General features: G+C 50.5%; 6 protein-coding genes across 12 annotated transcripts in view; 3 read left to right on the forward strand and 3 right to left on the reverse strand.

Moving 5' to 3' along the window:
* Nucleotides 1-12355: 12355 nt before the first annotated feature.
* WDR93 (WD repeat domain 93) lies at nucleotides 12356-24146 on the reverse strand. Of its 4 annotated transcripts, XM_056347702.1 has the most exons (17): nucleotides 23899-24136; nucleotides 23343-23615; nucleotides 22385-22580; nucleotides 21666-21730; nucleotides 21345-21423; nucleotides 20346-20473; nucleotides 19751-19789; nucleotides 18770-18857; nucleotides 17970-18153; nucleotides 17695-17765; nucleotides 17150-17236; nucleotides 16697-16828; nucleotides 15892-16108; nucleotides 15158-15218; nucleotides 14272-14428; nucleotides 13964-14144; nucleotides 12356-12778 (listed from the first exon to the last, which is right to left on the reverse strand). In XM_056347702.1, exons 2-17 carry the CDS (start codon nucleotides 23604-23606, stop codon nucleotides 12661-12663), a joined length of 2067 nt encoding a protein of 688 aa, XP_056203677.1. In that variant the 5' UTR covers nucleotides 23607-23615; nucleotides 23899-24136; the 3' UTR covers nucleotides 12356-12660. The 4 variants fall into 4 exon arrangements, with proteins under 4 accessions (XP_056203677.1, XP_056203678.1, XP_056203681.1 ...); XM_056347703.1 differs by lacking the exon at nucleotides 12356-12778 and having other exon boundaries at nucleotides 14011-14144; nucleotides 14268-14428; nucleotides 23899-24139; XM_056347706.1 differs by lacking the exons at nucleotides 12356-12778; nucleotides 13964-14144; nucleotides 14272-14428; ... (4 more) ...; nucleotides 17695-17765; nucleotides 18770-18857 and having other exon boundaries at nucleotides 17992-18153; nucleotides 23899-24146.
* Nucleotides 24147-24251: 105 nt separating this feature from the next.
* Nucleotides 24252-29752, forward strand: PEX11A (peroxisomal biogenesis factor 11 alpha). The gene is made up of 3 exons (XM_056346337.1): nucleotides 24252-24374; nucleotides 24787-24902; nucleotides 26478-29752. Exons 1-3 carry the CDS (start codon nucleotides 24319-24321, stop codon nucleotides 27041-27043), a joined length of 738 nt encoding a protein of 245 aa, XP_056202312.1. The 5' UTR covers nucleotides 24252-24318; the 3' UTR covers nucleotides 27044-29752.
* A 95-nt stretch (nucleotides 29753-29847) lies between these two features.
* Nucleotides 29848-40040, forward strand: PLIN1 (perilipin 1). 2 transcript variants are annotated; one of them, XM_056346333.1, is made up of 10 exons: nucleotides 29848-30640; nucleotides 32004-33289; nucleotides 34038-34096; nucleotides 35458-35656; nucleotides 35799-35881; nucleotides 36233-36485; nucleotides 36656-36846; nucleotides 37393-37542; nucleotides 38222-38455; nucleotides 38955-40040. In XM_056346333.1, exons 3-10 carry the CDS (start codon nucleotides 34052-34054, stop codon nucleotides 39324-39326), a joined length of 1527 nt encoding a protein of 508 aa, XP_056202308.1. In that variant the 5' UTR covers nucleotides 29848-30640; nucleotides 32004-33289; nucleotides 34038-34051; the 3' UTR covers nucleotides 39327-40040. The 2 variants fall into 2 exon arrangements, with proteins under 2 accessions (XP_056202308.1, XP_056202309.1); XM_056346334.1 differs by having other exon boundaries at nucleotides 32004-32264.
* LOC130152562 (ras-related and estrogen-regulated growth inhibitor-like protein) lies at nucleotides 39847-43803 on the reverse strand. Of its 2 annotated transcripts, none has more exons than XM_056346335.1 (4): nucleotides 43184-43803; nucleotides 42710-42763; nucleotides 42203-42279; nucleotides 39847-40563 (listed from the first exon to the last, which is right to left on the reverse strand). In XM_056346335.1, the coding sequence occupies exons 1-4, from the start codon at nucleotides 43320-43322 to the stop codon at nucleotides 39847-39849; spliced, it is 987 nt and encodes a 328-aa protein (XP_056202310.1). In that variant the 5' UTR covers nucleotides 43323-43803. The 2 variants fall into 2 exon arrangements, with proteins under 2 accessions (XP_056202310.1, XP_056202311.1); XM_056346336.1 differs by having other exon boundaries at nucleotides 40220-41634; nucleotides 43184-43800.
* Nucleotides 43804-43936: 133 nt separating this feature from the next.
* KIF7 (kinesin family member 7) lies at nucleotides 43937-54531 on the forward strand. 2 transcript variants are annotated; one of them, XM_056346332.1, is made up of 18 exons: nucleotides 43937-44281; nucleotides 45335-45535; nucleotides 45802-46213; nucleotides 46961-47492; nucleotides 47812-47949; nucleotides 48095-48322; nucleotides 48766-48941; nucleotides 49235-49341; nucleotides 49641-49796; nucleotides 50130-50332; nucleotides 50450-50647; nucleotides 50904-51029; nucleotides 51498-51674; nucleotides 51976-52191; nucleotides 52421-52627; nucleotides 53016-53214; nucleotides 53317-53466; nucleotides 53670-54531. In XM_056346332.1, exons 1-18 carry the CDS (start codon nucleotides 43978-43980, stop codon nucleotides 54053-54055), a joined length of 4116 nt encoding a protein of 1371 aa, XP_056202307.1. In that variant the 5' UTR covers nucleotides 43937-43977; the 3' UTR covers nucleotides 54056-54531. The 2 variants fall into 2 exon arrangements, with proteins under 2 accessions (XP_056202307.1, XP_056202306.1); XM_056346331.1 differs by having other exon boundaries at nucleotides 43938-44281; nucleotides 48739-48941; nucleotides 53673-54531.
* Nucleotides 54532-57279: 2748 nt separating this feature from the next.
* TICRR (TOPBP1 interacting checkpoint and replication regulator) overlaps nucleotides 57280-66778 on the reverse strand; it is a 17669-nt gene continuing 8170 nt past the window's right edge. Inside the window, exons 13-22 of the mRNA XM_056346937.1 lie at nucleotides 66134-66230; nucleotides 65804-65876; nucleotides 64978-65118; nucleotides 64373-64463; nucleotides 63830-63891; nucleotides 62852-63007; nucleotides 61962-62119; nucleotides 59465-61754; nucleotides 58099-58212; nucleotides 57280-57757 (exon numbers count right to left, since the gene is read on the reverse strand). Coding sequence (XP_056202912.1) covers nucleotides 57639-57757; nucleotides 58099-58212; nucleotides 59465-61754; nucleotides 61962-62119; nucleotides 62852-63007; nucleotides 63830-63891; nucleotides 64373-64463; nucleotides 64978-65118; nucleotides 65804-65876; nucleotides 66134-66230 — 3301 coding nt within the window. The 3' untranslated portion in view covers nucleotides 57280-57638. The remainder of the gene's footprint in view (nucleotides 57758-58098; nucleotides 58213-59464; nucleotides 61755-61961; nucleotides 62120-62851; nucleotides 63008-63829; nucleotides 63892-64372; nucleotides 64464-64977; nucleotides 65119-65803; nucleotides 65877-66133; nucleotides 66231-66778) is intronic.

The following is a 66778-nucleotide window of genomic DNA, read 5'->3' on the forward strand; positions in this document are numbered from 1 at the left end:
ACACCAAGATTTCCTAATAGCTCTTTAAGACAATTGCCAGCAAAAAGTGGAACAGAAAAGCCAAGAGAAGGCGAGGCACTGTCAGTGCCAAGCATAGTCGGTGGTTCAGCAGGCACCCACGGACAAATGATCTTTTCTTGCTAAAAAGTTTAACCTTTTCTTCTTAAAGTTCTCATTACTTTCTTGTAAAAGAAAACAAGATCAGTGGCCATCTATAAAATCTTTTCAATTTTCTTACATTGTATTTGCTGAAGAAAGGAGCCTGCCAGTCCCCAGCGGGTCACGCCAGAAGCAAGTGGGAGTGTGAGGGTGTTGCAGGGAGGGTTGGTGGGTGTCCTGGGAGGGTGTAGGTGTCACAGGGAGGGTGCGTGGGTGGGTGTGACCCTTACAGCTCCATCCCCAAATGTTCTTTGTCCTCTTATCTGTCTGTTGAGCACAGTTTGGTTTTCTTACTGCATTTGCAACAACAGTGGAATGGCCAAATTTACTCCACAGTCACCTCTCAGAAACATCTGCTGAGGGATTTAACACTTGCATCCTGAAGTCCATGTTCCCAGTCCCACAGAGGGGCTGGACACTGCTGCCTGGCTGACAGCGGGTGAGAGGCACTACGTGACTGCTCTGAGCAGCATCGCTTCAGGTCCCCAGTGTTGGCACAGGCTGGAGAAGGATCCCAAAGGTGCAGGAAGGGAGAAAGGGAATGGCAGGATGAGGACAACAATTTTAACAGCTTGCTGAAGCCATGCAGAAGTGGTCTGGGGATGCGGAGTGACATCCCTGGAGCTCCAGTCCGCAGCTTGCTGTTAGGTAGCAGAAATACACCTCGCTGGGGAAGACAGATGAGAAACTCCATCCAGCTCTATGACTGGCTCTAGGTGTATAACCAGGAAAGAAAACTCACAGGGAAATGTTTGTTCCCTTGCACTCACCTTTCTGGTTAAAACTGAGACAAATGTCACTGAAATGAGAGGAAAAGTTTTCATCCCCAGCTAATGTTTGGAACAAGCAGAGCAGCCAACTTCCAGTTGGTTTCGCTTCCCAGCTACTCGTTTCCAGGAAGGTCTAAGATAGTGCGACTTGCATAACACAAAGGGCATGGTTTTTCTTATTCCTGCAAAACCTCCCTTGAAATTAAGCCCAGGGAAGACTATACTTCTTGTTACAGAAGAGTTGGTATCCTAAGTGGGAAGTGTTGGAAAGCTGCAGGTGAAGGGGCTGCACCTGTAGCAGATGTCTCTCTGCGGCGCATCTCGTGGGAAATGAGAAGGTCTCTCCTGACACCAGGAGCACAGTGCAAACAGCCACAGGAAAGGGGGTTCAGGATGGTGAAAGGCATCAAAAACCAAGAGTCCTGTTTGAAGGGATGCAGTGTTGGTCCTGCTTCTGGTTGGGTTGGGCTTAACTTGTCTCTCTTTAGAGTTATTTGAAATACCTCTGTACTCACTGCCTCCAGAAAGGGCCAGTGGAGGGGACGAAGTTGCTTTCTCAGTGCCCATCAGATTGCCGGTTCAGCTGCAGGGGTGGCTGCTCCAAAGGCAGGTTGGGGCCTCTCTTGCAGCAAGTTTTGTGATGCAGGCACATATCTACCAGGAAGAGAGCAGTGTGACCAGGCCAGCAACACTAGCAGATGGTGAGGATCTTCCATCTCAGCACAAGACACAGGGCCATCACAGGAGGAGGGGAGGCTCAGCACCTGCTCTTTGAGTCTCACATGGCTCCGTGCATGTAAAGGGATGATCCAGGAGCAGGAGACACACCACCCAGGGCATCGCCTCCCCCTACCATGGTCTCTGGAGGCCATCACAAGCTTTTGAAGGTCTTCACTGGGGATTGAAACTGCACCATTTGGGCAAAAAAATCCACAGGAAGGACTAGTGCCTTGGAGCTATCTAACCCAGTGGTCAAATTCCAAATTCCAATATCCCTTCTCCACCTCCTTTCCTTCCTTAAAACAAGAATAAGCAAGAACCCAGGCCTGGGCAGAACTTCACAGCCCGTGGCAGGCAACTGCTGCCTCTCTGTATGGGATTCGCAAAGGGGAGGCATCTCAGGGCCACTTCCAAATGACCAGCATCGATGTTACAACTATTTGGCTGAGCTCATCCCAGTGCCAGTGAGATGGTCCCTGGGCAGGGTACGCAGCTGATGCAAAACTGATGCTACACTTGATCTTAGCTGAAAGGCCATTAAAAAGAAATCAGAAGAGACTGGCTGAAAGCAATTTATGGGGTTACAAAATGATGTATTACATGCACCATGGCTCCAGGTTTGCAGTAATTTAGGCTGGTATTGATTGAGGAGAGACTGGGGCATATTCCACCACCTTTTTAATTTCAGTCTGATTTGGCCGCTGCTTGCAGGTCAGCAGGCAATTTGATGAGACAAAAACAAACCAAGCATTAGAGCAGCCTAAATCACCCGCTTTTAGAAGTACCTTGTAAATAACTTTTAAGGCTGAACAAGGAGAACAAAATGAAAGAACTGGCTATTAAGGAAATCGAGACTGAAGTTTCAGGCTGAGAAAAAATAGTTTCATGGCACAGTTAAGAAGGAATATCATTCACACATACCATCGTTGCCTGCCTTTATTTTCCCAAACAAATATGCTGTCTTTTTCCTCATATTACAGTGCTAATTCTGATTCAATGTGAACTGATTGGATACCAAAATAAAGCCAAAGTACACACAGTTTCTAACAAAGGCCTCTAATCATATCATTGCGGCAATGGGATGGATGTCTTGGTGGGATTCCAGATTATTCAAACCATGTAATGGCATAGGATTGTCTCTACACGCTGAGGAAAGGGATGGGCTGTAAATCTGAGTGTAAATCTCCTCTAAGGGTAAATCTGGGACCGTTTTTCCCCTGGAGGTAGTGATTATAGTCCTAGGTGTACTGGCACATGGGAGGTGTTAGTGAGTAGTGGAAACCCATCAGTACTTGAGGTGGGGAAATTGCCCATCAACTGACATCAGGGAAGAAAACTTGCCACGTACCAGGTGATATTCAGGAGATGAAGCACAGGCAGAGGAAGTGGGAGGAAAAGGTCTTTTAATTCTCCATTAAGTCCCTTTGATTCTGGGTTGAAGTGGTCCCCTCCTCACAAAGCTGCATTTACGTGCATGAAATCCCAGTCCCTTTCCCCTCTCCATGCTAGAAATCTGCCCCATGCGTTACCCCTACCTTCCCAAACACATCCCCAAGCACTTCCACAGTTTCACAGGGTGAGAGCGTGGAGGAGGGATGTGGCAAAAGGGAAAACTGCTTCAAACCGACGAGTGTGCCTGACTGCAGACTGCCTCCAGTGTCAGCTATGGCCCCCGCTCACCTCTTCTGTGTTTGCATATTGACCCTGTGTGGGTCATAGGCAAAGGTCCAAGTAAAGATGGTCGATTATGTAGCTTATACCTGCCATAAGGTGTTGGATATAAATGGATTTCCCAAGTTTACCGTGACTATCAAAAGCTTGTGCTCTGACGTGCACAGGTGAAGAGACACAGAAAGCTCTGATCGGACTAATTAGCACTTTCCTGCAAGAAGGCTTCTCTGATCTCTAATCACATGCTCATTTCAGTCTTTTAAAATTGTGCTTGTGAGGCTCTTTTCTACTTTCTGCAGGTAAAGGGAGATGTGACCTCATATTCTGTCACACATGTTGAGAGAGTAGCAGATGTGATGTCCAGCTTTGCTGAAGCTCGGGAGGGAGCAGGAAAACCTGCTTTATTCAGGTTTTATTTCAGACCAAGCAATTGCTGAGGACCCAGTTCTTTATTTCTGCCTAGTGGGGCGTTCAATCAAATAGCATCCCAGGCAAGATGAAGTCCCACAATTTTGACTCAAAATAAAATCGAGTGGAGTGAGGGAGGATAACATCTCCTTCCATAGACCTCTGGAAATGATAACCTGCTCCGAAATATACACATGTGTTGGGAAGGCCAGCCTAGCCAGGCTCTGATGGACCCTCACAGCTAGCATGGAAACTGTAGGCTCAGCTGCCAGTGAATCTGCTTCCACCCTTCTAGTAATTAGTTGTACAATCAAATGAAACCACCTGAGCATCTTGTTCCTTTGCTTCAACTCCAGAAGTCAAAGACCTCAAAAGTTATTGGCAGTTTTAATTAAAACTAGCTTTGAGATATAGAGCAACCTGTAATGGTTATGGCTCATTCTAGATAATGCTGTAATAACCCTCGCACATATTAAATATAGCAGCAATATTGTCCACAAGAGATGAGGACATTAGCACAAATAATCAGCCTCTCTGTTGCGGGGAGGGCTCCGAACCCAAGAGTGGGTCTAAAACAAATGCATAAAAGGCATTTGCTCCTGAAAAATAGATATCCTGCAGCTCCCTGCCCCCTTCAGCATCCTTCCCAGAAAGGCCCCGAGTCTCCAGCAGATTTAGTTCAACCCCTTCTTACTCCCCAAACAACAGGCTGCCAGTGGGAGGCAATTTCCAGGTTCCTGCCCCTGCCCGGGCACTGCTGGACAATCTCATTCCCAGGAGCCACGTGCCACCGGCACAGCGCTTTAGCAGGGAGGGCTGCAGGCACCATGGCAGGTGTGCCCACAAGTTCAGCCCTGCTCAGCTTTTCTGACTCGAGGCCCCTGGCTCTGCCCAAGGGGTTGCAGCGAATGCAGGGCTCAGCTCAGTTTACCCAGAACTTAATGTTCAAGCAGGCTGATAAATAAAAAAAGTGCTGGTTCGCCGCATTTCCGATCTGGGATGGCCATGCTGCTCCAGCAGAAGGGCTTTAGTTGGAAGCCCATGAGGCTCTGCCTTGGCCTGGAGATGCAGAGAGCTGCTGCAAATTAGCAGACCCTTGCTCTGAAGCAGCAAAGCCCAATGGCTCTGCAAACATACCCAATGCAATGCCAGAGGGACATAGAGAGGGTACTTCAGGAACACCCACCTTCTGCTCACCTATAAATCTGCAGCGTGGCTGCAAGTAACTAAAGTTCCCTCCTGTTGGTTTAAAAATTGGAAATGTTTTTCTCCCTGGTGTAAATCCACTGAAGCCAACACATTCAAGGCAGCCACACAGGGAGTGAATTTGACCCAGGAAAGTTCATTGCACAGTCTCAGGTGGGCATTGCAATTGTCCAAGTCAAATGGCCCTTGCAGCATTAGTCTGGTGCAATTTTATAGGGCAATGGAAAATTTAGTTGTTCCCTCACATGAACAACAGCCAAATCTTCAGTGCATTTTCTAGGGAAATAACTTGTGTTCATCTGAAAAACCTTAGAAGACTGATTTGATTTGAAGCGCGCCTTTTGTGGACAATGAAAACAGTCCATTGGAAGGAACTCTAGTTGAGTATCACTAGTAAAGGCATCCAAGATCACTTATTTCTTTTGAAAACTATACCTCTTATTTCCCAGAATACTGAGCACATGCACAGAGCTCGCTGAAACAAGTTTTTGCTTAAAAGACCATTTCAGTGAAAAGAATTGTGTTGGTTTTGTTTGGGGTTTTTTAACTAATGAAACAAAATATGGCAACATTTCTCCTTTGAGAAAAATACAAAAATAAAACCTACTTCCTTAAGAGTTCTTATTCCTTCTTTGTCCTGTGCCTCTAATCACGTAATAAAGACAAGTGAAAAAATACTTCTTTTTTTTACTCAAACTTTGAAAACATCTTCACAGGATTTTTTTCAAACTTTCTAGGGAAATGCTCAGCTTTCCAACAGATGATAGATACATACCTTACTTATAGAACTATAAGCTCCTACTAACTTGAAATCTCTCACATATGAAATGCACTTCACTGACCATTCTGTTAGGAACAGTTCATCCTTGGGAAAATATTATTGCTGGAATGCTACACGAGTCCACAGCTTAGAGCTGGAAGATGCATTTAAATTCTCTGAAGAGGCTTTAGGAATTCATTACTTGATATACCTTTGGGGGAGGGAACAATCTTTTTTGTGCTACAACAGCTGAAAGGATTAATTGATTCTTTTCACCAACAATTCATTATATTTCATCATGTGCCTTTTATGTGTCTGTTCTGTTGCCCCACTGCCTTGGTAAATATTTCCTAGCTGCAGGATGGCATCTTTGAAAGAAAGAGAGGGGCTCTAGCCATTGCTCTGTTCCCAAAGAATGAAAGTAAAGTCAAAATTAAATGGGAAAACAACTGTCACCGCAACGACAATCAAACTGCAGACTGTATTAGCACTTTTCCTCTGAAGCTCTGGAATAAGGCAACAAGATGCATGCATTTCAAAAAAATAATTATAATAAGACTGTCCTAATGTGAGCAGTAAGAGAAACTGTCATTACAACTGACTTACATGGAAGCGCACAAGCAGAACAGGTAGCCTAAATGACAGACTTTTTATTTCCTTCCCCAATCTGAAAGATTAGGATCAGTGTGGTCATAGCAAAATGCAAGTGTAAAATCCAGAGCTGGATTTCAGTTTTTCCCTCCAGAGGTGGAGAATATACAGAGGCAGGCTTTTGATTCAGATTCATTTTGTAAAGGAAATGTGTAAGTCTCTAGCTTTATCTGTTCACTCTGGTTCCAACAAGTAAATAACCTCAGCCTCTCTGATCCCTGAGGAATGATGATTTACAGCACTGGTAATGTGCACTGAAGAAAAATACAACTTGTTCCTGAAAACCACTGATTAAAGTGATCATAGCAAAGCCAAATATCCTTTTATCACTCCTACCTGCTTTACCCCTTGTTACTTTATCCAGCAGCACTGGCTCCGATTTAATCTGCAGGAAGGGTGCCTGTCTGCAATGCTGATCAACACCATTCAGCCTTTGCAAACATTTACCAGTGCCAAGGGACCTTCTGGTAATGCTTTTAGCAGAAATATTGTTTAAAAAATGAATTGCTAAAATATGAACTTCCATAGAGAAAGCACCAGGAGAAGAAAAAAAAGGGACGACAAAACCATAGTATCCACTGCCTACTCACTGTCAAGCGGCACTGCGAAGGGTAAGAGCTGTTGAAGCAGGAGGGAAGCACAGCCTGGCAGATCTGTTTAGTCCTGTCTCATCCACCATCACTGCTGCAGTCCCTGCCAGGAGCCTGTCATGGCAGAGATCCATAAAGGGCAGAAGCCACTAGTAATGGAACTGAGCATTCAATTCCCATTTGGGCAATTGCAAATCTTTTTCCTGGTCTGTCTCCCCTCTCCTGTTGCCGCTCTGCACTGCCCCATTTCACCTCTGGGTGAAATGTTTTTCTCATTTTCTCCCGTCACACTAGGAGTATATATGTTATAGCCTTCATGGAGAGTAAGGACCATACAGAATGTATGGGGAAGACTTCAGGAACCCAGACCATTTCATTTCTAATAATTGAGAATGACAGGAAATTTGGGCTAGAACAAACTCAAGAGTTCCCCCTGTATTAGTGAATGTCCCTGGCCAGGATGAAGTCTATCTGATTCACTCCTGGCAGGTGTTTGAGAAGGTTTCCATCAATGGATCCTACATGACTCCCCAGAAAAACTGCACTAATTCTGCCTCCACAGCCAGCACAAGTGTCCCCTCATATCTAACCCAAACTCACTGCTTTGCTCCACCATGGACACTTGAGAACTCTGTAGTGTCCCTATGTCTGCTTTGAATGCAAGCATGGCTTGTAAGTCCCTCCACGCAATCCACACCTTTGGCTAGCGGGGTCTTCTATCTCCCAGAGATCCAGCAGGGTCCAGTGGCTGGAAGCTGGAACTCGGATTAGAAACAGGGTGCAAATGCAAACAATACAGGTAGTTTAACAGCTGGGACAATTTACCACAGGCTGTGCTGGCTTCTATGATGGGCAGTTTAAAATTAGGATACCGGATGTTTTTAAATGATCACTGTGCTTCGCTAAGGAATTAATTCAAAAACAACCTCTTGTCGTTTCTTAGCGTTTAGCCTACATTACTGTGCTATATTATCATATAATTGGTTGTTAGGTCAGGATTGCAACCTGGCAGGTTCCTCTTCCTTGCCTAATTAGTGTTTCTTCCTCATTGCTCAGCGTGGGACTTGGGGTTTTTTTTCCCCTATAGATCTCCATCTCCTGTGCACACCCCCTCACAACGCAAACTTATTCCCTTTCCCTCTGACAACGATCCAGCCCTCCACATGCAGAAGAGCTGCCGTTTGCTCACGCAGCCTTACATGAAGTTTCTAACAACATGAGCTGTTCAGTCTGATGAGCTTGAGGCAGTCAGAGTGTTTCAAACTTGGCAGCCCAGGCCAGCTCACCATTCAAACACTGCACATTTCCCTCCTACCTCATCGGCAGCCCTCCAGTGACATTCTTATGGGTCCCTTCCAACTTGAGATATTCTGTGACATGAGTCATTTGCCTTCCCTTCCTCTTAAAGCACAGACTTTCCTGGGGCCAAGCCAACACATGGCACTGCACAGAGGCGTGCCACATGAAGACCTAGCTCTTGCAATGACAAATCCTCCCCTATGGCATGACTAGTCTGCTGCACTACACCCCAGCCCTTGGCTTACTTAGGGTGTGAGCTCTTCATAGCGCAAGCCCTGCCTGTCTTCAGCTGTGTACAGTGCTTGTAAATCCATGGGGCGATAGCCAAAACAGCATCACCCTAGTCATAATGCAAATCTCTTATTTCTCTAGCACCCTCAGCTAGGCTCAGCCAACTTCCTCCTGTATTTTGGCCTCAAAAACACAGCTTATTTCTCATCTCAGGCACTGGTCCTGCTTTTGCAAACTCAGGTATGAAGGCCAGCAGAAACTGGCTCCCTGTGCAAGACCACATGTGAATATTGTGCCAGGTCCTAAACAGAGCAGCACCAGAAACACTGGACAACAACAAGCTGGAACAGAAACAGGGACAAACTCGAAGGGGTTTGCAGAAACCCCAAATTAAAGCAGACTGAGATGTCTGGCACGATGCATCTGGGAAGATGAAAAGAGTTAATCTGCATAGCCTGGCTGGACAGCACAACTTGACAGCTATAGCCTGGACTCGAAGATGAAAAACTGTACCCTGGTACAGGGAACTGGTATTAGAGGTAATGAGGCGGCACTACTTTAAACAATGAGAGCTATTTGAGCAATTAGGAATGGCGTGCAGTACCTGGTTTACTTATACCTAGACATAAATTTGTAGAGAAGGGAACCTGACCTTGTGCTGCCCCTACGTCCAGAGCAAACAGAGCAAGCACTTGCTGGGACTGTGCTATCCTAGGCATCACTGCATGTCCCACAGCGTCTTGCAGGGACATTATTTGCCCCAAATAGGACACAGATGTCTTCACAGATTCCTCCTTAGGATGGCTTCAGGTTGTATGTGGTAAGGCATTACAGGATACATGGGGGTGTTGCATTAAAGCTGGCAACACAGGTGCAAGGAGTACAGCTCCTGGAGCACACAATTCAGCTCTTCTCGAGAACCACGCTCCTTCCAACAGCACAGATGTGGTGTACCCAAACAGCCCAAACTTTGCTGGCCCCGAGGAGTGGGGGAACCTTATCAGATCAGCCTCTGATTTCCTTTACTTCCACAGCACAAGAAAATATGCAAAATAAGATGACATTTGGCTTCTTGCAGAGAACAGCAGATAATTTAGTCAGATTAAAGTACAGCCTGGTCTCCCACAGAGACGGTCTCTGCATGGCTGGGCAGCAGCCTGGCTCCACTGGAACGACGCTGCTCGAGCGCCTCTCTGTGGATCTGGGCTCCTCTTCCTCCCTCTCACATGCCTTCTCAATCCGCTAACTGATTTTTTTCATTTTCTTTTACTTTTTTAGAATAGAGAGCCATATTGCTCCCATTATCCCCTGGTTGCACCTCTGAGTTCACTGAACTTGGCACTGAGCTAGGAGTTGGCCCAGCCAGAACTCCTACAGTTCCATCTTTTGATGGTGATATACATGATACCTCCCAAGGTCTTTCCATAGTTTCCAGCAGTAGAATAGCTCAAATTGTTTCAGGCCTGCAGCTGCCTAGTGCTCACGGAGTGACCGGGAATGGAAGAACAGCTGGCAAGGGCATCATCTCTGGAATAAGCAATGAGGTGCCTCCGGTGCTCTCCAGAACGTGCTGTGGAGCTCAGCACACAGCTCCATCACCAACGCGTGTGTCAACACACTGATCATACCAATTTTTCTGCATCCTTTCAAAGAAGCAGGAAACAAATGGTCCCCTGCTGAATTCATGAGTAAAAACAAAGGCTCTTCATCAGCCTCCTGCAGCTGCTTGTTGTTTTCCTTTCTCTGTGGAGCCTGCCAGCTCCTGGTTATCTTGGCCAAGCACATGATTAGAGTTTTAGAGCAAATTCAAACTGCAAACAAATAAGCACATCTTGAGACAAATACACACAAACTGGTGGATGCACAGTACATCTAACTGCTTAGCAGATTCTGTCATGCCTCTTCTTCTGATGCGAGGCAAGCCCTACTCCTCTTCTGGATGGAAAACAGATGGGGTAGGATTAAGGACACAGATTCCCAAGCCCTTTACTTTTGCACAAAAAAGTAAGAGCTAGACCCAGTGCTGCTCAAGGGGCCACTATTAGTTGTGCTGGGTCTCTGCAGCATGGGAACCAATGTAGGAATAGGAATTCCTGCCCTGAGTAATCCCCTGTGCCCAATTATGACAGAAGATCCATTGTTTCTTAAAATACCACAGAAACAAAATAATTAAGTTGTTACTGCCACCACAGAAAGAATAGAAGAAAGGATCAAGGATTGTTCCTTGTTCACTTCAGGGCTGAACCAGATGGCTCCGTTTAAACAGGCATTGAAGGTGGTTTGAGCTAGCCTGCTTGACTTTGCACTGAAGCAGATGGCAAGTGCTCACACAACCCAGTATCAATATCTGTAACAATCAGCTGAGCTGTGAAGCTGTAATCTGTGGCAGATGGAAAATGACAGCACAAAAGGCTTTACTAGGGCCCTCAAAGCCTTTCAAAAAGGTAGCAAATAGGAAGGTTTAATTCAAATAGCTTGTCCTTCTCCAGAGCAAACCAGGCATCTGAGACTGCAGAACAAGTGGAACGCTTCTCCCCTTTTCTACCTCCACAATGGACTGGCTGACTTTATTTCCAGCGGAAGAGTTAAGACCTGTCATCAAAACTCAATCCAAAACAAGACAACTTGCTATGAAAAAGTGAAATAGGACCTTGACATGACACAGTGTCTACACGGCACAGTCTGTGCTGAGTCCCTGCCACCCTGCATTGATGCTTTGCTGAGCCTTTGTGAGAGTCACTTGGGGGAGACCTGGAAAAAATACAGCTCACCCATGCACACAGATTGCAGTGGTTGCTGGCAGATTTGTCAGATTCTTTGTGGATTAGGCAGTCATCCTGGAAGCATGATCAGCTGTAAGACGACTGAAGTTTTCTCATGGTTTTGATGCTCAAGAAAGCCTGTTTGCTGTGCTTGAGAATGAATATTTGGGGTCACCTCCCCTAAAGCTCCTCAGGTTCCAGGGGATCCCCGAATGCCTGAAGAGCGACAAAGATACCCAGTGCAAAATGCAGGTAGGCTGTCACCCTCCAAGTGGGTAATCAGACCCTGCAATTAACATCTAGATGCTGCCAGTCTCCCACAGGCCCTGAAAACACCAACAAGTGAAAGACTGACCAGGGAGCCTGCACACTTTTTTGCCCCATCTGTCAAATATACAGAGCAAGTTACTAACTTAACACACTTCTGGAGTAAGAAACAAATACATGGATGCTTGGCCTTGTATCGTCCCTGCTAGTTCTTTGTCCTGTGTTGCCCATAGTAGGGATGCTTCAGCTTTTTACAGCCTTTGGCCAACATGCTGCCCATGCTCCTCACCCATCTTTGGCTCAGCACAGCCCTGACTTCTTCAGACCCCCCCCCCAGCTTCTGTCCTGCTTCTCTGCAACATCAGTTCTTGCCTCTAGCACCAGTTCTAGCCTGACCTTAACCCAGAGAGCTTGTCTGAACATTTCTAGGCTGCAATTCCTAAGCAGACATGCCACAACTGCCTGCTTTGAAGGCAAAAGAAACAACTAGGCTGCAGAACAGCCTAGGTCAGGCCTGATACACTCCGCAGTGTCACTGCTGGTTGGCACCGCTATGCTCTGGGGGATGCCACCTTCCTGGGTGATTTGCTGCCTGGTCTGAAAAGACCAGGTCTCTTGCTAAACACAAGGATGATGCTGCCTGCCCATCTGGGTCAGAGCAGAAAATGAGACAAAATGGTGAGCCCCCACAACAGAAAGACAGTACATTAGAGTCTCATACAACGCCAGTCCTATGAAGAGCAAGAGACTTTTACTAGAGAAAAGGCTTTATTAAGGAGGGACATTGTAACATACCATATATACTGCTCTGATGCTCCAAGTCTCTGGGAGGACTCAGACCCAACGCAAATACTTAGGTGTTGGGCCTGCCACCTTGCTGAGCCACCTTTCCTACCTCAAGACTCTTCCATCAGTAGTGTTTGTCTCTGATGAGGAGGTGCTTAACCCTGCTGAAACAGGCTGAGGGTTAAGCAAGGAGAGAGGCGGGGTGCAGATACTTGTGGCTGAGCAGTGGCAGGCAAGCAGCTACTTCGGATGACAAATTGCCCCTGGCTGGAAAGCAGCAGGATAGATTGGAATAGAGTTGCTGTCAAAATATCAGTGCTGGATTTGGGGTCTGCAGGACTGTGGTAGCGCAGAGCCTGACCCTCAGGATGCAAGGCTGACTACAGCTTCTTCTGTCCCTTTACTTTCTCTCTCTCCTTGTCCATGAGAGCTGCTTGTGCCTGCAGTCGACTCCAGTACTCAGGCAACTGCTCCCCAAGTCCCAGCAGGCTCTGCTGCCTAATGAGGGAGAAAAGGGTGGTTAAAAGAGTCGCAGCCATTCTCCCGGTGCTCAGACAACCTTAGCCTGGTTCCCCCAAGGGTCCCTGGGGCTCACTACAAATTAAGCAGTTCAGACTTCTTGTGTCCAAAGAAACTGAGATTCCCTCATGCCACTTAGCACTCAGGTTTACCGCTTTTGACAGCAATGACCTCCATATTTCTCTTTGCCTGTTAGCCTCTGTAAACACAGGTCTCGCTGCAGCTGTATTTGGTCTGCTCTGCCTTCAGCTCTCAGTACCCAGGGAGCAAGGTATCCCTGGAAGTGATGTCTCCCCAGTTTTTCTCATCTGAGGCAGACAAGAATCTCCTCTCCAGCTTTATAAGAAGGCAGGACAGAACTGGTGGCTGGTAGCATAGGATGAAACCTTTCCACACCCAACTAACCAAACGCCACCACAGGATTCACCCTGGAGGCAAGTCTTCCCTTAGGGGGAAGGCTACCAGGTGACATGTGCTGTAAGGTCATACCTGCACCCACTGTTCCAGTTCGAATTAGATAGTGAAGATGTAGTGAAAAGAACAAACAATACTGTTGACACAGATCTGGCTCCAGGTCCCCAAAAGAAAATAAAGGGAAAGGGTCACCCAATAAGAGATGTCACATTGCCATCTAGTGACGGCGTGGTCACAATGCATCAGCCTCACCAACCTCGGCCGGAGGGTACTGGGGACCTTCTCAAACCGAGAAACCTCCAGCACAAACCCACTTAAACATCACATCAACCCCGGAATGGAGGGGAGGAGCAAGGTACAAGGAGATCCCAGCTCTGCCTGGCTATGAGATCAAAAGGAAGACACAGACATGTAAGTGAGGATCACATTCCCTGACAAGCTTGCAAAATGTGTTGCACAAAAACACATTAGAACTAGCAAGCCCTCTACCTGGAATGACAAGCCTGCCCCAGGCATTCCAACTTACAGTTGTTAAGGTGTTCTAGGAAGGACAGAAGGGAGAGGAGGAAGGGTTCTGGGTGGCTGTCAGGAATCCAGCTACCTGAACATCAACATTACCCAGACATAAATCTGTCACAGCACACAGAAGAACCCAGGAGCTCCAGGGTGAAACCTCACATGAACCTCAGCAACACCACAACTTACAATAATGCAGGTGCACTTACCTACCAGGCAGAAGGAAATCCTTACCTATCACGTAAGTAAATGTTACATCTCTCAGTCCATGGCAGGTTCTGCAAAGATTTGAGAGGCAAATCTGATTCCTTCGGGAAAGCCTCCTTCAGTGGGTAGGAGTTGAAGTCAAAAAGGAAGATAGTGCTGTGACTGTCTCTGCTCTGTGCCAATGCACCTGCCAGCTGCTGCTTATCTCCTAGACAGAAACAAGAACCATGAGCATCAGGAATCATCCAACAAGAAGAACGATCAAGGATCAGTGCACAGCTGAATGCACACAGTGACTATATATCTAAGACCACTCCAGGGTGCTACCTACCCACCTCGAAGCAGCAAGCAGCAATTCACACTATCCACTACAAACACTGGCTGCCAGGGAGATGCTACAACATGAGAAGGTGGAGTACTGAAGCAGTAAACAATCTGCGATGTGGCAGTGTTCATCAGAGAAACTGTGCCATCCCAGGAGAAAACAAGGGCCTGAAACAGCAAGCTGACACTTAGAAATAGACATAAAAGAAGTGAAAAGCGTTTCCTGGAAAGAACATGGAACGACACTCAGGATTGCACATTTTCTTTGCCTTCCCAGTAGTCATAGAGCCACAGCAGGTCAAGAACAGGCCATGCAGGGGACTTGGGATGGACTTGCTGCAGGTTGGGATTGGAAAAGGGCAGCAAGGCAGGTTAGAAATGAACTAGATCCAGCCTTCTGCATGGCTGGCTCTGGCAAATGGCTTTCAGTCCTTTTCTCCCCATGCCTGAAATCTTTGAGGCCACTCGAAAGGTCTGCCTCAACTCGTGCTTGTAACTTCTCCTTACCATGATGCCCTCTCATGTCTGAGCCTGATGCCTGAAGCTTCGTGGCTGAACCCTCTCATTGCAGTTGGACCTGTCCATGTGCAGAGGGCCTCCAGTGCATGTCCCCCCGCAGCGGCCAATTAGAGGACATGGGTGCAAGGGGATACTAAGACCATGGAAGATAAATCCTTTGGGAGTGACCAGCTACATATAGACCTGCAACTGGTGCAGGAAGTTCCCATGCTAAAAATAGCTGGAGGCTGGGAAAGGATGTGAGGGCAGTACCATATGTGATTGCCCTGTTCTTTATCTTCTAGGCACCCAGTTACAGCCATCACTGCAAACAGGATGCTAGGCCAGAGGGACCCGTGTTCTCACCCCGTTCTTAAGAGAGCTGGCACTGATACTCACCGCACTGGGGTATGTCAGGACAGGCACCACTGCGCTGACAGCAAGATCCGGATCTTCAGGCCTGTAAAAACAGAGCCAGGCTTATGCCTCTGTTTCGTGGACGTGGCACGTACTGAGAGGCTGTGATAATGACAATAACAGTTTGTGGCACACGGGCTAGCATAAGGTTCCAGACAACCCCCTTCCCTGTGGGGACAGAGCTTGCCTCCTCCTGGGCAGGAACTATGTTGGAGATGCAAATCCCCTGCATGTCACAGAGGCATGAAACCATAGCCTTCAGACCAGCAGCTTCCCCAAAGTTGACCCTTATCCTCAAACCAAGGGGATAAACGAACATCAAGTTGATAGAAAGATGGTAAGAAATACTTATTCTGACTTCTAGGGGGAAGTTATTCTGGCAAGGGCACAAGAGAGAAGAAAAAAATTCCCCCGGGTACCTGGCAGAGACCCAGCTAGTTGGACGTCAGTTCTGGAGTAGTGCTACAAGCGCTTGTGTTCTGGTGCATAGAAGAACCCAGAAACACCCCTAATTCTGGCATAACCATTGGACTGTAGCACTGGAACTGACTCATAGCAAAACCACGTTTGCTGGTGACAGCAGCATGGCAGAGCTATCTGGGTAAAAGCTGTAGAAAGTTCTCTACTCCACAGAAATCTGGGGCTCTGTGCTGGACCTGACCACTACACCACATGGTTTCTTTGGCTGGGCTGAGGTCTGTCAGAGCCTGCCTCACCTGTCTGCCAGGAGCGTGATGCTGGACTTCCCAGCCCTGGGTGCTTTCACCAAATAGAAAGAGCTGTCTGTACATAGCACTAGAAGCTGCACAATGGGACAGGCAGGATCTGTACCAGGACAAGGCATCTCATCACTGGCTGTTACGGAACTCCGCAGGAAGTGGATACTATGGGTGACACGTTCCTCTAGAATGGCAGTCACAGACAGTGGGTATCCTGGGGAAAGAGGAGGAGGGAGGGAAGGAAAAAAAGGGGGAAAAAAAAAAAAAAAGAAAAAAACCAAGGACACCAGTTTAGGGAAAAAAGGGAACCAGCAATTTATCCAAGAAAAGCTTAGCTTGGACTGCTCAGGGACAGCAGCCACCAGAACAATTCTGACAGCTGAAGATTCCTCTGCCAGAAGAATCCCTACATCATGGCAGGATAACACTAGCAACTGATGGCAGCCTGGACCACAATACCACAACAGCCTCAAAGATGACCTGAGGGCACAGTGGCAAAGCAGTGGTGACTGTCACTGTCTCACAGCCTCAGAGCAAGACTGTCATCAGCCCTCACTGCAGCAGGTCACAGCCCCTGCATTGCTGTGGATGGAAATGGTTCTGCAAGCGCTAGGGCAGTCCCGCTGTGTTGGCAACTTCTGGCCAAGCATCTGATAAACAAGCAAGTCCAAACTATTTTCAGACTTGCTTGTAAACTCACTGCTAGTCCCTTGTTCACACCAAACCAGAGCCTCAAACTCCTAAGGAAGGGAGCAATTTACCCACAGTGATCCCAATATACAATCCCAAAGGGCAAGCTCACCTAGGCGATTATCCCAAATAGTTATTGTTGCATCTTCACATACCAGTGCCAGGTACCTGGAGCAGGAACTGACAGCTGAGCATGCAATTGGAGCTGCACAAGGCCACACAACATCAGGTTTCAGATCAGAGTCTAAAGAGAAGGACATGAAGAGACACAACTGTAAGAAGGCGCAGAGCATTCTCTTTCTTGATACTAACATTCAGTTTCCCAATAAAACACGCACCATTCTGCGGTCCCCTGCCAGAGTGGCTTCACTAAAAATACTGCCAGCCTGTGCAACATGAATCCCCACAATCCAAATGCCAGCCTAACCCACAAGATATGAGGTAGCTCTCCTCCCCTTTCCTCATTTCCCTGAATAATGAAGCTCTGTGTGAATGACAGCCGCTGGCCACTGAATACTCCCACTCCCCACAGAGTGCTCTGCTAAAGAAAGCAAGGCTTTCTTACCCACTTTCTCCTTGAGTGGACGGTTAAGTAAGTACAAGCAGAGATTGTGGCTTCCATCCCAGTGCACACTGATGCCAGCTGGAACATCTGGAACAGAGAAGGGGACAACAAAAGAGAAGAGACTGAGAACAAAGAAAGGAACAATCCAGGACACAAAAAACACCATTAGAAAGCTCTCATTAGAGCTCTCACTGTTCCTTGATGGGGCTTACAGAAACTCTGTTCACACAGAAACTACACCAGAACAAACTCTCTCCTCATTCGTTACTTTTATCTTTCCTATGTGCCCCCTCATCTCTTTCTGTGGTTTTGGGAGGTGGGCGTTGTTGTTGGGTTTTTTTTTTAACTGCGGAGCTAAGTTTGTTTGACTCCATGCTGGTAACTGACTTATAAGTCTTAGGGCTGGCATTTTTATCCAGGCTTATGTACTTGGAGGTGGAATTTATATAGTGAACCCAAGCCTCAGCCATTGAGCTCTAACTGGAGCTCAACGTCATGCTACAACATGCTTCATAGGTTAAAAGTTTTTTGCCCATTTGGATTACCTGGCTGTACTTTCATTTCAGGTCCCATCTGTAGGATCCGGCTAGGCAGGAGAAAATGAAAAGTAGCATGTCTGAAAAAAAGGAAGAAAAATATGTAAAAGGCAGGCTTTGGTAAGTAAGCAGCACTGTGGCAAGACATGCAATGGCTCTAGCCTCCTGCCCTAAAGCCCTGGGAGGAAGGAGGCAAAGCTAAGACAGAAACTTCCATTTACACTCTAAAAGTGTATTGTTCTGATGCCTCATGGACTGAAATCCTGGTTGGTGCTCCCACTCACCTGGGGATCTCCTCCTTGCTCGCTGTCTCACCCTCAGCCTCCAGATAATCCCGATAAGTATTGCGGAAGACAGCTTCCTGCTGCTCCCACTGGGAATCCTTGATTAGGTGGTTGTACCCCAAGCCAAGCATGCTGCCATCATCCACTTTCTTCAAGGCATCCAAAGGGCTTTTGAAACTACTGCCTGCATTAGGAACACAAAGGGAGAAGGCAGAGCCCTGGAGGAGCAGACACCATGGAGTGCTCAGAGGCATTTTGACCATCCCTCCTTCAGGGTGGCATTGTCTTGAAAAGGGACACACTGCATCTTGTGGTACTTTCCATATCACTAGCTCATTTTCCAATATTTGAAGGCAGGGACTAGAACAAATCATCTGAGGACTCGGCTGACCATGCCTTACTGTGCCATTCTCCCTGACAAGTGTCCCAGCATAAGGTCTGCTCCCTCCTCATCCTCAGCATTTTCCTATAAATCACTCAGAGTGACAAATTAGGGGTGCTGTCAGGTTGCTAGGGTTTAGGAAACAACCTTCTCCCTCTCCAGTGACAGCGAAGCCACGTGTGTACGACACCCACTTCAAGACACACTGAAGTATTTTGTGCTAACAAAGGTGACATGCAAGACTGTCAGGTAAGAAGCAACTTCCACTACAGGATTACATTTAACTATAAAGACAGGTCAGGAAGGGACCAGGGAGCACATTACTGGAATTTTCTGACCTGTTCTGTATGCGTAAGGGCCACGATTCCTTTGCCACCTGAAGGAGGCTGCAGGTTGCAAGTACAGAACCAGTTCTGACCTGTAATGGATTTGGGTGGCTTCACTTTCAGCAGCAGCACTGGGAGACTCAACTTTGCATTAGCTTTGTTTGCAGACACGGGAGACTCCTGCAACAGTAAAATGTCAGCCTGAGAACTGTGTCGTACCCTCCACTTTAAGTTTTTACCTGTTCATGGGAATCAAATGCTTCCTAAAGAATGCATATGCAAAGATTGGCGGACACTGCCTAGGAGATAATGGTTTTAGGCTCATTCTTCAGGCCAAAACACAGAAGTTTGAGGGAGGTCAGTACTTTTGCAGTATTACAAAGGAGGTCCTGCCTCCACACCTCCCGTCTTTGTGCCCTAAGTAACCTCCACTTCTGATTTTATTAACCTCTCTGAATTACTCTTGTTGCAGCACAGGGCTGGGTGCGGCACAGCAAGGCTCAGAATAATAAAAAAAGGGGGGGCGGGGGAGGAGGGGGAAAAAAAAAGCAGGACTAGAGGCTGTAGAGTGCTGCTGCATACAAGAACCAGATCTTATTTCAGCAAGCCCAGCGAGGCAGGAAGTCACATATGTGCTTGGCTGGGAATAGAAAATCCTAACAGGAACGGGCACTGGTGTGTTCCCACCACCACCCCACTCCACACACATTGACACTTGCTAAACAGAAAAGGCCTGACTAAATAATCAACCCTGTCTAAGAAGGAAGAGTCTTGTAAACTTGGGTAGTTTACATGGAATCAGCAAAAAGGGAATGCCTGGATGTTTGCTTTTGGCTTAGCTAAATTAAGCGGGAAGTAGCTCCCTCTTAAATGGCCAGGAATGTATTTGCTGGAGGAAGAGGGAAGAGTTATGAGGCAGGTATCACAGAAGGTTAGCTGGAGGTACTGGGCAGAAGGTGTCTGTCTATCGAGAGGTGAAATATAGCAGGGTAAAAGCAACGGAGGAGAGGATTAAGCACTGACTTAGCATCTAAAACTCCTAAACACAGCTCAGGTTCATTGAGGCAAGTTACCATCTCTGCAGAACCATCTCCATGCAGCTCCAGACTTTTCTGCCAAAGAACCAGAGGTGACAGTGGTTAGTGCAAACAGGCAGAGACCCTGCCCTGCCCAGGCAGGTTCAGCCATGACTCCACCAGGCTCCTCTTGTAGGTTATCTAAAACACAAACCCTCGTTCAGGACCAGACTCCTAAGTGGAGGTATCAGGCCTGATTCCCACTCATCTTCACCTTCCCCCAGTAACATAAGGGAGAAACCCTGTGGGAATAACCTTACACAGGGCCTCCACAGATGGGGCAATACTGCTTGGAAAGGAGCTGCCAGTTTCAGGGAGGGGCAGCAGGAACACTAGCCCTGGGATCAAGGGAACCTCACTGGAAGGCCTGTCTCGGGAGACTGAACATGTCCCAATAACACAAAGGCCTTATGAAATGTGGGATGGGCTGCTGTAGAGACACATACTCCATCCCCCTGAGCCGACAGACTTGTTCAGCCTGTATTTTGCTGCCACTGTCTGCAGGAGCAAGGCTTGGGGAAAGACCTGTAGGCAAAAGGACATTAAAAAAAAAAAAAAAAAAAGCACAGCGGGAGATGGAACTGTTTTGTACCGCAGATGTCCAGCTTGACCTCCTCTCCCTGCAAGCCAGCCCTGCTGCAGCTCCTGGGCTCTTTTCCATCTCCTTCAGCCAGGAATCCTTAGGCAATCGGTAGATCTCCAGCCAAGCTTTTGTGCTGTCTGCATTGGGAAACCATGTTGAGCAATTGGAAATGAGGAGAAAAGGTCTGTCAAGCAAGCAGCTTCTGTTATCTTATATTCTTAAAAGAAGATCTGGATAATTTTTGAGATATAAAATCCCTGTGAACTCCATGCAGCCCACCTCTCCTCCCACTTAAGGCTTGACATGCTTGACTGAGACCAACATCTGAGCCTCCAGCTCAAGTCCTCAGGGTCCCACATCCACCAAAGGAATTCCATGAAGCGACTCAGTCAAAGATTTGACTTGTAGCCTCTGAGATAAAGTAGAAAGTGAGACATGGTCTCACACTGGTTCTCTGTGGATGCTACATATCTCATTCTCAGCATATGTCCAGGCAGATAACACCAAACACAAGTCCAGAAAAACTGCTACCAGAAAATGGATTAATATAGACAGCTGCTATGAAACAGAAGAATGTTGTAGCAAGGAGTTTGCTGCAGTGTTTTTAGAGACTGTCTCTGTGCTCTCTGGCTTATGTCTGCAGAGAAAACTCTTCAGGTCTACACATTTCCAATGTAAAAGTGAGCCTTAGCAAAGCAGAGGAAGAACTGAGTTTGGTACTTCTGGAGAGAAGTGGGAAACCTGCTTTTGCCAAGCCTTCTGGGAGCTGGGAACTACACTGACCAGCTCCCGAGAGCTCACTTTTAGAACCAGTCCTGATCCACACAAACCTTTTGGAGAGGACAGGAACTGGCAAGAGCAGACCTCTAAGCTGGAAAAAGGACTGGGAGGGTTAGGAATGAGATCTCAGGCAACACAGAACACTTGGAATATTTTAGAAGAATGGCTGCTGGCCCTTCTGCTAGAACACAACAGCCATCACCCAACACACCATGTTCCTGCACTTGCCTTGCAGCAGGACTCCCGTGTAATCACCTCCCGGGGACACCACCACCTCCACACAAGTACTTTGCTTGCTGATATCCTCCTACCAAAGAAAAACAGGCTGGCATCAAAGCAAGATCACCAATTCAGACAGCTCCATGGCCTTATGCAGCTGTCAACTAGGCAAAGGCCAGACAGATTTTTGGAAGAACAGGAATAAATATCGGTCAGCACCCTCGGAGCGCTGCTGCCCATGACAGAAATTCTTGAGGGCAGTTAGTACTCCTCATGATTGATTACTTACCAGCCTGTGCCCAGTGTCTATGGAATTAACTCAGTACATACCACTTCATTTAGGATTTTAATGAGTAGGAAGCTTTCCTTGTGAAAGCAGAAGAGCCAGACAAGCCCTGCAATAGAAACACAAAGTAGCAGGAGGAGGAGGAGAAAAGTGAGCAGATTGTAGCCATGCTCTAAGGCGATGGCTGTTAGAACACCTGCATGAGAATTAATGGGACTACATTTTTTCCTGGGCTCAAGGAAGAATATCCCATCGTTTCCAGCACTAAACTTTTGCTGGCTTCCTTATGCCAGCACCAGCAAACATTCAATTGTACATAGAGAAGGATAAGCCAGTTTGAAAGGTATCTCCACCAGAACTGATAGGTTTCTTATGAATCAACAAGCTAACCTATTTAACCACAGGGCTGTGCAACTACAGGTGCAGAAACAAAGCATGGGTAGGGGGGGTCTTACCAAGCAATGGTTCTTTCTATCCAGTCCAAGGTATTCCTAAAATTTACTGCACTTCACCCTCAGCTCTGCATCTGCTGTGCCAGAGAGGACATCAAACCCACACCCTCTACTAATCACAAGGCCCTAGGGCTACCCTCTCACCCTACAACCTGTTATCTGACATCCTCTTTGCAGGGCTTTCTAGGAAAGCTCTCAGCCATTCTAATGTTCCTCCTGATTTAGCACTCTTCCATAACGCAGCTGCCATCTCCTCAGCTCCAGAGCACAGCTATCCCCAGCTAGGTCAAGGAAAGCCACATCACACCAACCCATTTCATCCACAGCAAGCAGGATGTGGCGCTCATTCCCCAAATCCGAGGCATGGATGGCACAAATCTCTGTCTTGACCGCATCCCAAGCACAGACTTCCTTACAGTCAGACATCTCGAAGGCAGCCAGACCCACGGACAGACCAACAAAGATGTATTTTCCAGACACTGCAAGGCAACTGGCTTTTCCTGTTACCTACCAAGAAAAGAAAAAGAGGAGTGTACCCCCAACTGCTCCTCCAGTAGGGATTACATCAGCCATACAAGCAACATACCCCTAGCCTTTTACTAGCAGGAAATTATTCTACAGGGAAAAAAATATTTGTATGAGCTTTCATCAGAAGAACAGGGGAGAGACTCATCTGTCACAGAGATTGCTCTGTGTTGGGAGTGAAAAAGGCTTCTCCCACCTTTTCCCTCCTGATAAACAGAAGGGGTTTTAAAGACCAAGAAGAACTCAGGGGCACTCAGCCCTCTCGCTGCTAACACAGAGCTGCAATGGGACACTGGGGTCCTCCAAGCAATGACAGAACACCAGCGGAAGCCAGCACATCCTCCTGCATATCTCCATGTAACAATGGGGAAGGCAGTGCTGCCCTTCTGCTCCCAGTGCTCCCATCGTGGTATTCACCATTAACACAGAGCTGAGTTTGCCCATTTATATGCTACTGACTAATTAGCTTCTCCTTAGCAAACAAGGGTGGAGCTAGCGTGAGAAGCAGGTGAATTTAGTGCTGTTTAATATCTGCTTCTCTCTTTTCAGAGGTGTGATAGATGGGTGGGAATCAGAACCTGTCAGACAAGCTTAGAAGCTGCAGCCTTTTGAAGTGAAGCAGTGAGATGGTGGTGGATTCTGAGAAAGGTGATGAACAGAAGAGTGTAAAATCAACTGAATGGATATTCTCTAGAAAAACTGCTACAGTAATTAGCGCTGTCTCTGCTGTGAGGGTCTTTGTACCTGGAACTCCGCTGTAGGAAAGCATTTTGTGGGCTGGACCTTTAGGTTTTGCGCTTCTTGGAGCATCTCCCTTTTTTCAATGATTGCCATAGCATTCTCAAACACCAGCATCACCAGTTTGTTCATCATCCTGAAGGGCTGAGGCAACACATCACGCTTTCGATCGGGATCCTGCAGGAAGAAATCTTCCTCATCATCCTTTGGCCAGTCCTTCTCAGATGGTGGAGGAATCTCCAGGGGATGCTTCGGGATGTACACAGCCATGGTTCTGCCCTGCCGGATACAAACCACACCACAGGTGCAGGAATCACTGTAGGTGCAGAATAATGAAGAACCGTGCAATATCTGCTGTAATGAGGTAATGGGGGGAAAGATGATTAATGACCTCTAAGAGGGAAGGGGGGTTCCTTTCAGCGTAGACAGGCATATAGCTCGTTTGTGCTGGCTGCATTGCCCCCGTTACAGGCTGCCCCAGAAACGGAGTGTCAAAGCCTGAGCACCAGACTGTGTAACAATTATGACTGACCATTAGCCAGCTCTTCATTAAAAGACTTACTCGGCCTGGATAAAACCCCAACAATTAATTCGGAAAGCGGTTGGCGTCTCTGGAAGTTCTGAGCTTTATTCCCAAGCCACCGGGTGCTTTCGGGGTTCTCCCCTCTGCGCCGGGCCCGCACCGCTCCCACCCCGCACCGCAGCCGCGGGGCCAGGCCGCGCCGCTCCAGCCCCCCGAGCGGAACCGCCGGCGGCCGTTACCGGTCAGCTGCGCCCGGGGGGCGCCTTTGGCGGGAACACCCGCCCCGCTGTTGACGGTCGCCGTGGCAACGGCGCGGCGCGGCCCGGGCGGAAGCGCGCACCGGAGCGGAGGGTTCCCCCGTGGGGCGGGACGGGGGCGGGGCGGCCCCTGCACACCTCCCGCACACCTCCCGCACACCTCCCGCACACCTCCCGCGGCTGCTGCCCTCCCGCCGCCGCCATGGAGGGCTTCGTGGACTTCACCAACCGCAGCCAGGGCCGCGACCAGCTCTTCCGGTGAGTGCGGAGCCGGCCGCCGGCCCGGGGGCTCAGCCCGCCCGGCAGCGGCCCGGTGGGGCACCCCCGCGGGCCCAGCGGCGCCGTGGGCCGGAGCATCCCCGCGGCCCCTGCGGGTGCTGGGGCCCTCGGTCAGCCCCCGCCGCCGTCGGGCTGCCTGTCTCCGGCAGGAGAGCTGCCGGTAGTCCCCCCGCGGCGGACCCAGGCTCCGGGCGGGCCTCGGCCCCTCCTGGCCGGCCCCCCGCCGCCCCCTGCCCCCGCCGCCCCTGTCGTGGGGATCCTCGCCCCGGCACGGCCGGGGGACCAGAGGGGTGGCCTTCAGCTCGGGAACAAGCACTGCCCTCCTGCTGCCATTCCTGCCGATTGTCCGTGTTTCACCTGTGTGCCGTTTTCCTCGTTTTTTCCATTCCAGAGCCACTCAGTACACATGCATGTTGCTTAGCTATTTAATAGAGCATAAGGCTGGTAAAGAGAAGCTGGTAATGAAACTCAAGCAGTTGGAATCTAGCATGAGCTCTGGCCGGAAAAGTAAGTACCTGGTGTGTAGAGGGATAAGTCCTTCTTTACTTGCTCCTTCCAGCAAAACAGCTCCTGGCCTTGCGTTTTCTGTAATTAACTTGCCTTGAGCCACAAACCCTCTTTTAAGTATATTCACCAAATTGTCAATAGACCTTATCCCTGCCTTGACTTGCCAGGCTAAATAGGGCCAAACACGCTTTTATTACTTCCTCGGCCTCCTCTCCGGTCAGGCGACTTGAGTAATCAATGGGAGAACTAGAGAAATAAGTTAAGAGTCAGCTGTTGCTGCAGAGATCAAGTTGTCATCGCTGTTCAAGGACAGAGTTATATGACGCAAGGCTGGCTCACTGCACTCTCATTAGTCCTTCCAGCTAATGGGTTGAGATGGCCTAATGCTAAATATCATCATCCCAATAAAGTGACCTCTGAAGGACCGTCCTTCAGTATGGCTTTTTATATCCTACTCTGCATATTAATTTTCTTTAGCATTTATACCATACTAAATCATAGACGCTTCTGTACTTTTCTCCTAATCTAACCGTTTGCATCACTTCATCTGTGTCACAGTTGCATCCATTATTGTTACACAATTGCAGTGGTTGTGTTGCTTGCTTTCAGGTTGATCTTACACCTACTTATCAATTGCTTGATCCTGGAACAACTTCAATATATGAGGCAAATACTCTGGTTTAATGTATTACCATGGTTTTGTTCTATTACTCCAGTTAGCTCCAGAGTATGGTAATTTCTGGCAGAGAGGCCAGCTGGTTTATCAGCACAGTTGTAATTCTCTTGCTTCTGCTAAACAAATCACTAATAGACGTCAGGCCTAAATTCAGGACTCTTGCAGTTCCACTAAGCTCAGATGCTGCCAACATCTGTCACTGTGACAGTGCGGCAGGTTATGAAAAGTATTTTGCATAATATTGTATTAACATTCATGGAGCAAAACCTAAACTGTGCAGCAGGTGAAATCAGGCTTGCCATATATTATAGCTTGAAACAGAATACACTGTTCCTGTTTGCAAGGAGCTGCATGTACCTCTGACAAATTCATGGCTGAGGAAGGACTTGGGTCTCAGTGTGCTTGGTGCATGAATCACCAGCTTTCACAGAAGCTTAGGAAAGTTGTAGCTCGTGGTTGCAACAGGGCTAGTGCAGCAACATCTCCTGTCCACAGGGTTAGGGGAAATCCAGTGAAGTATACAGCTGAAATTAGAGGCTCTGTTTGTGTCACCCTTTGACACTGGAATACCACACTCGTTCAGAGCCATGGGTGGTGTTGGTCCAGAGGGCACCCAGGCGCTGAGAACAGAACAGCAGGAGAAGGCTGCAAGTCCTGGCTATTGACAAGATTTGTGTGTGTGTCATGGGCTGGTGCAGGACAGAACTGAGATGTTTATATGCCTTTCCTCACTAATACTAGCTTCTCACGAGAAGAAAATACTTAAGCATACAAATGCCCAAAGCTCGCCAAGATTTTTAAAAGTACATGTGGACAGTGACATGCCAAGTTGCCCTGCGTAGGGCTGTGTCTCTTCTGTAAAGGCCACACTGTGCTAACCTTTGTGGGGTTTCTTGCAGTGTTCAGACTGGGCAACATGGTACATGCCTTGGTAGCAGCCAGGAGAACTACACAGCTGCCAGATGCGGTTCCTCGCTTCTGCCTTACAGCCTCCAACCTGACCCGTGCCATCTACTTCGTCTGCGATGCAGTCCTGTGGTTCAAGAGCGTTGGGCTTCAACCTGACATCGATAAGGCAAAGTGGCGGAATTGGGCTACCAAGTGTTACTACTTTTCACTCCTGATGAATCTAGCCAGGGACTGGTATGAGATCTCCTGGAGGCTGGAACAAGCTGTACAGGAAGAAAAGATAAAGGAGAATTCCTTCTGGGACAAACACAGTCAGGAACGAAACTGTGCAAAATGTGATAGTTTGCACGGTTTTCTCCTCCTGCTATTTCAGATACTGAAAAGACATCCTCCTTTGCTGCTAGACTTGGTGAAGAATCTCTGTGATCTCTCAGGTCCTTTGGATACACTAGGGATCTACAAGACCAACCCAGGAGTGATTGGTTTCTGTGGCGTCATCTCCTCCCTTGTGGGGATCCTCATGTTAGCAAGCCCACATCTGAAGCTGAAACAATGACATAACAGGAGCTGCACAGTATGCAGCGAGCCAACAGCTTTGATCCTCTGATAGGTTTTTATCCTCCATATGGCACTTTCAAAATGAACATGTCTTACAGTAACCTCAAGATTAATTTTGTCCTCTGGATAAGTGAATTCTACCCTTTTCCCTTCCCTGTGTCTTCACAGATGAGTTTGGTGCTATGACACGCTCCCTGATGGAGCGCAGGTGGGAGAAGACAGAGTAGTATTTCACAAACAGGAACAGGACTTGGAACATGGCTGCTAGATAAGGAAATACTGACGTTCCTATATTTTAATACAGGGTTGTGAAATAGCTGCATAGAAAACTGTAACAGGTATATGACTCATAAATAATCATGTTTACACTGGGAAGCTGGAATTCACCAATCCAAGGTTCCTACAGCCAGATTTTCTATAGTGGGCTCAGGCAACTTAGGAACTGCAGGTAAAATGGCCTGAAGCCAAGTACGAGTATTCTGATGGGTTTGAGTTGATGACTCCTGTTATCTGTAGGCAGTGGTTTGAATGCAGTGTGATGGTAACCGAAGAGTGGTGTGAGCTGACCTCCCGATGACCTCTGTAGTGCACTGGTGATGCTGGATCTGTAATCTAGGGAGCGCCAACTTGTGTCCCAGGAAATCAGCACTTTCTTCTTTTCCTTTAATAATGTGAGCCAAGGGCTGTTGACCACCGGCTCTGACTTTTCCAGCGGGCTATGGCTGAGGAGTTCGGTGAAGGACAGTGTGTGGGAGAAGCTTGTCTGAGTGCTGATGATGCTGTGATTTGTAGGGAACTAGGTTTCCAAAGCTGTGAATCTGGAACCACTCACAAGCATTAAATTTCCCATTATACATGCACCTTAACTCCCAAACCCCTGTGATTCCAAGTGCAACAGTTTTCCATTAATCATATGGTGATAAGGAGCTTGTTTTGCTGTTTTAATTTTACATTAAAAAATCCAGTATAATAAGGAGCTTTAGAACCTGCAGTTAAGGAGAGAAGCCTGGCTTAGAGCTCGTTGAGTCAGAAAAACTGCAAGGGTGTGTTTCTGGTTGTGTAAGCTCTGGGAAGGAAGGGAATAGAGTTGATCGTGATAATATCGGAATCCCCTGTGAGAAGAAAAGCTGGATTTGGGCATTCGTGATTTATATTTTCCTCTCTGGTTCTCCCTATCCTCCCATCTCATGACCACGAGATTTTTCGCATGTTCCCTCACGGGTTGAATGAGTTCTACTATTTGAAAATGCCTTATATTTGCCCTGCAACTGCATTATTGTTCATCGCTTATCTTGCTAGGAATGATTGCCTGGCAGCGTAATCTAAGTTAAAGGAGAAATGCTGCATCGAGCTGTCTAACATGTCATGCAGTTGCTCCTGACTTTGCGGAGTACCAGTTCTGACAACATCTGAGAAAAATTTGCACATTATACGGGAGATAAAATTACCAATTTTTCTCCATCAGAGCTGGGCCTGTGTGTTCTGCTACTTTCTGGTGCAAGGGCTCCTTGTTTAATCTGTGAGTAGATGTGTACAGATACTACTCTAACCTTGACCGGGGTACTCGTTATTTATGGTGCTGTCTGGAAACAGAAATTAAAAGGTGCTGATCTCCTTCATTAAAAGGCAAAGGCTATGGAATTGAGTAGGCATGGTAAGGCACTGCCGCAGTTTATCTTAAGTCATTGTGGTCAGGCTTGAAATTACTTCCAGTTTGAATCTGAAGTGTTAGCCTGCCAATGAAGTGTTTAAACAAAAAAGAGGTTGCTGAGCAGGGTAATTAAGTGCGCTTGAAGACCAAGTGTGGCCTACAGCAGCTCTTCTTTTTAATATGGAAATAAATGCCACTAAAAGTGTAGAGTGTACTGGCAATTCAGACCATAATGGAGCATTATATGGGATTGTTGTCTTCAAGAGCTTCCTCGACTTTTTAACAATGGAATTTTTTTGTTTCTTTACTCCATTTGTCTTTGAGCTCCTGGCAATGCGCAGCCCATCCCTCCCTTGGTCAGATTTGGTCATTATCCCAGTGTGTGGCAACCCCTGTAAGGAAAGAAGAGGAGCGCTGATGATCTGGCAGGGGAGGTTTAGCCATCTTTTCTCTACAGAATTTCATCTTGCAAAAACTATGTTTTGAATTCCTTTCAGGGATGCTCTCAGATACAAAATACTTCTTTCACTGGTTTGCAAAATGATTTCTCATTTTCTCTTGTATGTTGTGGGTAAAGGGAAATGGATTAATATAGTGATGTGGCCCCTAGTCAGCTACACCTCCCTGTGCCCTGAGGGGGGAGGAGGGTGGGTTTTCCCTTGTGCCAGGCAAACACTATGCAAGGCCATGAGCCAGGCTTTGATGTTTCTCCTGTAGGGACTAGTGTGGATTAGCAAGTACAGGCTTAATGCGGGAGGTGGGGCAGTGAATTTTCAGCCTGTCTCAGCCTTACCTGTCCCATTCTACATGATGTGTGTTGGAACATACGGGAGTAACTCTTCTTACTGGATGTTAAGCACTAATACTTGCCTTCTGCTCGCCAGCCGGAGGCTAGCAATTTAATGTATCTTAATGTAATGTGACTGAAGCCATAGAATCATAATCATATGGAGAAAATCCTTTTAGTGCCTTTTTTTTTTTAATATCTGTTTCTAATACAGCAGTTAGAATAAGGACAGCTGTTTGAACACAAGCAATAAACTGAGATAAGTGTGACACCGTGTCTGTGTGTGTAACTTGGAAGATGGTGTAAAGAAATGCTGAAGGAGGAATCCTCCCTCCCATCTCTGAATTTTATGAAGGATGATACTGTTAAAGAGACATTGCCTATAGTTGCATTTGGGTTATAGAACTTTCCTTTTGCAATAGCAAGGTGGCAGCCAGATTTGCCTATAGCTGCACTGGGGTTATGGAGCTTTCCTTTTGCAGTAGTAAGGTGGCAGCCAGATTCATCAGACTAATTAACAATCCCCATCTCAGCTGCAAAAACATGAAGTAACTATATGAGTACCAGATAAAATACATGAAATGCCCTGAAACGTAGTGACATTTTGAGAATTGCCATCGGTTGCCCTTGAGTACCTGTAGTGAGAGCTGGAGCCTTCTGCCCAGCATAGGCAAAGCTACAGTGCAAGGAACGGGTACACCAGCATTTTAGTATCTTATAAACAGCTTTTCATTTGGCTGGATCGTGGTGTCATAGGGCGAATCACTGCAGCTGTTTAAAAACAAGTGCCTGTTCAGGGCAGGGAGTGAAGGGTAACATCTCCAGCTGAGATGGCGAGGGATGGAGCCAGGGTAACCATTAAAAACAAGCTTACTGTTGGCTCCTATCCCCTAGAGTAGGAGCCTTGCAAACTTGGAAGCTCTAAAATGTCAGTTCCTGAACAATGTATAAAGCATTGCATTCAGCAATGTTTTAGCAAGAGTTTCTGAATTACTGGTCTGATACACATTTCATAATGGAAACAGTTAACAGGAGAGTGGTCTGTGTGAGATGTGCGAAGTAGTTTTCTATTATATTTACAGGCAAGGCCTTCCTAGTGTTAAAACCATGCTTGGCGTGATATTTCAAGAAATACGTGAGCCATTCAGGATTCGCAGGTGAGCAGCAAGAACAGTCAGAGATCTAAACACCAGCGTCTCCAGGGAGGGACCAAATGAACCAGTTCTGTAGAGGAAAGGTGACTGGGGGAGGGTATGAGAAGTCTTCAAGTGTTCAGAAGGTTGTCTGCCAAGAGGAAGGCGATAAATCAGTCTCTAAAACCATCCAGGAGGTAATACATTTATATTGCAGCAAAGGAGAATTAAATCACACTTTTTTTGAACTGTAAGTAAAATGAAAGACTAAATGGATTGCCCAGGAAGGGCAGTCCTGAAAAAGAAACCGGACAGAGATCTGCCGGCAGTGGTTTAGAGGGTGCTGATCCTCCCACAGAGCATGGAAATGAATTGGTTACCTTGCCAGCCCCCTTCCAGACCTAAGTGCAAAGATTCCTTTCAGGTCTTTGGGGATCTGGCTCATCCCCTCACTGTGGTTTTTTGAGGGATATGGAACAGACTGTGGAGACAAAGGTGTAAAACGGCTTCCAGCTCATCCAGTGAGCTCTAAATATTGCCTGGAGAAACACAGAAGGTATTTCTGGTGTGAGGTGAAGCAGAGGCGGGGTAGAAGCAATGGTACCTTTGCACTGCAGAGCCCAGGGCTGGCACAGCTTTTGCCTCAGAGGAAGGGGAGGGGATGAGCAAAGGCGTTAGTAGGGCAAAGGCTGTGTTGTCTGTTGATCCCAACTCTAGCCAAGGCAGAGAGAAGCTTGGCACGCACCCTGCACTTTTAGCAAGGCCAGTGGGGCTGGAAAAAGTGTCAGTGCCAAGAGAGCAAACTTTTGGGCAAGCTGCTGCCCTTTGTCCTGTTGTCTGGATTGCAGTGACTCACCCCACCACCGAGCTGGAGACAGCCCAGGACACTCATATGCCTCTGTACCCAGCTAGCAAGGCAGGCCTGCAGGCTTTGCAGAGCTCTGGGGTGGAAGCAATCTCCAGGCTCTTTGGGGCGAAAGTGGGTATTTTCCTCCCACGCATGGCTTTCTCACATCCCTGGGCAGTCTCCCACCCCCATGTACGAGCAGCACAGCTGGGAGCCACAGAGTCGTGTTGGGTGCACACCTCTGTGTCCTGCACATGAGTGCCAGGCAGCTGCAGGTGTTCAAGGACTTGGCTCTGGTGCTTGGGCTTCCCGTGATGCCGAGATGCATGCCAAGGGTCTCCCTGCCTCGTGCCAGGTGGTCCAGGACACACAGCAGCCTTGTGTCAGCAGGCTGCTTGGGCGGGTCATCTGCGCTGAGCCCCTTGGTTATTGCTGTGTCCTCTGGCATTTTTCTTTCCATCATGTTGTCCTTGTCTTATCAGCGTGGCTCGTCTGTGATCTCTGTAGTCAATAACCAGAACCTATCATGTCTCCATACAGGTGGTGTCTTCTTTCTTCTCAATCAATACTGCAAATGGATTTGTTAATTATGACGTGAGTTGGCAGAGTGCCTCCTGTGCACCAAGACAGGCTGGCCACGAAACAGCTGCAGTAGTGAGAGCATTGCTGGCAGGTCAAGGGGAGTAGTTGTTCCTCTCTGTGAAGCACTTGTGAGGTCACATTTGGGGAGCCATGTCCTGTTTTGGCCCCACCAGCACGGGAGAGATCTTGACTAGAGTCCAGCAGAGGATCGTGGAGAGGGTAAGACATTTAGGCGCATGGAGCACGTGCCATACCAGCGCAGACGGGATCACAGACCTTGCTCAGAGGTGCACAGAGCAAGGATAAGAGGTGGCAGGCACAAATTGCAACAGAGAAACTTCCAACTGGACATAAGGAAAAAAATAGTTTACCGTGAGTACGGTTAGCACAGGAATTTGGCTCCAGAGAAATGGGAATCTCACCCTTGGAGATTTTCAGGACTGGACATAACCTTGAACAGCCTGATCTAGCTTCAAGGGTAGTCCTGTTCTGAGCAAGAGTTGGATGAGGTGACTTACAGAGATCACTTCCAACCTGATTTTTTCCTCCATTCCTGTCTACTCCAAATGCCTAGAGCTTTCATAATGAAGTGTCTGCCCTGACCCTCAGCTAAAAGCCTCCTTACCAAAACCCTCCATGAATTCTCCTAGAAATTGTAGAGAAATCTGGCCAAACCAGATTGGTTTATGCAGGATGTGACACCCACATCTGCCTTCTGCTCCTTGTGCTTAGTAAACTCTCCTGGGGAGAAACTATGTTCTTGGTCTGTGTTGTGTTTCCCAACATGATAAGGTCCTGTTCCACCACGGGGCATAACAGGCTACAGAAATACAGGAAGGTTTTAATTTCTTAGGAAATACTGCCTGACTCTTCACCTTCTCCCTGGCTGCTCATGATCTGTTGCTTTTGAAGTGGTGAGGTCCAAGGGCACTTTTTTCATCTTCTCTTGATGGAGGGGCGTTAAACCCTGGTGCATCCCAGCTGTGCTGCAGCTTCTGGGCTTTGCAGGGAAGACAACAAAAGGGATTTTCTGCCATCATCTGTTCCGAATTACGGTGGCTTCAGGGAGCTCTTTGGCCAGTTTCCACCACAACCCGCCAGCTCCCAAACCCGTGCAACTGGGAGGTGGGGCCTCGTGGTGGTAGGGGCCAGGGCACGGTGCATCACTCTCAGAGGACCCGGGTGAAGGGACCGTGCAGCCACCATCCTCTGCTCCTGCTCTGCTGGGGACGGGCTGCCCCTCGGTGAGTAGCCTGTCTCCACCGGGTGCTCGGGGGACAGCTTCAGCGGGACAGGCAGGGTGAGAGCAGGGATCACCCGCTCTCCCTAAATCTCTTGAATTTCATCTGCTGCTAAGAAAAGGGAGTCTGTGCTGGGAGCTAGGGTTGTGCTTTCAGCTGTTACCCAGCTGGGAGCAGTGGAGACGGGTGTTTTGCGGTGCTTTTGTCACCCTCATCAAGCTGGGGCTGTGCAGGGATGGGTGCTGGCATTGTGAGCAGCAGAGCTGCAGGACAGATGTGCAGGAGGGGGATGCTGACCGCAGCTGGGCAGCTCACCATGTCCCTGCCCGCAGCTCCTCTCTCTGCTCCTGTCCTATCGTCTTACCCCTCCCCTGCCTGCATCTCAGCCTGGCCCTCGCGCACGTCTATTAACATCCTGGTTGCTCTGAGTTTGCTTTACAGCTCTGTCGGTGCCCTTTATCCTGCCTTGTACGGTAGCTCCTCCAGACTAGATGCCTCAACTAATTTTGTGGATCTTTGGGTGTTAAGACACACTAGCAGAGGAGGGCTGTGTGGAGTCATTGGTTTTACAGCTTAACTGGTAAAAAGTCAAGCGTTAGGCACTGACACATCCGTTACACCCATGGGAGGTGCATGTCTCAGCCCAGCTCCCAGCCCCACTGTGCTTAGGGGGTGCAGGCGTGAGCTGGGGGAGGCCAAGCCCAGCTCTGCCTTTACAGCGGGGTCTGCAGCTCCCAACTTTGCTTTACAGGTGGATGCATCACAATGACAGCGAAGAAGAATCAAACTGTGCAGAATGGAAGTGCCAAGGTGGGTGTGGGAAGGGGGAGAGAGGGGAGGGCAGAGGTTTGCCAAGGGCGCCAGGTGGTGCATACCGACACTGCCAGATGAATACAAACCACATCTCACACTGTCCCTCGTGCTATATACAGCATATATAACCCCTGTTATCTTTATATGGATCTTTACCTGCAATAATATAGAGCATCATCAAAGGGAAAGGATAAAACCTTTCACTTGCTTGAAATTAAATAGTTCAGAACCAAGTTAACTCTGAGCTGATGCGAGACCTTGGTGAAACTAGCTGGCAGTGCCTGTCCTCCTGTCCTTTGTCTGTGTCCCTACGGTGGACCCCAGACCTCAAGCAGTCATGCTGCTTGGATGCAATGCTTCTCTGAACAGCTAGAGCCCCTGGGATTGCTGAACTGCAGGATTTGTGAGAGGGCTGGCTCCACGTCAAGCCAAAATTAGCACAGTGTAGCACAAAACGATACAGTTTTTCTCAAACATGCAAATTCACAGTCTGGTCATGGTTACAAGCGGGACATGAAGCCAAACTTGCCTCTCACCCACCGGTGATCAGAGGAAAGCTCAGCTTTGCCTTTTTTTCTGTCCTGTGCAGCCCTCATGGCTGCTGTGGTGAGACAATGCTCCCTTCGGTCCTCCCCTGGAGCTGCAACATCTCCCTCAGTTGTCCCACCTCACCAGCTGGGTACCAGGCAAGAGCAGCAGCTGGAGCACAGGCTCATCCTGCTTGCCCAGCTTTGAGGGACCTACCTCCAGCCATGCTCTGGCACTGGCAGTGCACACAGGTGTCGGCTGTGCTGGTTTATACTGGTATCCCACATTGCCTGTGCTAGCAGGGTGTGGGGGTGCGGTGCCTTGCCGCCTCGAAGAGCTCTGGTGCCCTTTTCTTACAGCAGTGGCTCCTACCAAAGCCCTGTGTGCCCTCAGGGACAGACTTATTCCTCTCCCCTTCTTTTTGAGGTCCATATGCCTTATTTGCCACGGTGGTGACAAGACAGACAGGATAGAGGTGCCACATAGGCACTGGCCAGTGCTGGTCCAAGGATAGGAGCAAGGGCTGGGTCAGATAGAAGGAGCAGGGTAGAAAGCCAGAGGGACCACCTGGACAGTTGGGCTTGGGAGATGGGGGGAGTGGGGACCGTCACCGACACTGCCTGTGGTGTCCATGCTCCTTCTGCGGCAGCAGCCAGCGTGCTTGTCCATGGCTGTGCCATACACAACGTAACTGGGAGACCCTCAGTGAGGGTTGAGAAATGCCCTCCTCCTCCAACGTGAGCTGCGGTCCTCTGCCACCAAGATGTGGTCAAGAGGGCATTCTTCAGGGAAGAGCTGTTGGCTGACTGATGCCCATCTGCCATGCATAGGAGAATGTACTGCAGAGGGTCCTGCAGCTGCCGGTGGTGAGCTCGACCTGCGAAAGCCTCCAGCGGACCTACGCCAGCACCAAGGAGGCCCACCCGCTCGTGGCCTCAGTGTGTGAGGTCTACGAGCGGGGTGTGCAGGGTGCCAGCGCCTTGGCCATGTGGAGCGTGGAGCCCGTGGTGCGCAGGCTGGAGCCTCAGTGTGAGTCCATCCACGGGGGGGAACACGGCAGGGGGGAGCCCACCAGAGCCTCCTTTGGTGGGACAGCACTGGCACTAGCATGAGCCTAGCACAGCCCAGGTGCTTTTCTTACCAACCCACCCCATGCTTTTGCCCAAGGCAGTCGCTGTGGCCAACAATCTGGCTTGCCGGGGCTTGGACCACCTGGAGGAGAAGATCCCTGCCCTCCAGTACCCAGTTGATAAGGTCAGTCACAGTCAGGACATTCTAAGACACCCCCGACCCCTCTGCAGAGCCCACATCTCTGGTCTTGTTTCTGGATGGTGATGGGCTACTGGGGGAGAAACAAGGCAGCACCTCCAAGCAAGGGCTCCTCCAGGGTTCCTGCAGCCCAGGGGATGGTTGGGGTGCTCCCAAACATAGGTCAACAGTGTCCTGTGTCCCATCCCTGCCAGCTACCTTCAGCCCAGGCTCAAGAGAGCTGTTATGCTCCTCCTGGGGCTGTCTACTTGCATAGCTGCCATGGGTTCCTGTGGTCCCTCTGGCTGTCCCATGCCACCCCAAGCACACCAGCAGGGCTGTGTTCTCTGCCCACAGCTCGCATCTGAACTAAAGGGCACCATCTCCTCCCCCCTCCAAAGTGCCAAAAGCACCATTGGCAACTCCATGGATAAGATCATGGAGCTGGCAGCCGAGGGCTACGAGGTCACCAAGAACACAGTGGAAACGACAGCAAGGTACACGAGGAGGAACTCAGTGAGCCAGATGGCAGCCGCAGGGGTCGACACGGCCCTGGGAGGGCTGGAGAAGCTGATGGAGTACCTGCTGCCAGAGGAGGATGAAGAAGCAGGTAGTCCTGATACCCAAATCCCCTCATCTGGTAAGGGCTGGATGTACCTGGGGTGACACCTCACTCATGGGGTGCAAGTGGCAGGAGAAAAACACTGGATTTTGGTGTAGGGATGCCTAGAAGGGTCGTCCTGCCAGGACATAAACCTTCCACTGCTCTCCTGCCTTTAGATCAGAAGCCCAAAGAGACACGTGAGTCAGCAGCAAAGGTCTCCCAGCAGCAGACCAGTGCTCCCAGCACCCTGGGCCGGATCAGCGCCTTGGTTAGCACCGTCTCCCACCGTGCTTACCAGCAAACCACCCAAAGCCTCCAGCATGCCAAAGCCAAAGGGCAGGAGCTGGCCACCTGGATCCCTGTCTTGGTGAGTGCCAAACCCATCTGCCAGGTTCCTCCTCCCCCATACCCTTTTTGGGGCTGATTCTGCTTTTGGCTGAGACATTTCAAGCTCCTCGGAGCACGTCCGAGGGCAGGCTGGTGGGCACTGCTGTTTCCCCCACTCAGCAAGATGAGCCGAGGGCTGGTGGTTCCCACAGCACGTTCACACACAACTTTGTACCATATTAGTGGGACAAGTTATTTTTAGCTGGCTCCCAATGTATACTGTTGATTTATGGCCTTGCCATAACATCCTTCCTAAAGCAAAAAGCGCCTGCAGAGGCTCAGAGAGGATGAGGAGAAGGAGGCACCTCTCCTCTTCCACCCAGCGCTGCGGCAGGAACCCCTTCCCTGGCCTATGCCAAAATCCTGGACCTCCCGGCTGCCCTCCGGATTTCTTCCGGCATGCATCAATGAACCCCTCTGCTCCCTGTGCACCCCAGGGACCCTGTGAAATCCTCAGGCTAAGCAGGATGGGGCGGATGGGACCTGCCAGCTCCCCCCAAACAGTGGCTTTTTGTTCCTCTTCCAGGGCAGCCTGGCCAAGCCGAGTGTACCTGCAGCGCCACGGGTCCACGGTGATGGGCAGAGCACTGCGGGTGGCTGGCTGAGCCAGCGGCAGAGCAAGGTGCCAGAGCAGAAGCAGGAGAAGGTGGGGAAGAAAGATGACCACACCAAGGAGGTACAGAGAAAAGGGGAGCAGTGGGCCAGGGGTGCCCCAAAGCATCCTCCTGCCCATGGGCCATGTGGGGGATGTTCCCCCCGTAGCTGTGGGGGTCAGGCCCTCATCCCCACTCAACCCTGAATTTCAACCTGGAGGAGGCAAGGGGAAGTTGGCAGGGGGCATCCCCAGCAGCCCCCTTCCCTAATGCCCCAAAGCTGCAGGCTGTGGGCAGCCCCTGAGCTGGACAGGGTCACCCTGGCTTGTATATTCAAGACTCCTTTGCTGCTGTGGGGTGTCAGCACCGAGCTTCCTACCGAGCCCCTGAACACCCCCGAAAAATCTCCCTTCGTGGTCCCAGCAGCGAGGGGCAGTGTGAGCCGGGGGTCTGGGAACAGTCCCCAGCAGCAGCTCCGCTGGGACGTGGGGACGGGAAGCAGCAGGTTGGGGTCACTGCCCTTCGCCTCTGCCTGCAGCGGAAGCACAGCCCAGGGCAGAGGGTCTCCAGGGGCCTGGGCAGGGGGGGCAGTGGAAGCGACAAGGAGTGACCCTGCTGCAAAGGGCTGTGGTGGCTTTTGCAAAGCAGCGAGCTGAAAGCACTCTGGCTGTGAGCTGCAGGGGGGATGGGGAGCCCAGGTCCACCCATGTCCTACCTGGAGCAGCTGCTGGGGCCAGCGGCTGAGCTGGTTTCTCTTGACAGGCAGGGGACAACCCTGGGCTGGTGGGCAGCGTGGCTCACAACCTGCAAACCGCCTGTGCCTCCGGCATCTCCAGCGTGAAGAAGGTTCCAGCCGTGGCCTGGGATGCAGCAGAGGGGTTGATCCTTTTCACCCCCCGCAGGCTGTCCAAGGCCATGGAGACAGTGGATGCTCTCGGGGGGACCCTCGTCAGTGCCCCCAAGCATCTGCTGGGCACCCTGTACAGCTACGTGCCGGTGAGTTTATCCCCAGCCAGGTCCCGTCCATCTCCAGCGAGCCTCATTTTCTCCAATCATGAGCACCCCATAGCTCCAGGCAGGAGGTACCAGAGCGGGGAAATGGGGTGCTTTCAGGACACCTCAGTCTCACCCTCCTCCTGAGCATCCCCCAAGCCATGACAGTGTGTTTCCCCCGACAGAACCAGCAGGTTGGCTGGTGATGGCACCTTCACACAGTTCATGCCCAAGCCAGGCTGTGACCACAAATTCCTGGGAAGGTGAAAGTTCAGGCTGAGACCATGTCCCCTCTCCTTTCCCCCACCCTGCTGCTCCCCTGGGACCACCTCTCCACTGCAGGTGCCTGGGCTGCACCCACCCACTCTCCTCCACTGTGGACCCTTCTGGGTGCAAATTTGCTTGTCCTGAGGTCCCCCTAGTTCTGAGGGGGCTGTGTGGCACAGGGAGAGCAGGGCTGGCCGGCAGGTTCAGCCTGGCTGGGTGCTCACCCGTCTCTCAGCTCCGCAGGCAGTCAGTGAAGGCAGAGGAGCCAGCCGGGGGCAGCAAGCCCAGCCCGGAGACGGAGCAGAAGGAGGAGGACACCAAGCCTGCCCCCCCCTCCGCTGAGGAGAAATCCCAGCTGAGGGGCGACTGGCGGCTGTACCGTGGCCATCACCCCCTCTCCTTCCTGGGGCTCGAGGACCCCCTGTTCCTGCGGCACAACCTCTACCGCAGCCCTGCCTTCGAGCCCGAGTGCCCCCTCCCACGGAAATCTGCCTTTGCCCCCTACAACAGGCGGGTGAGCGAGGGCTCCTACCGCTTCAGCCCCGAGGCCATGTACAGCCGGGCTTACTACACCAACCTCTACGCTCCTGCCTTCAAGAAGGACTGAACCGGTGGGGAGGACGATCGCAACCTGGCCCCACTGTAATCCCCCGCCCTCAGCACGCTTTGCCCAGCCCCCGCGCCCCCCCCCTGCCAGCTGCCCGCATGCACCCCTGTAGCGGGACAGGAGCTCAAAGTGGTAGACATGCCGTGGGATGTCATCTTCTGGAGTGTATTGGGGCTAGGATGGGGGAATAAAGGCAGCCAAAAGCCCTGTCGGTGGAAGGAGAAGGTAGGGGGAGGTGGGACCAGAGGGATGAAGGAGATCCGGAAAGCATTGAGACCAGAAAAGAGAAAAAGGGACCAGCCAGGCCTGGCACTGGGCTACCCTGGTCCCTGTAGAGCATACGGTGCGGACCTTAGATGGACTATATGTGGAGAACAGCACTGAGACAAAGCAGGGAAGACAGCAAAGCCATCATGTTTGCATCACCACAGCAAGCCTAGTTCCCCAGTGGCAGGGCCCATCCCTGGCCACAGAATGTTCTTCTGTGAAGGAGCCAAAGGTCCCCACGGACCAGCAGGACTCATGGGTAGGAAAGCCCCCTAGGCACCCACACCCAGCTGGTGGTGGGATGGATGGTGGGGTCAGGAAGACCAGTGAGAACAGGTGGAGCTCCTGGAGCCCCTCTCTCCCGCAGGACCGCCTCGCTTCCCACAACACCTTGTTGTATCTGCTGCAATAATAAACCTTCCCGAGCTGCTCTGCTCAGCTGCTTTATGAGAGCGAGCCACCAAAACGAGGGAGCGGAGTGGGGTGAGTCACCCAACCCAGGGCTGAGGGAGCAGGTACGGGAAACGCATCGCTGGGTCGCTGCTGCAGCAACGGTGGGTGCTCGTGCCCAGCACAGTACGTGTCTCTTCCCATGCCCCGAGTACAAATTCACAGCCCCAAGGAGCTGGGGGCCTCCTGCCAAATACAATTTATTGCATTTCCAGAAGAACACAGCAGAGAAATCAGTGTCCGTACTGCACACACAAGCCCTTTCCCAGGCATACAAGGGGGAGGGTTTGGGGAGAGGCAGGGAAAAACTTCCCAGCAGCAGCAGCAGAGTTCGGCTACGAGCCCGGCAGCCCCTTCCCCACCTCCTTTCCTCCCCAGGGACAGGCAGCCTTACAGATGGAGTGGCTTGGGAAGGCGCACGGTGCGATCCCTGTCCTGGGAATGAGCCACGTGTCTGTTTTTTCCCAGGCACAGTCTGTACGGTGCTTGCACAAGGGGAACGGCTGCGGTTGCTGGGAGGCTGTGGGAGAGAAGACCACAAGCAGGAGAGTTCAAAAGCAAAACGGGTGGGATGGGAGGCGTCAGCCCTCCCTGAGGTCCTCTGGGGTCGGCCAGTGCTGTGGGCTCTGGAACACTGACATGGTGATGCACAGTTGGGAACCGCCAGTGGCTCCCCAGTGGAGAAACTGCACCTTGCCAGTTCATGGGGGCTCCAGGGGTTATCAGAGGAAGACCCTGATGCGCATTAATAAGGATCCCAGGGTAGAGGCAGGGGGACAGGGAGCCGCGTGGCTGTGCAGCAGCGTGTCCTCACTGTTCACCAACAGCTCAGGCAGCTCCTGCTGAAGAAGCTGGGGATGATGCTGCCTGGAGCTGCGGCAAAATCACCTGGTGGTTTCCAGCATCAGAAGATGGAAGGGGAAAGCAGGAGGCACCTAAAAAGCTGGTACAGCAGAGTGGAAACTCTGCCCCATCACAGAGCCAAGAGGAAGGCACTACAGTCCTCAGCTGCACTGGCTGCACATGGCAGGACACCCAGACTCCGACATTAGGAGGACAGCAAGGAACCCATCATACTTATGGAAACACACCATCTCCATGGGCATCCGGGGGGAGGCTGGGTCCAGCTGGGTAGCACAGAGAGAAGCAACACTCACACTGTAGCTCAGAGGGAGTCCGTTCGCTTACGGGCAAACACAGATGACATGGTCTTGACGATGCCGCGGATCCCTGTACCCTTTTTCAGTGCCAGTTTGGTGTCAGGGATGCGCTTGGCCAGTCCATGGAAGACCATGAGGGCCCCATGATAAGCCTCGGCTGCAGAGACCTCATAGAAACCACAGTCTAAAGAGAGGGCCAGGAGCCGACCCTCCTCACTGGACACCACCCGTCGGTGGTGCAGGTCCCGTTTGTTGCCCACAATGATGATGGGCACCTTCTCCTGGCTCTGCCCCTCCTTGGTGGCCTTGATGAACTGGATTTTAGGGGGCAGGATGTTGAAGCTGGCACGGTCACAGATGCTGTAGACCAGGACAAAGCTGTCTGCCCACTGGATTCGCTTCTCCTCTGAGGAGCCCTCCTCTGCCTGTTCCTGGGGTATGAGAAAAGGAAGGGTCTTTTATCCCACCCCCTCCCTCCCTCCCTCCATGCCTGCCTCCTAGCACAGGGTGCAGCAATCCGGAGCCCACTGGGACAGGGACAGATAGCAAGCAGCAAAAGGAAAGAAAGAGGAGTACTGAGGAAGGCAGCCAAACCTCATCTAAGAGACACAACTCAGGCTTCAGCATCATTGTCCTCAGCTTATCACCCAGCCACTGTATCACCTGCAGCCTGTAGGTGATAACAACGTGGGGACCTCAGAGTGGCAAGTCCACTTCGTTAGCGCAGTCCTGTGCTCAGCCTGGGCTGGTAATGTTAGTGCTCCAGCTCTAATGTCCTCAGCCAGAGGACCGTGGGCTACGGTGACTATTGCTACCCTGCCAGCGACGCTGCTGCCCTGTGCTCTGCAGGCAAGAAGGATTTGGCTGCCTACACACCATCTGACACGAGAACTTTGCTCAGCTGGAGCTCCCTGCCTGTGGTTCCTTATAGTCAACTTTTAGTAGAGGGGTTTTTTGTCCCTGGGGTGAAAGCAGGTGACAGGAGTGGAGCTCTCTCACCTGGGAATTAGGGACATCCCAGATGTGGAAGAGAATCTCTCGACCATCCACGGTCAGGTTGTGGCTGTAGATGAATTCTGCCAAAAAAAAAAAAAAAATCATCTTCATAGACCCAAGAGATAGCTCCCTCAACCCTGGTCTTCTCTTCATGGGGACAAGCCTGTCACATCCACCCTGGCAGACCATGCTCCTCAAGGCAAGGTCCAGCAACAACCACAGGGAGCATGGTGGCCCTCACAGCTGTGACTGCCCCAGCCTGCCTCCACCCCAGCCCCACCGGTGCCACCAGCTGCCACTCAGGACCTTCTGCACCCCAGAGAAGCAGTTGTGGAGCAAGAGATGGGTCGCTGAACAGATACACTCATCGAGCCCCTCAGGAGCTGGCAAAGGCTCTGGAGAAGAGCAGGAGTGGACGCGACGCAGTGAAACGCAGCAGGCAGGAGCAGGCGCGCCTCCTGCACCCGTCGCTCACGGAACTGGCCGGGCTCTGGCCTGGCACTCACTCACCCATGTCTCCGTACTCCCCGATAAAGCGCCGGGTCAGGAAACGCACGGTCAGAGCTGCAGAAGGAAGGATGGAGATCACCAGAATAGCCCTAAACCTGACGGATTTTTCTTTTTACGTGCAGAGCAGAGTCAGGCACCGTTACCCTGCACACTCACACTAGCAGGAACGACCTCTGGTCTCCCCCCAGCCACAATGACAGCAGGTCTGCGGGCAGAGCACGAACCACCGGGCCATCAGCAAACCGCAGCGTAGCAGAGCCCACCTTCCCGCACGGCTCGCCCGCTGCCTGCACGGCTGTGCCCGGCCTCCCACCCGACGGCTCGGCCTCATCCCACCGGCTCGCTGCGGGGCAGCTCCCCGCATGCTGCTGCAGCGCCGGCTGCTCGGTTTGGTTCGGGGTTTTTTTTGCCGGGGAAAAGGACACAAACAGGTCTCCCCGCCCGGGGACCCCCCCGCTCCCCCCCGGTTCTTACCCGATTTCCCCACGCTGTCCGCCCCCATCACCAGGACGTTCGCCTCCGCCCGGAGCGCGGCGGGGCCGGGCGGCTCGGCGAGGGCCGGGTGCCCGGGGGTGAAGCTGGCGCTGCGGCGCAACGGCAGCCGGAGCCCCATCGCGGCCGCGGTGCTGCCCCGCCGCCGGCGTGTGCGGCGCCTCCCGGCGCGGCCGAGGAGCCAGCGCTTCCCACGGCGCCCGGGGGACCGGCGGGGCCATGCCCCCCCCCCAGCCGCAGGGGCGGCGCAGCGGGAGCTGCGGGCGGCCGGATGAAGAACTTTTGTTACGGCTCAGACGCGGCTGCCTGCGCCAGCGCCGTCCCGGGGGGCTGCCCACGCCCGCACCCCCGGCGCGCTGGCCCTCGGGGGGGGGGCGCAGCCCCTCGCCCCGCTCTCCGCGGTGGCCGTGGGAGCGCCTGCGAGCGGCGGGGCGGCTGGAGCGCCCCACGCGTGGCGCAGCGGCTCAGGGGCGGCCGAGCATCCTCTGGCGGGCGACGGAGCGGTGTCCCCGGGCGACGGAGCGGTGTCCCGCGAGCGACGAAGCGCCCCCCAGGGACGGGGCGCCCCGCGAGCAGCCTACCCCTTGCCCCCGCACCGCCCACGCGTGTCCCCCCCCACGCCACCACAGCCCCCCCGCCCGCTCCCCCGGGGCGGTGCGCACCGGCCCGCCCCGAGCCCGAGCCCGACCCCCGGGGGCGGTGGCGCCGGGCGGAGCCCCTGACGCCATCGCGGCGCGCCGGGCCGGGCCCATCCCGCTCCCCGCGGCGGCCCCGCCATGGCGGCGGAGGGGGCGGCCGTGCGGGTGGCGGTGCGGGTGCGGCCGCTGCTGCCCCGGGAGGCGCTGCGGGGGCACCGGCCCTGCCTGCGGGGCGACGCCGCCACCGGCGAGGTGGCGCTGGGCCGCCGCCGCCGCTTCCGCTTCGCCGCCGTGCTGCCCGAGGCGGCGGGGCAGGCGGCCGTCTACCGGGCCTGCGTCCAGCCGCTGCTGCGGGCCTTCTTCCGCGGCTTCAACGCCACCGTCTTCGCCTACGGGCAGACCGGCTCCGGCAAGACGTACACCATCGGGGAGGCCAGCGTCGGTGAGTGGCGGCGGGACCGGCAGCACCGTGCCCGCCCGACGGCGCTGTCCCCGACGGCACCGCCTCCCCCCGCCCCACGGCGCCCCACGGCCACCGGCCCCGCCGCCCCTCCCGGCCCCCCGCCCTCCCCGGTGCCGCCGGCCCCGCTTTGCTCTCTGCGCCCACACCCGCCGGCATCACCGCCCGCCAGCCCCGCCGCCTCCCGCCACCCGCTCGGAGCTCGCAGCGGGTGGCTTTGCCCCTCTGGCACCGCACGACGAGCCTGGCCAGGAGGTGGTGGCGACCTGCCTAGGGCACCGCTGCCTTCTGCTGCCTTGGATCTACCAGATCTGTCCTGAAATAAGCCCGAAGGGGGGCCGTGTGGGGTTGCGGGGGCACATCCTCTTAGTTTGTTTATTTGAAGGGGACTGGGAAGGAGGAGGCTTTTCCCTCCTTTAACTGCTGGTTTGATGGCGTTATGGTGTCTTACAGAGGGCATAGCTTGTAAGCACTGAATTGTTTCCATGCTTTCCATCTACCTCTGTATGCAGTTTCCCAGTTAGCCTGGCATTGTGCCCAGTTTGGGCATTGCCCCTTTGCACGGCTGTTGGAGGCAAAAACAAAACAATTTAAAATTTAGACAGCAGAGTGCTGTGGCCAGGTACAAGCAGGCTGCAAAGACAAAAAGAAAAAAGTACTTTTCGGAGCTTGGAAAGGTTGTGAAGCCACACTGCCTTTGACGGGCAGCACGCTGTAGCATCAGGCAATGTGTTTGCTACCTGCTGAAACACTAATGTGCCTTTTCCTTCTTGAGGAAGGGCTGGAACCAAGCAGTGTCACTGGAGTCCAGCACAGCAACGGGACAGGATTTGCCCCAAGGTCCTGTGGCTTAGAAATACTCCCAGGGATATTTAATCCGGGCTGCAAGGGCTGAGCTGTGGGAGGGTTTGTGAGGCTGCTCCTTTCCAGCTGACGTGTGCTGCAGGCAGGCTCCTGCCCGTGGCTCTGACCCCAGCCAGCACGGGCTGCCCACGTGTTCCCTGCTCCCCGTGACCACGTGCATCTCTCTGCCAGCTTCCATCAATGAAGACGAGCAGGGCATCATCCCACGAGCCATGGCTGAGACTTTCAAGCTTATTGATGAGAATGACCTGATTGACTACACGGTCCGAGTGTCCTACCTGGAAGTGTACAAGGAGGAGTTTCGGGACTTACTGCAGGCGGATACAGCCAGCAAAGACATCCAGATCCGGGAGGATGACAAGGGGAATGTCGGTATGTATGGCTCTGTGTGGGCTCCCTTTTCTCCCATGCCTCAGGCCAGAGTTGGGTTATCTATCCCTGAAGGCAGGGCCAGTCCTCCATCCCTCCATCCCTCTCCTGCAGCAGATTGCTGTTCTTAGTAGTCCAGTTTGGTTTTGGTGTGGAAACCAGTCTGTGTGTGGCACGGGATGGGCAGGGCAGTGGCACCGGGCTGTGCAGAGGAGCTGCGTCCTCAGGCAGCCTGTCCCTCCCAGTCACAGCTCCATTTGCTGTTGCAGTGCTCTGCGGTGTGAAGGAGTCAGAAGTGGAAGGGCTGGACGAGGTGCTGAGCCTGCTGGAGATGGGGAACACAGCCAAGCACACGGGAGCTACCCATGTCAACAGGCAGTCGAGCCGCTCACACACCATCTTCACGGTGACCATGGAACAGCGGCGTGGGGCTGGCCGCCTCCCCCTGCACCACCACCCCTCCTCTGTCCCTGCCTCGGGCCAGGTCCTGGTTTCCAAGTTTCACTTTGTGGACCTGGCAGGCTCAGAGCGAATTGTGAAGACGGGAAACACAGGGGAGAGGCTGAAGGAGAGTATCCAGATCAACAGTGGCCTCCTGGCCTTAGGCAATGTCATCAGCGCCTTGGGAGACCCTCGGAGGAAGAGCAGCCACATCCCCTACAGGGACTCCAAAATCACCAGGTACAGATTGGGATTGGGACCCCCAGGTCTCACGGGCTCGTGGCCCGGCAGGAGGGATGTGATGCTGCTCCCTGCCTTTCCCACGCCCAGCCTGCCAGGTTTGGCGGCAGAGTCCCCCAGCTAGCTGAGAGGAGCCTGCAGGGCCGGGTGTCCCTTCTGCTCTCACACCAGGGCTCTCGGACCGACTGCTTGGTGGTACGGGGCCAGCTGACCCGCAGTGCCTCACAGCAGCTTACAGGTCTGCCCGCTGTGCAGGTTTTCACGTAGGGAAGCTTGAGGAGCAATGAGGCCAGGACAGAAATGACGGTGCGGTGCTGCAGAAGGCGAGGCTTGCATAAGTCATGCTGCCGGAGCTGAGATGGGGTATTACCATGGGTTATCCTGCCCTTCCTGCCTGGCAGTGAATCAAAAAGGCTTCCGGTAGGCTGGTTTGACGGTCTGCAGTTAGTTTTTAGCTCGAGCAGGCAGTCTTGGCAATCTCCAGCAGGTTTCAGCACAGCACATGCCTAGCAGTGATGGCAGAGTTGGGGGGCTCCCAGCCTCGGGAATTACTTGGATGGAAACTTGTCACAGTGCAGACTGGTATTCCTCTGCTTAATGATTCTGCTCACTAGTGAGTGACTCACCAGTGCCAAACTGGCCACAGAGCAAGAATATTGTTTCCCTTGGGCTTAGCCTCTGGAAAGGGTCGGAAGTTCCTGCATTATTTTGTATTTGAGCTATTTTAATCACTGTGCTCTTCCCTAGGATCCTGAAAGACTCTCTGGGAGGGAATGCCCAGACTGTGATGATAGCCTGTGTCAGCCCATCCTCCTCCGACTTCGATGAGAGCCTCAACACGCTGAATTATGCCAACCGGGCTCAAAACATCCAGAACAAGGCCGTGGTGAACTGCCGCAAGGAGACAGAGCACGTTGAAGAGCTTCACCTGCAAATAAAGAAGCTGCAGAAGGCGCTGGAACAGCGGCACCGCTCCGAGACCCGTATCATCAACCGCTCGGCCACCACCAAACGATGCGTGCCGGAGCCCACGGCTCGGCTGCTGGCTGAGTGCGCGCATTACCGCACCTGCACCGATGCTGCGTACCGGCTGCTGATGGAGCTGCAGGAGGACAGCAACCTGACAGTGGAGCAGATCTTGCGGGTTAAGGAGTGGCTGTGCGCGGTGGAGAGCGAGAGGAGTGAGCTGACCTCGGCCGGGCTGGATAGCGGTATCGAGAGCACCTCCGCAGAGGAGCAGAGCCTTGAGGCACAAGGCTCAAAGCTGGCAAGAGCCCAGGTAATGGCTTGGGGTGTTGCAGCTCTGAGGTTGGGTTCATCTGATGGCCACTGAAGGCAGCAACCTCAGCACGGCGTGGTGGAAGGGGTCAGGAAAGGGAGAGGAGAAGCAACCTGGCCAAGAGGCCAAAGGGAGGCAGAAAGACATGGTCCTCCCAAGCAGGCAGGGGGAAGGTGGATTCAGCTGTGGCTGAGAGATTTATTTCACAGGAAAAATCTGGATCTGCAGAGCTGCTGTGCCCTTGCAGAGTCCAGCATGAGAAGGGAAGGACAAAGGTGGTGGATGCTGATGCTGCCTGTCTTCTATTTTGGGGGGACAGGTGAACACTGAGAAGAGGTGTGAACCCATCAAAGATGAGCAGGTGGCTAAACTGCAGAGGCAAGTGGAGCGCCTGGAGGAGGAGAACCGTGATTTCCTGGCTGCCCTGGAGGATGCCATGGAGCAGTATAAGCTGCAGGTATTTTTGGGCTCTGCTCTCTTTGTAGGGACCTGCCCTACTCCTCCCCTTCCTCCCCCACAGAGCGCAGCCCAGCTTTTGGGTTCCTCTGCAGCACATCTGGGATCCACGTGTACATAACCACATTTTTCTCATTGCTTCCTAGAGCGACAAACTGCGGGAGCAGCAGGATAAGATCTCTGAGCTGCACGTGCGCCTTGAGATGGCAATGCCAAACCTGTGTGTGCCAGGGCTGCTGGAAAACCTTCACTTGGTGACTGCTGGCCAGAGACCTCACACAGCCCCGCTGGACGCTGCCCCGTCCCATGGCCTCAGTGGGGTTCCCTCGGGGCTCCTTCCCGCTGAGCAGAGTGGAAGAGCCCGTTGCAGGAAGGTGAGGGCACCAGGCTGTGCCATTGAGGAACTGCTGCCTTTTCACTTGGGTGCCCTCCGGCAGAGGAACTGCTTTTTCCCCGCTGTTGAACATGACCCTTGTCAGAGGTGTAGTCCACAGAAGTGTTCACTGTTCACAACCAAAGTGTTTCACAGCTCTGGCAAAAGCAGCCCAGCTTCAAAACTGAGGCTTTTACTTTGATGTTATGGGCAGGTCCCAGATTTGCTCAGCAGCAGCAGCAGAAGGCAGGAGGGCAGGCAGCTGGGTCTAGCAATGCACCCGTTCTCCTGAAAATACACTCAACTCCATTTTGTTGCTTTTCTTTGTGTCTAGTAGCGATGCCCAGCTGAGAGCTGCTTTTTCTAACACCAGCTCTCATGCAGTATGTCTCCTCTCTTTCCAATTCTCTGCCCCAGCATCTTGACAGCGACCCCTCCTTCCAGGAGGAGGACCTGGCCAGCTGGCACCTGAACCATGCGCAGTGCCTGACTGGCAATCCAGAGGTCAGAGACGCGGTGCTGAGGAGGGAGCTTAGCCAGGACTTGGAGAAGCCATCAGAGCTGTCCTCAGGAGAGGAGGAGGAGGAGTGGGAACAGAAACGGTCCCTGTTGCAGCGCCGGTGAGTTGAGGCTGTCCCAGCACTGCGCAGTGTCCCAGCAGTCGCATGGCCTGGCTGTCCCACCTCCGCAGCTCAGCTCTTGCATAGGATGTAGAAGCAGATGCTGCCTTTGGGGTCAGTGATTCTGCCGAGACAGCTGCCTGCCCGCTGGGGAGCTAATTACCATCCTTCCTGACCACAGCTAACTGTTTCTGTCTCCTGAAGCCTGTGGATCGTGAGGGTCCTTATGGGAACAGCTCTAGCAGTGCCCAGACCCAACCAGACCTAATTGATTAATGTACTGCTCCTTCTAGAAATGGGATCCAAAGCTGGAGCAAGAAGGACATCTGCAAGTTGAAGGAGGAGCCGAGTGGAGACAATGCTCACTCGATTCAGGAGGAGCAACTGGAGCTGTCAAAAGGCAAGTGGCACCCATAGGTTGTCGGACAGTCTTCCTCGGGTTGGCAGTGCTTTGTTGGATGCTGTTGGTGTCCCATGTGGATGAGCCTGGAGGACAGAAGTGGAGCAGATGGCAGCCTAGCTGCTTTTGTTAAGGAGAGACTTGAACTGCTGGGGTCTGGCAAGAGCTGCCTGTTGTGATAGAAGCTGCAGGTGACTGGGCGATGCTGTGCCAGGTCTTGGCTACAGCTCTGATGTCAGGTTATCCTGTCACCCAGCTGCTAAGACAGGACCTTCCTTCCCTGGGAATCTGTGTTGCAGAGGTCTGTAGGAAGCGGGAGCCAGTGCTTGGTCCCTGGGAGCGCCTGCCAGGGAAGGACTCGGAGTGGAGGCTGGTGCAAGCACAGCAGAAGATCCGGGAGCTGGCGATCAACATCCGCATGAAGGAGGAGCTGATCACGGAGCTCATTAAGACAGGTGCAGAGCTGCTGGCAGGAATGTGGACCCACTCCCCATGAAATCTCTTAGTCATGATGCTTGGTCTTTACTCCAGTCCTCACCTTCCCTCCCTGCATTGCTGGTGCTCGCCCCTTCTCCTGTAGGCAGCAGGGCCCTGTTTCTCCATCCCTCTGGCTGACTGAGACCCTTCCCATTGGTTTCTCCCTTCCCTGGAGTAGCCGAGGGAAAGGGAGCATACACTGTCTGTAGGCAAAAATACTTGGGGAGAGCGAGGAAAGTTCCGTCCCTCGGCAGGATCCTGGCTGCAAGGGAAGGGGGGCTGGAGGTCATGGTGCAGGGGGTGTGTTGCAGGCAAGGACGCCCAGGCTCTGAACAGGCAGTACTGCCAGAAGATCGGCGAGCTGGAGCAGGAGGCAGAGCAGGTGCGGGCAGAGCTGAGTGACAGCCAGAAGCAGCTCCAGGAGCTGGAGGGCAAAGAGACGTGGGACCCCGGGGAGAAGCACAAGCTGCAGGAGTACCGCACACGTGTGGCGGCTGCGCAGAGCAAGGCACGGGTGAGTGGGAAGGGCTCTGTCCACCCGGCGAGGTGGGAATGGGGCAGAGCTGGGGGCATCTCTGCAAGGGGCACAGGGGAAATGCCGAGACCAAGGGCAGCTTTCGCCCTCCGGCAGGTTCTGTGCAAAAAGAAGCAGGCGACGGAGAGGCTGGTGTCCCTCTCAGCCCAGAGCGAGAAACGGGTGCAGGAGCTGGAGAGGAACATTCAGCTGATGCGGCGGCAGCAGGGCCAGCTGCAGCGCCGGCTGCGGGAGGAGAGTGAGCAGAAACGGCGGCTGGAGATGGAGGTGAATAAGCGGCAGCACCGAGTCAAGGTAGGAATGGGCAGGAGCAGCTGTGCTACTGCGGTGTTTGCAAGGGTGGCGATGGGTGGGCTCTGCAAGCTGCTAGGCAGGCCAGGTAGCTCTGCTGGGGTCTGTGGTTGTCTCGGAGAGCATGGGGTGATGGAAAGAGGATTTTTTTAAGAGTATCCAAAGAGCTAGCAGAGAACATAACCTGTCCCTCAGCCTCTGGCTGCAGGGCAAACAGCTTCCACCCCGTCGATGCTCATGGCTGCTCTTTCCTATGCAGGAACTGGAACTGAAGCATGAGCAGCACCAGAAAATCCTGCGCATCAAAACAGAGGAAATTGCAGCTTTCCAGAGGAAGCGGCGGAGTGGCAGCAACGGCTCCGTGATCAGCCTGGAGCAGCAGCAGGTACAGACAAAGCGAGCCTGCCTCTTTTCTGCTCAAAGGGGACTGCTTGGCAGCCTGCAGGCTGGCAGGGGAGATCAGGAAGCAGGGACCTCAGCTGGGGATGGGACAGAGCCCATCCTGCCCTTGAGGAGGACAGTCCATAAAGTCACTTGCATCTAGTAGCTAGCCCAGGATCTTTTCTAAATCCTGGCATCAGTAAAGAAGCTATGAAACCTTGTCTGTTAGCAGAAGGGTGCTGGGAGTTGTGGCCCCTCAAGGACTCCTTGGCAGCTGGGAGTTTAGCTTAGCTCTGCCTGTTGGAGGAGCTGGAAGCATAAAACCGGTGAAGTCTGGGCTATAGGGCTTGGCAGAGATGGAATCGAGACTCTAGCTCTGGTCTGAACCCTACTGCTCTTTAGTCTAGCAGTGCTGGGCATTGCTGCTATGATCTGCATGCGTGCACATGCCCTTTGCCTCTCCCTCCATCAGAAAATTGAGGAACAGAAGAAGTGGCTGGACATGGAGATGGATAAAGTTCTCGAGCAACGCCGGGCCCTGGATGAGCTAGAAGATGAGCTGAGGAAGCGGGAAGCTATTGTGGCCAAAAAGGAAGCCCTGCTGCAGGAGAAGAACGGCCTGGAGAGCAAGCGACTGCGCTCCAGCCAGGTGGGACAGGAGTGTGACGCCTCACTCAACCCCTTGCTTGATTTCCAGCAGAGGCCGGAGGCTGGAAGGCCTGGGTGCCATCCTGGGTCTGGCAGAGGGTTGCAGGCCAGGATGAGGTGGTGTTGGATAGGAAATCTGCCGGTACAGAAGAGCCTGCTTGTGCTGTGCCTCTGAGCTAGCTGGTTTGATAGCCCTCAGCTTATGGGGGGGGGGTTTCACTTGACCTATAGAGGAGAGTAGAAGGGAGCTGAGGGCCTGGCTTGGCTTTAGAGCAGATCCCCTTGAGCATCTTCTGCTGCAGGCTCTGACAGATGACATAGTGCGTGTGTCCAGCCGCCTGGAGCACCTAGAAAAGGAGCTGACTGAGAAGAACGGGCAGTTGCGTCACGGCAGTGCCCATGACCAGCAGCAGATCCGCCACGAGATCAACAACCTGCGCCAGGAGAAGGACCAGCTGCTCAAACAGAGGTTGGAGCTCGACAACAAGCTGCGTCACGGCACCCTGCTGTCCCCAGAGGTACCTCTTCTTGGGCTGGGCTGCGCTGCTTGCAAGTGCATGAGGTAGTACGAAGTAAAGACCTGAGCATGGGGTCATTAGTGGATGCTCCCCCACGTCCTCAGGCTGTGCGTAGCCCAACTTCTTGCCGGCATCATTGAGATGATGCTGAGATGACAAGGGGAGGTTAGGGCAGAGTGAGGCAGGGCGAACCGTTTGCTCCCTGGTAACTGCAGCTCTGCCCTGGCAGGAAGAACGGATCTTGTTCCAGCTGGACGAGGCAATCGAGGCCCTGGATGCAGCCATCGAGTACAAGAATGAGTCTATCACGTGCAGGCAACGAGTCCTGCGGGCCTCAGCCAGCCTGCTGTCCCAGTGTGAGATGAACCTCATGGCCAAGCTCAGCTACCTCTCCTCCTCCGAGACCCGCGCTCTGCTCTGCAAATACTTTGACAAGGTGAGAGACAGCTGCCCTCTGTGCTGGTGGGAGCTGTAGTACCTGACCAACCTCTCGTCTTCCTCAGTTTCAAGCTTCCTCCCTGTCGCCTGCTGTACTTTTGCCCTGTAAAGTCAGGGCACAAAGCCACAGCACCCTGATCCCCACCTGTCCCAACACCTGGGAGAGGGGCTTAACTAGTCACAGGATGCGTGGATCCCCACAGTGGCTCTGCCACATCATTGCAGCCACACGTTGCTCTTCCCTCCACGAGACAGCTGCGACATCCCAGAACTACTAACCTCTGTACGCTGTACCAAAAAACTAACTTGATCAGGCTCGGTGGGGCGGGAAATCTTCCTGGGCTCTGAAGTTGCTGAGGCGTTCCTTGCTTTTGGGCCCTGGCCAGGTGGTGACACTGCGAGAGGATCAGCACAGGCAACACATTGCCTTCTCGGAGCTGGAGATGCAGCTGGAGGAGCAGCAGCAGCTGGTGTACTGGCTGGAGGCGGCCGTGGAACGTCAGCGCCTGGAGATGGACCGCCAGCTCACCCTGCAGCAGAAGGAGCATGAGCAGAACATGCAGTTACTGCTCCAGCAGAGCCGTGGTAACCCCCCCAGCTCCTGAAACGGGCACCAGTGGCACTGTGTTCGTCTTCCGCAGGCTTGCAGCTTGAAATGACCTGGTTTGTTTTTTTTTTTTTTGGCAGAGCACATGGATGAGGGGCTGGCCAGCAGCAAGCTGCAGTATGAGGCCAGGATTCAGGTGCTGGAAAAGGAGCTGAGCCATTATATGTGGGCAAACCAGGAGCTGAACCAGAGGCTGAGTAACATGAACCTCCATCCTGGACAGACCAAAGGTGAGAGGAAACTGCTGTTCCTACCAAGTTAAAAGGAAGGGAATTTAAATTCCTTTCCCTGGCAATGAGAGCTTGGAGCGGAGGCAGGAGCAGTGCGGGTGGAGGTCATTGCTAGCCTTGAGCAAGTGCTCTACGGGCACTGATTTTGATGAGAAAAGTAGAGATCCTGGTACTCATCTCCCTGTACCCCCAATCTTTCCTAGCAGGGATGGAGAGAGGCATTCACGGGGCTGGGGACAGAGCTGCCCCTGCCCTCGGGACCTGTGAGGAATCCAGCCTTGGGGAGCAGCCCGTGCCTCTGGCCGTCCCTGAAGAAAGCCATCGGGTCAGGGATGAGAACAGGGACCTGGTGCATGCCCCTTTGCCATCGACATGGAGGCGTTCCTCCCTGCCCAACGACAGCCCTGGGGACCTTCGGCAGAGGGATCCGGAGCACTTGCTGAGAGCGGGGCAGCCTCACGAGGTGCACCCACCACGGAGCCTGGCTCCTGCCTCCAAGCCCCGCCGGGAGCTGCGCAGAGCCAGCCTGAACGTGACCGCCGTGCCTTACCACCCAGCGATGATAGATGTGAGGAAAAACCCACTCTAGACACAGGCTTAACGCTTAACCTGGCCCAGGGTGGGCAGGAGCAGATGTTACTGATGTGAGTTAAGAGCCTTCCTGCCCTTCAAGCCAGCCTGGCTACAAACCTGTTACATTTCAGAGGCCTGAGGAAGGAAAAGACACTTTTCGTAAGGGCAGTAAACATGTAAAGTGTGGAACCACCAGCCCGTGTTCTCCACGTTGCTGCCAGTGCAGACAGCACTGACTAGACACCTTTCCTCCTGCACCATCAACAGATTAAACACTGGGAAGTGGGAGATACCTTCCGCCCTGGCCTCTAACACTAAAAACTTGTTTACAGTTTGGAAACCTCTGCTTCAGGGCTTGCTCAGCCCTAGCACCTGCAAGGGAGATGCTCTGCAGTCCTGCAGAACTTGTACATAGATTTTTGAAATAACATTGGTTTTTTACATTTCTTATTGTAACTTTTCTAATAAAGAAGAGTGAGTTTTATGAAGCAATCACTTGTCAGAGGTCTAGTGGGCACTTACTCTGGGTATGTAGTTTTACTTAAACCTCACTGCATGGGAAATCAGCTGCTGTCACTGTGTTGTCTTGATGTTTAAATATCTGCTTTTGAAGTGCTCACGGCTGGAGCTGGTAGGCTTCCTACATTATGCTGCTGCAGGAAAAGCATCTCCAGCCAGCAGCGGAATTGTCTGGAGCATCCAGGATAAAAGTAACTGGTTATATTTTTCTGTTGCAGCCTTAAGCTGCTTTAAGCAGCGTTTTTGTATTCTTGGGGAAAACTTCCAGTCTGGATGTAAGGGAGATTAAATACAGTGCTGGAACTTAACACTGACACCATCCACCTCAGGAAGGGGGACACAATGTTAATGCTGACAGCAAGAAGCAAAAGCCGAGGTGCCTGCTTTAAAAAGGGCTGTGGGGGAAAACAGCAGCTTGGCTACCTGACCCCCAAAAGCACAGCACTGCTTCAGCCTGAGGTCACAAGCACAGCTACAACAACCACCATTGGAGGAACAACACACACCAAGTTAAAAGCCAGCATCTGAAGCAGGAGCCACCTTCTGATCTTCCTCTTACATACTTGACCTTGCCTGTAGGGTTGTGGCTTTGAGGGGGTGACTTTACCGAGGGCTCTGGGGTGGCTGAGCTGCACAAAATTTTTTATGTTTTCAATGACAGAAAATAAAGAAAAAAGATCTTCACTAGGGAAAAGAAGAATCCATCCTACTTGGAAGTCAGTAGTAGTCTTGGAGCTCCATGCCTGTGTTTCAATCGACATCCCTGATGCAGGTACACCTCTCCAACAAAACCGTCACTGGTAAGCATGCCATTCCTCCCCTCTTAGCAGAGGGAAACAGCTTTCCTGCAACAAGTAGTGTTTCCAGGAAACAAATTGCATTCAATACCATCCAGCCCCTCAAAGCCTTCAAGCCATGTAACAAGCTTCTGCATTGCCGTGCCTGGTTTTAGGGCGACGCTCTGCTTTCTGTGCATTCACTGGACACAGTGGGGTGGCTTCCCTAACATCCTGCCACGTGCAAACAGATTGCTATCCTAAGGGAAAAAACTGTCCTTCCAAAACAATGCACAATTTTAGCTCCTTGTAGGCTACATCTCAGACACTGAATCACAGCTCCTGCTGCCTTCTTGTGGTCAGAATGCAAGCATGTGTGTCACAGGCAACTAAGTCACTGATCAGTGACTCAGTTTGGTAAAAAGTAGTCTTCAAACTGTCATCTCCAGTTATTCCATCAGAGTTCTGCCTCCAAGGAAGCTTCTACCACCAGTCCTCCCTGGCTCACTGCAAGCTTGCAGAAAAGGACAACGAAGCTACTCCATCAGCACCTGCTTACCCAGCAGTGGCCAGGAGCAGATACACCAAACCATTTGTGATCTACAAAGAGAGAGAATCAAACTCCTTCCCTGGTCCCAGCTAAGTTACCTTTCCCCCCCTCTGTACTCTTCTTGGCATTTGTCAAGTGGCTCTGTATATTACGGAGGTTTTGACAGCCTAAAGCTTAATGATGGTAACTACAAGGTCAAATGTTTGTGGGATCAAGGGAAGGCCAACGAGGTGGATATCCTGGTGGGAGTCTGTTACAGATCACCCAGCCAGGACGAAGAGACAGATGAAACATTCTACAAGCAGCTGGGAGAAGTCTCACGATCGCTAGCCCTTGTTCTCATGGGAGATTTCAACCTACCAGATGTCCGCTGGAAACAGAACACAGCAGACAGGAAAAAGTCTAGGAGGTTCCTGGAGTGCGTGGAAGATAACTTCCTGACACAGCTTGTCAGTGAGCCAACCAGTGGAGATGCCCTGGGAAGAACTGGTGGGTGTTGTGGTGGTCAGAGGACATCTTGAGCATAATGATCATGAGATAAGAGTTTTTCAGTTCTCAGAGTAAGGAAGGGGAGTAGCAGAACCTTGGACTCCCTGAGGGCTGACTTGGGCCTGTTCAGGAGCCTGGTGGACAGAGTCTGTTGGGAGGCAACCCTGAAGGGGGCAAGGGGTCCAGGAAGGCTGGGGAATTCTTCAAAAAGGAAATCCTAAAGGTAGAGGAGCAGGCCATCCTGACATGCTGAAAGATGAGCCAGAAGGGAAGAACAACAACCTGGCTGAGCAGAGAGCTGACTGGAACTCAAGGGGAAAAAAGGAGAGTTTATGACCTTTAGAAGAAGGGGCAGGCAACAAGGGAGGACTACAGGGATGTTGTTTGCAGGGCAAAGATCGGAGGTGAAACTCAGCTAGAACTCAGGCTGGCCACTGCTGTAAAATATAACCAAAAAATATTTTTACAAATACATTATCCTTGGTCCTCCTTTTTTTCTAATCTGCATCCTTTATTGGATGCGGCAGAGAACATTGCCTTGAAGGACAATGAAAAGGTACTTAAATGGCTTCTTTACCTCAGTCTTTATACGACCAGTTGTTCTCTGGGATGCAGTCCTGGGTTACAGTTAGACTTGATGATCTTAAAGGTCTTTTCCAGCCTAAATGATTCTGTAAGTATTTCTGAGTAATTTACCCTTTAGTCCAGAGTTAATGTGCTTATTGTTTTTGGCACAGTTTAGCGGGGAACTGGATGCAACTAACCGAGGGATCTGGCTCGTATCAAAACAAGATCAACAGCAGAAGCACGCAGCTTGTTTCGTACCCATTCACCCCCAGCTTCCTACAGCCCCAACCCCTTGCCCCTCACGTGGGCAAAATACAGATTTCTGATTAAGCGACACAGTGAAAATTCACATCAGTTTATTTTACAAGAAAGCTGTAGAAAAGTGACAATTCTCCCTCTTTACCTAGCAGAACTGAACCTTTGCTGCAGAACTCAGCTACCACATGCAGAAGTGCTAGGAAGACCAAGCTGGGCTTTGAACAGTTGGAGAGATGCTGCAACTGAGGGTATCAAAAAACCCAAAGAAAACCCTACAAATTAGAGTGGTCCTCAATTCCACTGTCATGTGCTTGCATCCAGTCTCCTACCAACCAGCACAAGACAGGTCCAGTCCAACACCAAATATAAGGTCCTTATTAAAAAGGGTGTTGTACAGCTGGGATAATGCAAAGTTTTCCATACTGTTCTGGCTCCAAACTTCAGCTGAGCAGCTTTTTCCGTAGGTAAGTCCTGCTAATGGGATGCTTCCTGGAAGCCATGATGTGGAATGGAGACAGCTCCTGGTTGGCAGTAACTTGGAAGGCATCAGACTCCTCTTCTACAAGACAGAAAGAATAAGTTAAAGCCACAGTTTGCCAAAGTTTACTGGTGACTCCAAGAAGCCAAATACCAACTGGAAACAAGCACTTCCTGCAGAGCTACTCTCTTTCTTCATTGCTACCTCCCCTCCCTTCCAAACTTCCCAATTCGTGCCAAGCTTCTTGGAAACACATGGGATGGAGACACTGAATACAGAAGTGGCAGATACAGCCACAGGCTTTCTGCACAAAGGCCAGTCCCTAGGACAGTACAATTTTATTTTCATTTCATTGCAGACAAGCAGAGAGCACATCTAGTCCGGTCGAACCCAGCCTTTCCTTACAGCACAGGTGGCTTTACCTTGAGCACACTTTCTCCGAGATGGCGGTGTCTGTCCCTGGCACAGCAGTGGAGACTGGGTCAGTGCTAGAATGCTGCTAGCAGAGAGCACGTTCTTCACTGGTGGAGTTGAGCCTGGATAAGCACAGCGAGATGCTACAGCAAACTGGTAACTCAAGGGTGCTTTCAGGTAAGTCTCATACACAGCCTTTATTCTACCTCAAAACTTCCATCAGCACAAGTGATACTTTGAGTTTATATGAAACAAGATTTTGGCTGGCACAGTGGCTTTCTGACATTAAGAAAAATAAACAGCAGTCTGAGATTAGCTCTTAGCGCATTTCATTTTCTTAGATTTAGTAGAACAGTGCTTCGCTTGTATTAAACATAGTTACTCTACAGTTAACTCGTGTCTTGGAAGAAAACTTATAATCATGAAGATCTGTAAATACAGAAACAAGGTCTGTAAGTACAGAAAGTCTCTTACAGGACCAGCCTAAGGCTAAATGCTGTTGTTACATGTCGCAGATATGGACTATGTTGCTTTAAAGTTTGTCCGTTTTTCTCAGTGATACCTGTTGACCGAGTAAGACATTGCCTCTGTATACAAACCCTTCTTACAAGAGGAAACAAGACACTGAAGCTTAATGCTTCGGGGCATGCAATGACTGTAGAACATCTGCTATAGTCTGCCGCAACATGTAATTTCTAGAACAATACTGGATTAAGTGTTTGAAACTCACAAGGCCTTGTTTACACAGCTGAGACAGCCTGTTTTACCAAGGTCAGCTGAATCATCTGTACCCACAGCGAAAGCAAAGAGGTAGTTTAAACTTCAATACCTACCAAGGCAACATTACTGCTAGCAAGGCAATTGTTCCCGATACCCACTTTGAATGGGCCTGCCACCACAGGCAGACAGAAGAACTGGATCAGCAGTAAATACCAACATCCACAAGATTAACCCCACCAAGGGTCTAGTCTATACTGAAGCAGCCCAGCTTCAGACAGCTGGCTTCAGCGCTGGACAGTAGACAGAAACAGCTAGTGGCTGGCATCAAGACAAACAAATAAATTGCCAGTTTGGATGCAATTGGGATCTTCCCTCCCCCAGATCTCAAACCTTCCTTCCAATTCCTCCAGCCTCCTGCACTTTCATATTTCTCTGATCTCTCTCCCATCATTAGTACTCCATGGATGAACTAGCTCCACACATCTAGCCTGCCTCTCCACATAATTAACTTCCATGTCATCTACAACCCACTCTCCCCTTCCACCTCATTCTCCCTCAGACAGACAGAAAACAAAGGCATTCTTGGTTTTGTCTACCCTACTTTTTTAACCATCTCTGAATTTCAATAGAGCATCACTTGTGCCACTTAATTACCTGACAAAAGGAAGACATCATCATCTACACGACTGTGCTGCTCAAGAGTTATGAGAGCACACGCTCCTGGTGTCTCAGGAAGTACAGAGTCCATCCTTGATTTGCTCCTGTTCCCCTCATCTGTGGAAAAGCCAGCAGGATCCAAATCGCACCTGTCAGTGCAAGATCTCTTGGCATCATGATTCTCCTTTTCTGGTGAGAGATATGTAAATACCCGCTTTCGAGACTTCAAGCCAAAAGCTCCCATGGTAGAGTCCTCATCAGCCCTGGGTTCAGAGTCACTAGGAGATGCCTGATCCTGGAGCTTGCAAATCCCTTCCAGTTCAAAATCCCCAAGAATATTTGTTACTTTGCTGCTGCAATGCTCAGAGATCTTCACTTCTCCTTCTCTACCTGTTGACACTCTCTTCTGTTCATCACCATTCTTCTCACTTTGACCACAACTGGCATTAGCAGCACTGCCTGCTGCTCTCTTTCTCCGAGGCCAATCATTGATAGCATCAGGGGTAGTCTTGCCCTTCTGCTTTGGAGAAGGCGTCCAGGGAACTCCTGCTTCTAAGGGGGATGGGGAGGTGGCACTAGAGGCACAGCTTGTTGGAGTGTATGACTGGCATATGTAGGTCTGTCCTCCACCTTTCCCAGGTGTACTGTGGAAAGAGCGACAGCAGGAGGGTGAACCACAGGCAGCTGCTAGTTTTCCCGGGTGTTTGCTACACCAGGTCATAGCAAGATCACCAACGGGACCTTCTCCTCCATTGGGTTTGCTGGCAGTTGTTTCAGGCTGAGTTTCCAAAGATGAGCAAGAGTCAATCTTCTTAATGCGAAGTTTGGGCAGGCCTGAAGCCTGCATTTCAAGTTCAACTTTGTAAGTCGGTGGACTAGCAGAAGGCATTTTGCAACGACTCTTAGAGGTAGAGACCTTAGCTAGAATTTGAGGATTTCCCATCCGTGCTTCAGCCTCCCGCTGCCTCCTGTCTGCAGTGCAGCGTAAAGAATAGGGAGGAGCAGACTTTGGCATAGGAGGTGAAGTATTCAGGGCAAATTTGAAGAGTCTCTTCAGACCTGGAGCCTTCAAACCCGCATAGTCTTCTCTCAGCAGGGTTCTTGGTTCCAAGTCATCACTAACTGTTTGAGAACCACTTAGGAAGGACTCACAGCTGTTTGCACTGGAGCTCCCCTCCTTAACCAATTGCTCAAACCCTAGCCCAGCATTCTGGGCATGTACTTGCCCTCCAGGAGAATGCTTTGGAGACAAATGCTTTTCCAAGTTTTCCAAGTCCTCTGTTGGAGAAGATTTTTGAGATGCTACATCCATCTGTGTATTTTTCTCCGATACAGGGGTATTTTCAGTAACTTGGGACTGACAAAGCTGAAAGCTTTCTACATAAGAGTTACCACCATTATCATGACAGTTGTCCTTATCTTCAAGCGGTGCTGCACATGCAAGTGTGAGGTTCTCTCCTCCAGAATGTGGTTCACATTTGGCCTGCTTTGATGTGTGAAGTAGGGACCTCAGTGAAGTGCCAGTAATACCTGGCGATTTTTGAGAAGATTGTTTAGATGCACTGAGTTCCCAGTCAGACTCCCCACCCTGTGCATGGGAAGCAGAGCAGATTGTCATGGAGTCTGTGGAACTTTCAGAGAGACCAGAATTGAAGGAAAGCTCTAGCCTCATGCCGAGCTCTGGTATTTCTGCATGCAGTGGACTGGTACACAATTTTGAACCTGGATCTTCAGATTTCCTGGGAGGGCTTTCAGTTGCTTGAGGTAACAGGTCTGACTGTGCCCAAATTTTGTTTGGAAGGATTTGCCTCTGAGTATCAACTGGAGATGCTAGTTTTGAGAGGTATCTCAAAGAACACCTTTGAGTTTGCAGTTCTGTAAAACATCTTTCCTGGTCAGCAGAGGGGGAAGAAGCAGCTGGATTTGAATCTGTCAGAGGTAACGAGGCATTCAGCACTGCAAACCCTTCATGTTCTGGTATTTGTAAGTCAGCCTCTTCGTAAGGAGGGGAAAGTCTTTCTGTGGGAGAACAATCCTTAGAAGTCACTTGCAGTAAGCAAACCCTCTTACTTTCAGTCAATGCAGATGGTGACTTGACCCTTTGTACAGGATGAGAAAAGTACTTTCCCAAACACTTAGCTGCAGTCTGCTTAGCAGCTGGATTTTTGCCAGGAGTCTTCTCCAGCTTCTGTGGTGTCCTGTGGAGAAAGCGAGGTGATCTCCTTGGTAGTTTACTGGCAGAGTTCTGTGGCTTCTGGGCAACTTTATGAGGTGTTTTTCTAGGAGTCTGCAGGGAAAGAAAAATAAAGAATCATGCTTGTTCTATCCCAGTAGTATTATCTACCACCTTGATATTTACTTCTCAATATTTAAACCACAAAACACATTTGATCAGACTTAGCAGAAACACTACATTTAAAATGTGTAGGTCTCACTAAATATGACTAGAAGAAGAGGAGAATGGGAAGAAAGAGAGAGGGGTAAGCATTTCTACCTGATCAGCAGTTGGCTCCTCTAAGTGTAAGAAATCTTTTCCTGTTCTCCTGCTTCCAGGTGAATGCTTCACTGCAGAACTGTATGTGTCAATGACCGCTCCAAAGAAAAATCTCTTGGGAGTCTGGACAGTGGGGCCCTCTGAATGATGCTTAATGCCTACAAAGTGGAACAGTACAACTCAGCTAACACCATGTAACGTGCCACAAACGTCCATACATCTGAAGTGATCAAGACAAGTAGTGCATAAAGCCTATAGCCCTGGCACGTTCTTTTCTGGCCAAACATTAAAGCTTCACCAGAATTATTTCCCAATATGAAACTAATATCCGTCTATAGGAAGAGTACGCTAGCTGGAAAAAGGTAGCAAATAGCTCAGCCTCTTGTTCTATGTATAGCTTGTAGCTTAAGAAAATTCTGGTTCATGACTAAATATTCTTGTAATATGTACAATATAAGGAACTACATGTCACCATTTATAGCTGTTAATCCCACTGAGAAAGCCAGCAAAGAAGATCCCATCAGTCACTGCTTTATGCTGCCACAGAGCAGACTGAAAGTAAGCTTTAGGATTTCTGTCCCATATTTTACAGGGATTTCACTGTGTTTAAGGAATGCAGAGTGACAATCAGTGGTATTCTGTTAGATGGGCCCGACTGGTTTCTTAAGTTGGCAGTGTATTCATCACAGAAATAGCTGCCTTACTGTCCTCCAGATTCAGATTCCCAATTCAAAAATAATTACTGGGGATGAATTTCTGTCTACAGAAGATATTATATGATAGCTCTTAGCTTCTTACAGTCTCTTGTAAAGCAAAATCAAATCAAACTCAGTTATCCATGCCAGCTTTTCAGATCAGCAGTATCAGCCTGCTCAAATCCCATTCAGTACCTTCTGCATCCTGCAGTGTACAGCTCTCCTCTTTCTGTCCCTGATGGACTTGCTGTGACTTTTGTGAGCTGGACTGTGTAGTGGAATAGAAAACACCAGAGCAGGTCCTATTCAAAGACAGCTGTTTGATGCGTGGGCTTCTTCTCAAACCTGCTTCTGAAAGGTAAGGATATTGGAGATTGAGCCTTCTTTCTGCCTCAGCAATGGGGACATTCAGGAACAGTTTGTAACTAAAAAGAACACTACACTCTAAGAAGAAACTTTCATACAGCTAACTATCTCATGTAAGGAGGCAAGCACACGAAGAAGAAAGCTTCAACTTTCTTGGAGATTTGGAATACTGACACACAAAAACCCCCTTCCAAACCATGATGTCCTCTCCTCTAACTCATGATTATTCTTATCCCTCCTTTCCATATAATTTCTAGAGAATGCTAGAAGAGCCATCTTCAATTCAAGTTACATCCAAGTTAAATTATTAGTTAATCTCCTGTCTCTTTTTGCTAGCGATTTCATTTTCCTGATTGCCCAACCATTCTGTTTTCTTCTTCCCTCCTGGGGATGAGAAACAGCAGTAGCCAACATAATATAAGACACTCCACAGAGCCAGGTGGCTATCTGTTACTGTAGAAATCAGAGCGGTATTAGGGTCACAGCACAATATGTTGAAGTTACATTAAAAAAAAAAACCAACCTGCGTGTTCTGGTTTGGCAGTAATTATAGCAGATCAGAATCTTGCTCACCCTCAAAGCTTTTCATGTATTTTCATTTAAAAGAGTTAAGGTATAGTAACTTCTACTATACAAAGCTGTCAAAGCAGAGAGCAGCAAGGGGTTCTATCAGAGGAGGCTGTGCTCCACCAACAGAATAGTACAATGTTTTTGTACTGACTCTTCATGAATTACCTAAATTGAACCATGCTCATCTTACAAGCTACAACACAACAAAACCACCTTTAATCAAGAATCAGTGCTTACCGTTTATGTCCTTATCTGGAGATTCTTCTACAACACCATTAACGCAACCTGGATCAGAAGACCTTGACAAAAAGCAGGTATTTTGGACTTAGCATACTGTTCACATTTACAGAAACAGAACTTACCACACAGACTGAAAAGCAGTACTCTATTCTACAACAATATATTGCTTTGTGAGCTAGAGTGAGCAATTAATAAGCACTTTGCCTCCTATTAACATAAAATTGAGTATGGGTAACTGTCCGGCCGTATAGGTAACAGTTCTACATGGAAGTAAACACTAAGTTTCAGCTGAGAGTCCATAAAAGCACAGGCCTTTTCTTCAGAAGCCTTCAAAACAGCAACTGAACCTAAACAGAAGTCAGATGAGGAAATTAAAGCACCCTAACTTACATAATGAAGTAAGCAGTATTTCTCCCCACTCAGACAATGGAACTTAGCTGAAGATGACACTTTTGACCACAAAGAAGATACCTCATTCTTGTGCTCACAACCACTAGACATCCACTACTTATTGAAGAAATTCAGAAAGAGTTTACTCACCGGCCTTTGATCTGCTTATGTAGTAGTCTCCTGGACACCTGCTTATGTAGTGGCGTTTCTGCAACTCTCTTAGTCAATAATATGTGATGATCTATAAAAATCAAGCAAGAATTGTAACATCACACAATTATAAAGCAGTTAGGATGAATAAATACAGTAGGAGAAATAGTTTTGTATCAGCTTCAGTGTAAGAATCACTGTGCATCAGTCTCCCACCAGTCATAAGCTATCATGATTTTAGAGTCTAGTGTCTACACTTCCTTCCCACTCTCTCAATATTATTAATAGTACCGACTTTGTGTCGGACATAATTAACCTACTGAGATCAATTTCACTCTTCATCTTTCATTCAGAGATCCTTTTTTCACCAAGCATTTTCAACTCTCTACATCTCATAAAGAAGAGTACTGTTCAGTATAAAACCGGTTTTGGTTTCAATACCATCCTATTCACCCTCCAAACACCACAGCAATGATCTAAAGTATTTTCTCCTTCACTAAAAACATAGTAATTGTTGCATAGAACTAAGGACACAAGAATAGGAATTTTAACAAAATCTCTTCCACAACAATCCTACATGTGTTAAGTCATGTCCTATGTCCTACCTTTAGGGCCTTTATCACTACATTTGTAGCTTAAGCCTTCCACAGCAGATACTGACTGACTTCTAGGCATCTTTTTCATAGACCTTTTTGATGATGAATGTATCTCTTCATTGAAGAGGTTCCTCCTCACCTTTGTAACCTCTGTGAGGCAAGATAGAGAAAGAAATGATCAGATAAAAAAAAAAAAGAGGGGAAGGGGGAAAAAAAAAAAATCACCACAGGAAGGTAATTTTGTCAGGCTACTAGAGATGGGAACATCACATACCAGCATAGAAAAACAACTTTTTAGGGGCCACAAAGCATCGAAAAATTGTTTTTCTGCTACTGAAACATGTCCGGCTTTAAATCCATCCTGGACTTCTCTTACAAATCTGCATTATTCCAGCAATAGGCTAAAGCAGATGCCACAGCAGAAAAACCAACCAGTCAGTGTCCTAGGTAGAACAACATTAAGTGAGCTGCAAAATCTCAACTGAAACATGTTGGTTCAGAGAACCCATGTGGGATTTAATTTTATAAAGTATTTTGCAGAGATATATGCTGTTTCCAGATATAGAAGTTCAGTCTTGTCCTCATTTTCCTTTCAGGACAGAGAAGATTAAAATAATTGCAAGATTCATGGAAGAATGGAAAGGTTTTCTTTTCAGGATACCTAATTTAAGTTTTCTGCATGTGAGCACACAGAATACAATGATTATTTTTTCCTCAAAGTTTTTGCAGAATTCAGCAAAACTTCCTTCAGATTTCCAGCATGCTCACTAGAATTTCTAGTGAGAACGTGTGCTGAAGATGCACCGTTCCATGAAAAAGCTAGAAGTCAATATACCTTGCACTGCTGCTTTCTGCAACACTGGCATCTGTTGGCACTTCTCAGTGGCAAGGCAAGAATGCAAGTTCTCCTGAAACAAAAAAGAAGTTAGCCTCACTGGCAGTTTAACGTTATGTTTAACTATTATGAATAGTAACTGTAAGCTCTGAATCACACATTATTTCAATTTCTCCTTCAAGACAATTCTGATCTCTCTACCACTGATACAGGGCATACTTCACTACATGAATACAGAGCAGGAGTTTTTGCACTCCTGTGTCACTTCACCATGTTGCTGCACCCCTGCAGGAGCAGCCCACAGACAGAATTCTTTTGGAAGAGTTTTACCTTTCTGATGGGATTCTTGGCTATCTTGGGAATCTCAATTTGACGCAAGTTCTGTGGTGCTTCTGTCATGCTCCTGTGTCTGGCCAACACATTATTCCTTTAGAAAGTATACAAAGATTAACTTAAAGTACGATCAGAAGCATAGTTATCAATCTAATGACAATTAAACTTAGGTTTGACTCAAGAGATAGGAAGTCTACCTAAATTCAGATTGCCGGTTGCATTGGTACCTCACTTATGTTACAACACTGAAAGATGATTTGAAATATAATAGCTATATCTAACTAAGGATGGTATTAAGACTCATTTAGCAATTTGTTAAAATTCACACAGGATCCCCAACGGAGGCCTACAGTAAATCAGTTTTAACTTTAACAATATAGGGTCACCTACTGCACAGTAGAACATCATCTTCCACTCATGGAAGATGCTCAGGAACTCTGCTTTTGTGTAAGATACACATACAGAATCGAGATTACACTTTCATATAGTCAACAATGGCAAGTTAAAATGAAAAATGGGAGCCCTTAATGTTTGTCTCAGGCTTGCAGACCTATCAGCAGATGTCAGCTTGCCCCAACCAGCTATCCAGCAACAGAAACAAAAACAGAAGTAGTTTAGGTAACTCCTCAGCCACAGCCCAGG

Source organism: Falco biarmicus, chromosome 7, assembly GCF_023638135.1.
Source record: "Falco biarmicus isolate bFalBia1 chromosome 7, bFalBia1.pri, whole genome shotgun sequence".
Lineage (NCBI taxonomy): Eukaryota > Metazoa > Chordata > Aves > Falconiformes > Falconidae > Falco > Falco biarmicus.

What these genes read in the sequence shown, in the direction of transcription:
- WDR93 (XM_056347702.1), bottom strand. Translation starts at nt 23,606, where the DNA reads ATGGCTGTGTACATCCCGAAGCATCCCCTGGAGATTCCTCCACCATCT. An exon ending in GAGATGGTTCTGCAGAGATG is followed by an intron (nt 18,858 to 19,750) that starts GTAACTTGCCTC and finishes TTACTGTTGCAG; the next exon opens with GAGTCTCCCGTGTCTGCAAA. An exon ending in TCCACTCAAGGAGAAAGTGG is followed by an intron (nt 16,829 to 17,149) that starts GTAAGAAAGCCT and finishes CCTTCTCTTTAG; the next exon opens with ACTCTGATCTGAAACCTGAT.
- PEX11A (XM_056346337.1), top strand. Translation starts at nt 24,319, where the DNA reads ATGGAGGGCTTCGTGGACTTCACCAACCGCAGCCAGGGCCGCGACCAG. An exon ending in GGCCGCGACCAGCTCTTCCG is followed by an intron (nt 24,375 to 24,786) that starts GTGAGTGCGGAG and finishes TTTCCATTCCAG; the next exon opens with AGCCACTCAGTACACATGCA. An exon ending in CATGAGCTCTGGCCGGAAAA is followed by an intron (nt 24,903 to 26,477) that starts GTAAGTACCTGG and finishes GGTTTCTTGCAG; the next exon opens with TGTTCAGACTGGGCAACATG.
- PLIN1 (XM_056346333.1), top strand. Translation starts at nt 34,052, where the DNA reads ATGACAGCGAAGAAGAATCAAACTGTGCAGAATGGAAGTGCCAAG. An exon ending in GCGCAGGCTGGAGCCTCAGT is followed by an intron (nt 35,657 to 35,798) that starts GTGAGTCCATCC and finishes TGCCCAAGGCAG; the next exon opens with TCGCTGTGGCCAACAATCTG. An exon ending in AAGATGACCACACCAAGGAG is followed by an intron (nt 37,543 to 38,221) that starts GTACAGAGAAAA and finishes TTCTCTTGACAG; the next exon opens with GCAGGGGACAACCCTGGGCT.
- LOC130152562 (XM_056346335.1), bottom strand. Translation starts at nt 43,322, where the DNA reads ATGGGGCTCCGGCTGCCGTTGCGCCGCAGCGCCAGCTTCACCCCCGGG. An exon ending in GGACAGCGTGGGGAAATCGG is followed by an intron (nt 42,764 to 43,183) that starts GTAAGAACCGGG and finishes TTCCTTCTGCAG; the next exon opens with CTCTGACCGTGCGTTTCCTG. An exon ending in GGGATGTCCCTAATTCCCAG is followed by an intron (nt 40,564 to 42,202) that starts GTGAGAGAGCTC and finishes TCTCTCCCACAG; the next exon opens with CCTCCCAGCAACCGCAGCCG.
- KIF7 (XM_056346331.1), top strand. Translation starts at nt 43,978, where the DNA reads ATGGCGGCGGAGGGGGCGGCCGTGCGGGTGGCGGTGCGGGTGCGGCCG. An exon ending in GAAGAGCCCGTTGCAGGAAG is followed by an intron (nt 48,323 to 48,738) that starts GTGAGGGCACCA and finishes TCTCTGCCCCAG; the next exon opens with CATCTTGACAGCGACCCCTC. An exon ending in GCACCCTGCTGTCCCCAGAG is followed by an intron (nt 52,192 to 52,420) that starts GTACCTCTTCTT and finishes CTGCCCTGGCAG; the next exon opens with GAAGAACGGATCTTGTTCCA.